The 70,595-nt window shown below is 37.6% G+C and overlaps 7 protein-coding genes across 8 annotated transcripts in view; 3 read left to right on the top strand and 4 right to left on the bottom strand.

Moving 5' to 3' along the window:
- LOC145501791 (uncharacterized) overlaps positions 1-532 on the bottom strand; it is a 5,107-nt gene extending 4,575 nt beyond the window's left edge. The window contains exon 1 of the mRNA XM_081481182.1: positions 409-532. Within this exon, the coding sequence (XP_081337308.1) occupies positions 409-457 (49 nt within the window). The 5' untranslated portion in view covers positions 458-532. The remainder of the gene's footprint in view (positions 1-408) is intronic.
- A 3,542-nt stretch (positions 533-4,074) lies between these two features.
- On the top strand, positions 4,075-11,090 carry LOC145499662 (di-N-acetylchitobiase-like). The gene is made up of 4 exons (XM_081479179.1): positions 4,075-4,474; positions 6,245-6,475; positions 7,512-7,686; positions 8,049-11,090. Exons 1-4 carry the CDS (start codon positions 4,160-4,162, stop codon positions 8,489-8,491), a joined length of 1,164 nt encoding a protein of 387 aa, XP_081335305.1. The 5' UTR covers positions 4,075-4,159; the 3' UTR covers positions 8,492-11,090.
- Positions 11,091-11,529: 439 nt separating this feature from the next.
- LOC145499663 (uncharacterized) lies at positions 11,530-15,768 on the bottom strand. Its single transcript, XM_081479180.1, has 3 exons — positions 15,185-15,768; positions 14,109-14,181; positions 11,530-12,338 (listed from the first exon to the last, which is right to left on the bottom strand). The coding sequence occupies exons 1-3, from the start codon at positions 15,410-15,412 to the stop codon at positions 11,884-11,886; spliced, it is 756 nt and encodes a 251-aa protein (XP_081335306.1). The 5' UTR covers positions 15,413-15,768; the 3' UTR covers positions 11,530-11,883.
- A 3,434-nt stretch (positions 15,769-19,202) lies between these two features.
- On the bottom strand, positions 19,203-43,458 carry LOC145499853 (transcription elongation factor SPT5-like). Of its 2 annotated transcripts, XM_081479381.1 has the most exons (31): positions 43,349-43,458; positions 41,580-41,730; positions 40,912-40,980; positions 40,720-40,757; positions 39,668-39,696; positions 39,139-39,201; positions 37,890-37,952; positions 37,756-37,786; positions 36,947-37,015; positions 36,709-36,795; positions 35,958-36,122; positions 35,022-35,051; positions 34,525-34,590; positions 33,732-33,799; positions 33,200-33,302; positions 32,846-32,921; positions 31,942-32,105; positions 31,162-31,317; positions 30,853-30,950; positions 30,684-30,753; positions 30,052-30,126; positions 29,380-29,430; positions 29,117-29,242; positions 28,530-28,605; positions 28,309-28,437; positions 27,807-27,912; positions 27,044-27,183; positions 26,795-26,949; positions 25,953-26,225; positions 19,616-19,756; positions 19,203-19,415 (listed from the first exon to the last, which is right to left on the bottom strand). In XM_081479381.1, exons 1-31 carry the CDS (start codon positions 43,382-43,384, stop codon positions 19,266-19,268), a joined length of 3,054 nt encoding a protein of 1,017 aa, XP_081335507.1. In that variant the 5' UTR covers positions 43,385-43,458; the 3' UTR covers positions 19,203-19,265. The 2 variants fall into 2 exon arrangements, with proteins under 2 accessions (XP_081335507.1, XP_081335508.1); XM_081479382.1 differs by lacking the exons at positions 40,720-40,757; positions 40,912-40,980; positions 41,580-41,730; positions 43,349-43,458 and adding an exon at positions 40,523-40,710 and having other exon boundaries at positions 39,668-40,485.
- LOC145499857 (uncharacterized) lies at positions 23,622-25,800 on the bottom strand. The gene has a single exon (XM_081479386.1). The coding sequence runs from the start codon at positions 25,722-25,724 to the stop codon at positions 24,780-24,782; it is 945 nt and encodes a 314-aa protein (XP_081335512.1). The 5' UTR covers positions 25,725-25,800; the 3' UTR covers positions 23,622-24,779.
- On the top strand, positions 43,447-50,259 carry LOC145499856 (tRNA (guanine-N(7)-)-methyltransferase non-catalytic subunit wdr4-like). Its single transcript, XM_081479385.1, has 11 exons — positions 43,447-43,619; positions 44,756-44,950; positions 45,654-45,740; positions 45,848-45,917; positions 46,248-46,360; positions 46,690-46,753; positions 46,915-47,013; positions 47,820-47,899; positions 48,053-48,236; positions 48,465-48,531; positions 49,435-50,259. Exons 1-11 carry the CDS (start codon positions 43,447-43,449, stop codon positions 49,644-49,646), a joined length of 1,344 nt encoding a protein of 447 aa, XP_081335511.1. The 3' UTR covers positions 49,647-50,259.
- A 4,830-nt stretch (positions 50,260-55,089) lies between these two features.
- LOC145499854 (uncharacterized) overlaps positions 55,090-70,595 on the top strand; it is a 31,877-nt gene continuing 16,371 nt past the window's right edge. The window contains exons 1-8 of the mRNA XM_081479383.1: positions 55,090-55,204; positions 55,432-55,538; positions 55,794-55,888; positions 56,044-56,152; positions 58,729-58,824; positions 59,824-59,878; positions 64,724-64,772; positions 67,493-67,540. Of these exons, the coding sequence (XP_081335509.1) occupies positions 55,183-55,204; positions 55,432-55,538; positions 55,794-55,888; positions 56,044-56,152; positions 58,729-58,824; positions 59,824-59,878; positions 64,724-64,772; positions 67,493-67,540 (581 nt within the window). The 5' untranslated portion in view covers positions 55,090-55,182. The remainder of the gene's footprint in view (positions 55,205-55,431; positions 55,539-55,793; positions 55,889-56,043; positions 56,153-58,728; positions 58,825-59,823; positions 59,879-64,723; positions 64,773-67,492; positions 67,541-70,595) is intronic.

Raw genomic sequence — 70,595 nt, 5'->3', positions numbered from 1 at the left:
ATGACCTGCTTTCATCTGATTCATGTGTTCTTTCAGATATCGATGACAGGAGTTTACTACTGAGATTCAATCGGAAATATGATTCTGTTTAGCTTTATAGGCTAAAAACTTTTTGTACCCTTAAATAATGGGTGCAGGATATTGCCTGAAGCAGCTTTTTTATGATTGCTGCTCACTGACAAAACTTCTCGTCTTGCCACTGCGGAACCGATCGTAACTTTTAATCACTTTTCTTAGCCTCTTCGAAAAGAATTACTATTTGTCACTCTAAGCCATCATGGTTGATTATTTTTGCGCTCACTCAAGACGATTGCTGTAGCAAGACCCAAAGCTCGGTCTTTGCAGAAGAAATTGCGACAAGAAATTTGTGTTCCGCGCGCTTGTTGAACTAGAGGACAAATAATTTACCGCTTGGCAAAGCGAACAGCGCAAAAATGCACAGGAAGGAGCTGACCATCTTGAAATACAGCAAATGTTGGAGTCTCCGGAACTGCGGATTTCTTTATAAAACAGCGCCCTTCGGCTCTGAGACAAAAGCTGAACTGAATTCATCAAATCAACTATGCCACCCATTTTACAGATGTAGTTTCCGAAGATTTCCGAACATCGCCGAATGAGCGAGTGATATTTCCGAAAGTGCGAGACCAGCAGGGCCATTTGTGTCACTCAGTTTCTTGATTTAGTTCATGCGTCTTAATGGAATACGCGTAGTAAAACATGGAATTTCTTAGTGCTTGAATTATGCAACCTGTCTGGGTACCTACATGCTTCGAGGTATTTTGCGACATTTAAACCCGTGATAATGCAATATATTCGATGTTTTATCAGTTTAATTAATTCAAAGCCCGTATCACTCGTGTATCTTCTTGTGACTTGAAGTTAATTCTTGCGGTTGCTTCTAGTTTTTGATTAGCAACATAAAAATCTTTCCTCTTTTGACTTAACGATAAGTATTTTACTACTCTGCTAAAGGGATAATTGCCACGAACAGAACACGAACTTCGGGAAATACTACTCTTTGGTTCCGGCTAAGAAAGTCTTTAATAATCGATGGCTACTTCGATTCGTAACAAAAAAAAAATACACGGGATTCAACTTCAGATCAAAGTCAGGCTATTTAACAATTAGACCCGTAGACCTTGCCGGCTACGGGTCAATAGCCCATGAGGCGAAGCCGAATGGGCTATTCACCCGTGGCCCTTGAGGGCGAAGGGTCTAATTGTTTTAGTATCAACCAACTAGTCGGACAGAAAAGGTAATGATAAAGTTAGCAAATGCAAGTTGAAGAAATATTTATTTGGGAATAAAACGAAAGAAAACGTCACGCTCGATGGCGCCAATTTCGCTACTCGATGACTATTACTAATAGTCCCCTAGTAGCGTAGCCAATCAAAATGCAGGATTTGCATTAGTCCACTAGTTGGGTGATACTAATACCAAATATTGACTCATGCCCCGTCCACACTACGCCGGAGAAATTTGAAAGGTAGCTTTATTTCTACGGTTACGCCCACCGTCCACACTAATTCGACACGAAAATTGAGATTTTCGAAAAACACACTCCAAGCCGGCCTTGTGTTTAGTGTGGACGGAGAGCATTTAGAAAACGGAGCTTTTCGAAAACTATGACATTACGATAATCTTGTGATTTCCCTGACCGAGGTTTCCTCAAATACAAATCCAAAATGACCGGTGATTGTTGCGTTTTTAAATTTCTCCGGCGTAGTGTGGTCGGAAAACACTCGTCACGTTTTCAGAGTGAAAACGCCGTTTTCAAATTTCTCCGGCGTATTGTGGACGAGGCCTCAGTCATAGAGTGGCGCCCATTTGCAGACTTGCCCGCAAGTCCAGCTGCGAAAGTTATGCTCGGTAAGCGATAAATTTCTGCAGCGCTTTTGGTACATAGAGCTCAAGGTAGAGGAGCGCAACGAGAAGTGAACGACTTTTCGAATTGAATCGGCGTGAATTAGCCTCCTTAGTGGTATATAGCTCTTAGCTCATTTGCACGGATCACCGTAATAAAACCTTGGCCTGGGACATTGTGTTGTGTTCTTAGGCAAGACACTTTACTCTCACAGTGCCTCTCTCCACCCAGGTGTATAACTGGGTACCGGCGAATTTAATCCTGGGGGGTACCCTGCGATAGACTAGCATCCCATCCAAGGGGGAGTGGAAACACTCCTGGTCGCTTCATGTTACAGAAACCGGGAAAAGTTCCGGCCTATAAGCCACTTGGCTCGTATGTAGACTTTATTTTTACCTTACCGAAGCAAAACAGAAATACCAGATTCTATCGCTGTAGAGAATTTAACCAGCTATAACTGGGGTAAAAAAGGTAAAGTCTGGTCTATTACTGAACAGACGCACGACAACATGGAATCTATTTGTTAAATAAATAGTGAGTAGCGTAGCCAATCAGAGAACGGCGTTCGTGATAGAATGCCAGCAGAGATTTTGTAGTCTAATTGTTAGACCATGTATATTAAATCCTGCCCAGGGGCCCGTTTCTCGAAAGCCCCGGAAACTTTTCAGGCCTGTAAAGCCATTTTTAGATAATCTGTATCTAAAAACAGAGAGGTGTATACGCCTGAAACTCCTTGTATGAAGAGTACCTCTGTTCACATTAAGAATATATGAATAAAACAGTTCTGTAGTCATAAGGTTTGAAATTTTACTACGGCTTTCCGGGTGCGAGAACTTTTCGGGACCTTCGAGAAACGGGCCCCTGCAGGATCGGCGGAATGTTCCTGAACACTCTTAAAAATTTAACCCTAACTACATACAATTAAGCTTACGCTTAATTGCACGTCTGTTTTCATTTATCATTTATTCATAATTTCGCGTAGGCTTTGAAATTGTTGATTGCAGTTGTACTGCTTATTGATAACTTTCTTTCATCATTCCTCATTCCAGGTGTCCATATCGGGAGTTATTTTGCTTACACAAGCCAACATATCAAGTTTTAGCCTCTTTCGCAGACGCTCTTAGGGCTCATCATGCGTTCCGAGAACGGAACACGTGACGAGCCCTAAGAGCGTCTGCGTGGGAGGCTAATCAAGACTCCGCTTGTGGTTAGTGCAGGTTGCACAGGGGCTGGTACGCTTTCCCAAGCTAAAAATTATTGGCCTGAATGTTCGGCGCTGGTTGCCCTATAGAGTGTGTTCATTGTCACGCAATAAAAAGTAAAGTCAAAAACCATTCAAGGGATAAAGTCAAGAAATTGTGATGTTATAGACGATAAATAAAGAAGACAGTTCTCTAAGTTTAAGGTGTGTGCGTTGTCCCAAAGTTGAGATATTCGTCGAAATGTTCCGCGCAAAATTATAGAGCCTAGTATGGAGCCGCCCTAACCCAAATGTGATTCGTGCGATCCGGATCGGTTACACCACACCAACTTCACCAACGCATAGAAGAGCATAAAGCCTCGGTCATTGGCAAGCATATGAAAGAAGTCCACGGTGTAGCTTTCACTGACCTAGCGGAAATGTTTTCCGTTCTTAAGAAATGCCGAGGAAAACTGGACTGCCTCATTCAAGAAATGCTAACGCGCAGTCAGACTCAATACGTGCAAAAGTATTTACTTTTACCGCACGCACTGTCACGTCAAACACCAATGACAACGAAACACTTATTATTCTAATGTACTCTATCACCTTTATTCGTATTTAATCTCGAAACTACAGCTAACACCTCTACATGATAATGGCGTCAAGATGACTGCGAAACGTCGTAGTTTATTGTAATATTCATTATCAAATGCATTTCGAAATGTTCTCTCGTTAATATTTACTACATGTTATTTTTAGAACTTACTCTGATAAAATCGGTACCCAGGGATTTTATGTTGCACGATATTTTTATTCGCATGTGATATTTATGAACCAAAGACCTCCATCGATGTAAAAAAAAATGCTCCCTTCCTCCAAAGGTCTTTCACAACTGAACATATTTCTCGTCAAAAAAAGGCGCAACGCTGTGACGACGGTACAGAGTGAAGTAACAGAGTGACGGAACAGCACCCTGCCTGTTTCCAATAAGTTCCTCAACCCGTAAAATTCAAAAAAGCAAAAAGGACAAAACGCACACACAAGTACGAAGTGCAGACCTACTTCTTTGTAACCAACGCGGCCGAGACCAAGTCACATGATTACCACGTGACATGAAAGCTAAGCTTCCTCGTTTCCAGTTCCAACTCCTCGAACTGGTACTTTCTGTCAAAGCTTGTTTGGTCATGGCGAACAGATTTTTGGCCCTCATTCTCCTGTTTTGGGGCAGCTTTTCTGTCACAGTGAATGGAAAATGCCCTTGTGAAGATCAGTCTTTATGTGAACCAATCGCAAGACCTCCGGGAAAAGAATTTCTTATGTTTTCCACTAAACCTAATGTGTGGAGAAAATACGACTGGACGAAAGTGACAACGATCGCTCTGTTCAGACCTTGGGACGACGAACTGATGTGTGAAGCACACAAAAGGGTAAGAAATCAATTGATTTATTTATCCGTTATCTTGTTAATTTTATTTGCAGGGCTACTATTGTGGTGTAGAGCCACAAAAAGCATTCTTTCAAAACTCGAGCGAAATCTCGTCATATCCTTTCTTGGGACGCGCGATGACAATTTCTGACTTCATTTCTTTGGAATTTACAAGAAACGAAATGTTATTGTTATGTTCTCACCGTGACAACTTCAAATGCGTCAGCCAAAGACTGGATGCTTCATTTAAGAATAATCCTATCACTTTTCGTAATTTTAAAATCATGTGATGTCGTAGTTGAATTAAGCTTAACATACAAATAAGCTTTACTTACACAATGATTGATTGATTCTACTCGATCAGTCTTAATTTGTACAGTAAATATCTTGATTACTTGATTGAGTTGGAAGGCAATCGTAAAAACACTCGACAATTTGGCGCTTTGCATGTTAAATATTTTCCTTGCCGCAGATTTCTCAGTGACATTACCTAATGAAATATGAAACTAAAGATAATCAAATTTCTGATACTTGATATTATTTTACCGGAAGTTTCCTCTCAGTCATCACGGTTAACTTTATAGAAATGTTTTTGATTTTCGAATTCCTTATTTTGTGTGAGAATTCATTTATTTTTGCTCTTTTTCTCATGTGATTATAGGAATTTCTCCACAAAGTGTCTTCATTCTGTCAGGACAAACAAAAATGTTTTCTTTCATTATTTCATTATTTTGCATTATGAGAAGAAAACCAACAATTTTTACAGGCTAAAAATTTGTACAGGTCAAAATTCTTTTCATTGTGTCAGTGCTGCGCTGGTTGTTAATTTATAAAAAGTACAGTCCTGGCCAAAAGTCCTTGGGACACTTGACAAAATGCCAACTGGTGACCCATTATTTTGAAGTGGGAAGCCATTATTGAATTTTGCGAACCCCCCTCCCCTTCCCCCTCCACAAAGCAATGTCTACTTTGAATGAATCAACATCAACATTGTGTTGGGGGTGGGAAGGGGGAGGTGGACATGGACAGAAAGACCATATGTTGGCAAAAGTTTAAAGTGTCCAAGGACTTTTTATCAGGATTGTAGTGGTAGTTCGTGACTGATTTCATTTTTAATTGTAAATATGTACTTTTTGTAGATTTTTGTTGCTATTTTTATTTTGTGACATGTCTGTAAAGTAGCTATTTAGCTATGCACATTTGACCACATGAAATAAAGGTTATCATTATCATAGTTCACATTTCATTGTTGCCGTCCAGGATATTTGTATATTCTGTTTGTAATAGCTGATGAGGGATTGTTTACACCTGTTCAAATCAGTAAATCTGTGCTGCCTCGAGTGGCACAAGAAGGCAATGGGAGGTGTCTGAAAAGAAACAAGATGCATCTTGAGAGAAACATTATGATTAGTTTGAGAAAAACCTCTTCATTCCAAGTTTCACATCTGTCTTTCTTGCTGCAATATTATTTTGCTATTGTTTTGATAATCAAAGTTGAACATGAGTTCCTGAACTTTGTAAACTCAGCTGTAACTATTCTCATCGAGTTGGTAAATCTTCTAGTTGGTACATGAATGTGACTTGGTTATACATTTTTGGCAGAAATTGTGTCATTTTAATATAATTGCTATTTTGAGCCCCAAGTTCAGCAGGCCAAAATTGAAACTTGATCAGCGCTGCAGGTGAAAGTGACAAATACTCCTCCTATCAAGCACTAATCTTACCAATTACACTGACAACTGAACATGCAACTTTCATTTTCCTTTTGCAGGGTGTTCGAGTTGTCTTGGCTGCCAACTTTCCCACAGAAAAGCTGAGTAGTAAAGAAGTAAGAACCAAATGGATACACAACTTGACTCAAGAAGCTCTAGCTCGCCATGCTGATGGAGTGAATATCGATATTGAGTCGCCAATAGCCAAGAGGTCAAGAGAGGTTACATTACTGACAAAACTAGTGAACGAAACAGCAACAGCTTTCCGTTCAGCAATAAAGAATTCTCAGGTATACAGTGTATGAGCCACCAATAAGTTAAAAAAAAACTATTCAGACATAATCATTTTCATTTCACTGTATTCACCCACTTTAGAAGAGTCATGGACTACAAAACTTGTTAATTGTATGTGTGGGGTTGGAGGGATGTTAAGGAGCTGGTCTGTAAAAAGCCATGCTGTCCAGTACCGTCATTCATTCAGTGCATGCATATACAAGTCAATTGACTTAATTATTAAATATCATTGTTTGAGGAAGTTTTTACTATTTCAAGAAAACCCAATCAAAGGTAAATCTGTGTCAGGCCTTATCCCAGTTTCTGTAGCATGTGACGAGCAGGAGAATTTCTACTCCTCTTTGGATGGGATACTGGTCCATCACAGGGTTACCCCCCAGCATAACATTCTGCGGTATCCATTTGTTCTCCTGGATGGAGAGAGGGACATGAGAGTTAAATGTCTTGCCCAAGAACACATCGTAGTAAGCCTGGCCCCTGCTCAAACCCAGACTGTTTGACCCCAGGGTACAGCATGCTAACTGTCAGTGGTAGATCTAGGAGAGGGGTCCAGGGGGGCCTGGGATGCTCCCCCCCCCCCCTCTTATCTTGGGTAAAAAAATTGTATAAGGAAGAAAAGCCAGCAGGGCAAGCAAACCCACCCCTTAGCTCAAGGTCTGAATCCCCCGCTGACCATTATCCCACTGTGCCTCCACATGATACAAAAACCCCAACCTAACACTAACACTAACCCTTAACCAAGCTTGATCATGCAGATAAGAAAATATGTAACTGCCATTATGTTATGCACATCAGTTGATGTCACTTTGTACTGCACTCAGTCTGTATATCATGGCGCCAAAATATTTCCAATCCAATTACCCTACTTACAGTCAATCAGAACCTGTGACAAACAAGTGCCCATCATTCATTCTTCTTGGTGCTTTGCTCGTGTCACATGCAACCACTTTTGACCAAGTTTGGGTGTTCAACATTTTTGGACTTAAAATGTTATCCAGCTTACTGATCGATATATTCATCAATATCTTTCAGGTGTCTTTCGACGTTGCCTGGTCTCCTGATTGTATTGATGGACGTTGTTATGATGCTGAAGCTCTTTCCAAGGTCGTTGATTTTCTTGTTGTCATGGCCTATGATGAACAGAGTCAGATCAAAACAGGAAATTGTGTTGCAAAGGCTAACTCGCCCTTGAAACAGACAAAAGCTGGTAAAGCATGTGAATTTATTTTCAATTCAGTTCTTGGCTAAATTTCTTTTATATAACTTTAAGCTGACAGAATCAACAACTCAAATCTGCCAATCAACATGGTTGATTTCCACTCCAACATTGGATTACTGGTAAAATGTATTGTAATATCGCAAATGAATGATTTTCTGTATTGAGCTTGCCTGGGACCATACTTTGGGTTATTGGCCTCTATAACATTGGAATTTATTAACTGTGGGGTGAAATAAAAGTTTTTGTTGTGGTTGTTTTGTTGTAGAAATGAGGTACAAAGCTAGTGATTTAACTTTAAAAATAGAGAATGTAGAACTTATGTAATTTTTTTCTCTTTGCCTCTTTTTAAGCTATTGGAGAATACTTAGCTCTTGGAATCAGACCAGAAAAACTGGTTCTTGGATTACCATGGTACGGTTATGACTACCCCTGTGTGGAACTTAATGAAAACATCTGCTCAATCAAGCGGGTGCCATTCCGTGGTGTGAATTGCAGTGATGCAGCTGGCCGGCAGGTTGAATATGCTGATATTCAGGACTTGATTCTCAGCAGAGATGCGAAGGCTCAGTGGGATGAAGATTCAGCTTCATTCTTTTTCAACTATGAAGACACTGTGGGTGGTAAACATCAGGTTTGGTTCGATAATGTGCAGAGTCTTAAACAAAAATATGAGTTTGCATCTGCTGAAAATTTGAATGGTGTTGCCATCTGGAATTCAGATTTGTTGGACTACAGTGACATCCTGAGGGCTCAACAGGAGACCAAGGCAATGTGGGATGCTTTGCAGCACTAACTTGCTTTTGAAATGTTGCTGAGACTTTAAGCTTCATGTAGGTGTAATTCTGCAAGACTAAGGTACTTCTTAAGGGTCGAAAATCTCCATGTGGATCTTTTTTTTTTCTGATTTTTTAATTTTAGTATCTGCATGTTGCACACGGTTTGCACATTTGGACATGCTGCTTAGTCCATTGTCTTTGACAAATGTGATGCACACCATATTACATGTATGCCTATGTCTTAATAAGATGAACTGCTAAATTTCAGTAGACACTTGCATGAGGATTTAAGAGGTTCTTCTCTCTTTTGCTTTCTGTTGAAGTCTTTTGCAAGGCGTAAATTTAGGTACATGCATGTAGATGCACCAAAAAAAGGAATCTCTAAGAGATGAGCAGTGTTTTGTTATGGTAGTCATCAGGTAATTATTTTGATGCAAATTTTAATCTCTGACACTCATGTGCAGCTAAATATAGCATATTATTTAGCATTGCCCTATAAGTCAGCCATGCACATAGCAGTTGACAATCTCATAATTTTGAAAAACTTGAAACGGTCGCACACCAGAGTTTTTGTTTATCAAGTCTGCCTTGCATTTAGAACAAGTCTTGGTCTGAACCCACTGGTCCCTAAGCTTTAAATATACATAGCATAGAAATCTTTCCCTTGGTGATATTTGGCAGTGATTTTTATTGCAGTTGGTTGTTTCTGTCCAAAATTACATATTAATAGTGTATTTTTTAAAATGCCATAAAGTATACAATAATATATATTAGTTTATTACTACCAAAAAATGAATAAATAGAAGATAAACAAACAGCTAAGAAATAAATATATATTTTTCAAATGTTACATTCAACATTGTACTATTTTGAGATCTGTACGGTGTATTATGAAAAGCAATAAACATTGATTTTCAATAGAGAAAGTTGATGAGGCTATCAGACAGTATTAATATGATTGTGATAAACATATGAAAGGTTTCACCACCCCTCCCAGATGCAAAGTTTAATTTGTAGTTAAAAAGAACAGTCCATTTCCTTAGCTTGAATCATCCAATAACCCTGTATGGGTTAGTGACTGCCACTCCGCCTTTATGGTAACCATGATCATGAGACTTTTATTCCCCTCGGAGCATCAGAGGTGCAGTTACAAAAGGGTGACTGTGCCTCAGACTATAGCGAAGCATAACACAGCTTGAGAGGATAGCCTTTTTCTAATATTGTGTTGGCAGGGCCTTAAGTTTCGATCTCTGCATTTAATGGCTCCCTAGTCGAGTCTTCATCAATAATGGTGCAACCTTACCAGTCATGGAGGTGCCGGAGAACTGCAAACATAGAATCTGTCTTGGTGAGGCCAAGAAAATCTTGTGAAATAGAGTTTGGTGGAGAGCGAAGTGAATGCCCTATGCCCCCACCCCTTGCCACCCTTACCCCCTCACCCCCCGCTGAGGATTGAAGATAGCAAAGAGAGTCCCAGTTAGCCCCACTGCCTATGTGACTTTTGGTTTGATGGTACCAATTCATTTTCTTGGGAGGAGAAAGGCACTGTGAGAAATGATTGCTGTTGGGTCCAAAATGCTAAAGAACCATTATAACAACATGCCTTCCACTCTCACTACCCCTGAAAGTACTATATAAATGGGTACTCATATAGCCCGAGTGTCAGGTTTTTCCAAAGTACAGGGGGAGGAAAGGTTCTCCCCTCTCACTTCCCTTTAGGAAGGCTTGATAATCAGGCTAGCACCAGTAATGTGAAGGAAACAAGTCTGGTAAATAAGTGCAGGGGAAAGAACTTGGTGGGGTGGAACAACAATATCCAAGTCTTGTCCTTTACAGAAACCAGTCAGGGAAAACTCAGAACTCGCTGCTATACACAAGTCAAGCCAATAAAAGTTTCAATAATTATTGTCTCGGATATTAGACAGTACTACAACAAGAAGATAATTTAAGGAAGTTTTATTTTCATTAACATGTGCTAACCCAAAACCAGACTTGGATTTAAAAAGAAAGATATCAAGCCTATCATATAAGAAATTGAATCATCTGTATGTTATTTCACATGATGTCATAACCGGTTAAGTTCAATTACCTTTGTTGACGACATATCTATGTTTGATAAAATGTTCCTGGTAATCATTTCTTAACTCTAAGGAATAAACATCACTGTAACAACAGATTTTGTAATTTTACAAAACTGCAAGACTACATTGTAAAGTTCCTACTTCAATTCATTAAATAATAAATAATTTATTCAATTCATATTCATTGTCTATTTTCAAGAATAAACAATTACATTTTACCTAGGGATATAAATAAATTGTTTCCAAGTGCATAAATAAATAGTTAACCACCACTGTACAGAACCATTATCAACAAAAGCTGTAAAATATTTGTCACTAATATTCTCAAACTTTATCTTTTTTTTTCAATTTTTTGACTAGTTCGTTACCAGATATTTACCAAGCAGTAAAAATTGCTTTCCAAGCAAATTACTTCTGTTCGCCCATTGTTTAGTTCTGGTAGTTAACAGTGTATATGAAATTACCACACAGCAATAAAAATTTTTTTATTCTAATAAAAACTTTTACTGGCATTCAAAGCAAAACTTTTGTCGATCTGTAACACGGTTGCTGCATCATGTAGCAGGCTGCTACAGAGCTGTTCATACACTCCTCCAGTATTAATCTTGAACAAATTCAGTTCATTTATGAAATCATACATGTACACTTTGTACATTGGCCCCAATTTTTTTTCTTGCAAATGTCATTTTCTAGATAACTTAATATTGTGATTTTTCCATAAATATAGTATGAAGAAGTGCAAGTGCTCCGTATTTTTGTGAGGTCTTTAAACATTGCTCTCCTTTAAGTTTACAAGCCCCTCTGTGATTTCAGCCAATGATTTATCTCCACTCATGGCTGGGTCATCAGCGAGTGTCTTGGCCAGGCACTTTGTCACAGCTTCCATTTGTTTCATAACAAGGTGCATGGTACGCTCAGTAGTGTCTAGTCTCTTTTGCAGTTCCGTCAGATGCTTCTTAGCTGTTGGTAAAATGATACATATTTTAAAAATAGTGGTGGAATTCAGAAGGTCCAAATTTGCTTGTTTACAGAGTACTCTCTATACCCCCAAGAATTTACACACCTTTAATCTGGAAGTTACACTAAAGATTGTATGTTTTTTGTATTTATAAAAAAAATACATGTTTTTTTTCCAGCACACACAAATTTTATCTGGATAACATTATTTCTTTTACATTGGATAGATGAAATCAAATTTGTCAATTTTTTTTTTTTTTTTATGGAAATCTTAATTGATTTGGGTTTGACAAAAATCTGAGACCCCTTGAGGTGACAAACAGCAAACTTGGAACACCTGCACTCATTACTGAGGGTTTATTGACACACTCTTAAGTTTCCCCAGTGTCACAGACAGCTTCCCTACCTGGCTCTACTCCTGATGCCTTACTCTGGATGGTGTGCAATTGCCGTAGACGATAACCTACTCCATCGCACACAGATAGCAGGTCTTCCAGTTGGGTTTCAGTGTTAATTGACTTTTTAATAGCATCAAGGGCAACGACATGCGGGCAATCAGGGTAGAATTCTTTGTGACCCTCCAAAGGATCATCTCCGGGTTTCCACTTTTTAAGGGTGCCCTGACACTTGTAGCATTTTACTATATCATCCATTCCAGTAAACACAAACCCTGCCCTGGCTAGCTCAAACACATTAACAGAGCTTGTTGCAGGCCAATACGTGTATGTCCGCACGCGGTTTCCCGTTGCTGACAGATCTGATAGGTTGGCAGGTGGGACAGTGTTGTCAATGTTTTCAGATTTTGCAACATGGTTTGTGGTATGCACTGAAAGGGGAAGGTGGAATTTTTCAAAGTCAATTTACCCCTGACCAGTAGTATATTTTCATTTACACAATTTTATATGCCAATTAGTTATGAATGTTAAAATCTTTAGTTAGTACTATTAATGAAGGAAAGTAATGATGTCTGCTTATGGCAAGAGGACTGAAACACTGGAAAATGTGAAGGTTAAAATTTATGTGACATTCAAAATTACTCAACATAGGTGTGTGAGGTTAAAATTATTAATAGTAGAGTATAATTAAAAGAAAATTAGTAGGAGTGACTCAGACAAACAAACTTATGACAGTATTTAAATGTTATAACTGATTAGAGAAAAGCCATACATTCTCCCTGCTACCCACAACTGACTAGAAAGCAGATTCCAGATAAAGAAAATCTAGCTATAGACAGAAGATTCAGAAGCCACCATGACAAACCATTCAACTTACGCTTGTAATGTTTAAATGTAATGTGACACATTTTAAATTAATTTTAATGAAATTGTATGAGTTAACAGAATTAGAAGATGCACTGAGAAAACAATGAAGATGGAAGATGCATTGCAACACAATGCATTGAGAAGATTAAGTAAACAATTGAAGGCAGGTATACACCCAGATACCAAATTTCATTTTCAAGCCCACTGATGTGCATACCACAAACCACTGAGCAATGTTTAAAACACAATTTGCATGTCACTGGCTTACAATAAATATAAAAAAACAAACAAGGAAAACAGACTGACAAGTCCCAATTTTAAATTTATCTGAGATTTGACAATTTTTAGAAAACATTCTTTAAAAACAGACTAAAATTAAAATTTATTTTGGGTCACTAACACATTGAAATAATGTGCTGAGGAAGTTTTGCTACTTTTAGAGGCAAGATAAACCCAACTGGACAAAACGCTGCCAACTGGTGCCATGATTTATATTCTCATGAATAGCAGGGGGAATGCAGGCTGTGCGAATTAAGAGGCAACTCAAAAACACAATCATGTTAATCAACTCTGCTTTCGAATATTCATTACTATAAATACAGTACATAATACTATTGACAGAATTGCTTATTAGCTAATATTAGTCAGTTCAACTTTATCACAGCCTTCCTTCAACATGTGCCACAAATCAACTGACTGTGTGCTTATTGAGTTGTTCTACATGTGGCAGCTACTATATGTAACTCAAGAAGTGTGAGATTAGCAATTGATTATGCACCATGTTCTTCCATAATGCAGTTACCAGCAAATAAGGCCTTGGTCATGTGAAATGGAGCAGCCACAAAACTTTGAACCTCATACCCCAGGGCCAACCCTGAATTCATTGTTATTTTTTAATTAATAGTAATAAACATTTTGTGGTGATATTTTTGGTTTCAATTGGGATATTTATATTCCTTGAGTAGAGTCAACTGCAGGCATCTCAGTCTACAGGACGTTACTTTTAGTAGTGAATGTGAGACAGATGTATCCTTTACTACTGCAGTGATACAGTCTTAAAAAATACTTGTGCAGTTCTGGAAAAAAACAATACCCAACCCAAGGAAGGCCACTGACAATTCCAAGGGGATTTGGGGAGGGAGGGGTTTAAAAGCAAAAATTTCAAAAGAAAGCTGTAATTTTTAGAGTGTGGGGGAGGAGGTTGAAACCAAAAACCTTCCATGGGGGATATTGACATTTCCAGTGCATGCCAGTTTTATAAGGCTGAAAATAGCATCTGTAAACAAATTCAACTGGATACTTTTAATAACAAAAAAAAGGATTATAAAAACTACCTTCCTCCTCTGTCATAAAAGTCTGATCTTTTTTCTTTTGTTCTTCTGCAAGCTTCTTAAGCCGACGTCGTCTCTGTTATATAAAAAAAATACTTCAGCCTTCTGATTACATTAATTTTTTTCAACCTTCCTGTTCATTTTGTAATGTCTTCATGATTGAAGAATGTACCTGAGAAATTACAAGTTGTATAGTGTTTTGCATTTAATAATTACATTTTTTAAAGATCTTTATGGAAAAACATTAACAGACATTTGTGTGAACTTTGTACTCAAACTAATTTTAAAATATTCCAAAACCATAGGTAGTATTCAGGTACCTGTTAAAAATCCCAGAAACACAAACAAAACATGTAACCAAGGTGTGGCTTGTAAATTCAGGTTACTACTAAATTATTCACTGAAAATTTACATTTGCAATACAGAGGGAAATAAGGGTTCTTGTATGAAGCAAAACATATTGAACAATGTTTGGACATTTCTTGAACTCTCCAATTCCAACTTTTTAACTCAAGTGGTAAAGTAAACTCTTTGATTAGACGCAAGATGAAATTCCTGCCCAGAGTTTCACAACCCACCCCACCCTAGGTACACATCTGTCTCAAAATAACAGCTTACAACAATTTGCTGCTTGTAAACATTATATTGAAACCAAACAATCCTTCCAGTTGTATCTGGCAAGTAATCTTTACCATATGGTTTCAGGAAAGGCATTTTTACCAAGAAAAAAAGAATCCTCATGTGGGAAGTTTAATTGACAACGCAGTGAAAATTGCGTTCACTGCTTTAAACAATCTTTAACAAAACGATTTGTGACAGGTGTCTGGCCTAAAAAAACTGTCATGCAAATAAATCGCGATTTAACCATTAGCGGTTTCGGAACGTTTTTGCAAGTCAACACAATAAACTCAGATGCTTAATACTCTTGGAGAAAAAAAGACAATTTTCACTACTGAGCTAAATTGAGTTGCTGATTGGGAATAAACAAAAATTAAGCCTAAGTTAAGCTTAAGTTTGTTGAAATTCGATCTAAAAATTAGAAGCATGATCGAAGAAAACGTTTGAACTATAATACTCACCCTAAATAACTGCACGGCCAGGAACAAAGCAAACCCAGGGAGAACATATTTCCACGGAATGTGATAACCAAAAATGTGAAAATCCTTGATGAATTTCACGACGTTTGCCGCTATATCTGCGTGAGGTTTTATATGTTTTCCGTACGCCGATTTGATTTTCGGATAAAATATAGCTAAAACGACACCTAGTACAGCTAAAATCAGCAGCTTCGTTTTCAACTTCGCCATTCTTAAGTATTAAAAGGAAATTTTGACAGCTCGAAACTACACCAGCCTAAGTACCCCTCATCAACTGCAGGAATGAAACGGACTGTTGTCAAAGCTGTTGTTTACATTGCCGAGGACATGCGCGTTATGGAAGGCACGTGCACGTGCACGACTCGCCTTGATGCGACCAATGCGCATCGCGCTTTTAAACCACAGGAAGTCAAAACAGTGTGAAGTGGCTTAGCCTTTCTGCTGGGTGTCCAGTTATTGTTACGGACGCGATGCCAAGCCTAATACTTCAAAGAATATTATAAAACTTCTGAATTACACAATTCACAATTATTTCATACCAAAAATTACAAAGCAGTTTTTCCAATTTATCAAATATTTCAGTTCTTCCACGTTTTGTCCAGTCTACCACACTGAGCGCAGGAACATTTCTTTAATTAATTATATCTGCAAGTTGTTTTAAATACACCTGGTGAAATGGGATACTGTATTAAAATTCTCCAGTGTTTACCCAATGTATACAGTTGATATTCGAATCAGAACAAGTAAACATAAATTCAAACTGAAGACATTTGTGGGAAGGATGTTTGTACGTAAGAAACAATCAAATTGTCGATTGGTATTGTTATCTATGTTGAAGAAATCTGGCACAAGTCACCCCGACCTGTCGATTAAGATAAAATAACATCAAAAAATTCTTCTTACGTTCTGGTAAAACTCGTTTTGGTTCATCGAGATTACAAGCAGTTATAATATCGTTATTACGACTTCCACAATTCCAGCAGCCTCGATCCAAGAGGCACACTGCTTTGTTTCTGGGGCGGCAAGCCAGACACTATCCTGGATGGTTGAGGGTTTTTTTTTTCGTGTATCCCGCGCCACGATCGCGACTTCGCCGCTCACTAATAGCGACTTCACCACGAACATAAAACCCTCTGGCACTTAGGGTAGCCAGACACAACACTGATTCTCTGGAACGAAGCGTTCTCAATATTTACCGGAGTAAAACATTGCAAATGGAAGACAGTTATCGCTCGCAGTGTTACGTTAGTAAAGTAATCCCAGAGTAACGTTAACATAATAATATAATGAAAGAGATAGGTGTAACTGTAGTAGACCTAGAAGAGTGTACATGTTACAAAAAAAATATTTACTTGTCCGTTTTCATGTAATCACTCATTCCTCAGTGGTTCGTTTCTTATCTTAAAAATAGGTTTGCAATGCGTACATGTCTGAGATTAGCGTCCGAGAAGCCTGTTACTTCTTGCTAAACTATGGCAGCTGAACGAAGAAGGACGGGAGATGTTTACTTAAAACGGGTATCTTTCTAAGGACCAGTTGCTCATTTCGTTTGTTGGTTGGCTAGTTATTTTATCAGGAATTTCTGAATTGTCCAAAACAAAACCATTACCATCTCAAAACTACAACTGAGTTTTGGGCAGCAATAAATTGTACTTAGTTCAGGTACTTAGTTTTGAAGTGAGGAAGGGCGTATATTGTAAAGTGCACGTATTAGAATGAGTTGCCACCACTCATCAAGTGTTTAAATCAAACGGGCCCTGTTGTTACGCCTATGAAAATACGGTGCCGGGATCTGACGGGATCTTGCGCTTCAGGATCCCTCAGAGAATGGAAGAAAGGGTGAATCCGTAATCAATAGGCCATTTTCGATAAATTAAAATCCTAACTTAGTTCCAAGGCAAGAAATTGAATCGAGGTTGAGGGATGCATAATGAATTCCTTTGTTTTTATCCTCAAGCCTCGTAGCCAAGCAAAATTTGATATATCGAAAATGGCCTAAATTGGGTTCGCCTCTCATACCCGTGAGAGCGTGAGAAGTGAGAGAGGAGAGGGTCAGGGTCAGCCGAGGAATGGAAGTTTTAGGGAAAGGGGAATATGGGAAACAGATTGAGGGAAAAGAAGGATAGGGAGTATGGGAATATTTAGCCGTGGAAAATAAATATAGTTACGCTTGACAAACTTTAGTGAAGCAGAGGTCCAGTGCGCAATGGACTCCTGAGACAGGTCAATATCGCAGTGATGCCGTGTATATTGCGAAATGAAATATACCTGCATGGCGAGAAACTGCTGATACAAAATATTAAAGAAAGAGAACGCGTACATTTGATGGTTTCTCAGATATTTCAACAATTAGCCGACAAATATAAAGCGGTCATTCATGGGATTGACCAGGGATTGTAATGCATATTACGTAGGGACTGTCAAGCAATGGAAGCAAAGTGGTATTGAGCTAAACTAGTTCCAAATTTCTCGAGATCTCCTACCGACGGACAGACACCAAATTCCTGCGATGCTGATATTGCGAGTCAACACGCACACATAAGTTATCAAAAATGTTTAAATTCCCTGGGATATTTCACTTTGAACTCTCAATCAATAAAGTTTTATTTTGTAATAAACTTATTTTTTTTAGGTGTTACATCACTGATAAAATGGCACACCAGCTAATTTGCAGGTATTTTACATGTTGCACGAAACCTCGCATACCTTGAGAAAACAGCGCTGCAACAAAAGAGAAACGTAGCATTCAGATTTATATATCCTCCTAAATGATTCCATGTAGCAAAAACTGTCATGGAACTGTGGTGACGGAAACGGCCACACCTCTTCCAGTGTAGCTAGATTCTTAGACGGTCCAGGTCGCTCGTGGCCATGCAGTTTTGGACCGTCTGAGAATCACGCTTACTCCAGTGCCGCTAGCTAGAGCTCGTAATTTGTACCCTTCAACAAAATGCTTTCGAGTTCTCAAACTGCGAATGTCTTTACAACACGTTGTAAATAAATCTTGGATTATCAATGCACTCTATTCAAATTAAAGCAAGAAAGCAGAGATATCTTTAACTAGGATTTTATTGTGTATACAAGTCAACTTCCACTGGCTGCTAGCTCGCATATTTCGCTTAACAAGAGAGATCGCGATCCTCCATTCGGTTACTTTTGAGTTTATTGGTCAACAAAAGAACAACTAATATGCCGGCTTAGCCTTCATTACCATTGAGGAGTAAGAATGCGCCTCGTCCTCTGATTGCATTACTCAAGTACAGGAATGTTTGATCCTTTCCGTTTATCCTTGTCTGAACTCTTGTCCATACATTCATAACAAGTCGCCTTGACTACTGCAATGGTCTTTTATATGGACTACCAGATGCTTGTTAAATAAACTGCAAACGAGTACAGAATGCCTGCGCCAGACTGATTTTTAAAGAACAGAAATTTTGCCACGTAACGCCTCTTATTTATGACTTACACTGGTTACCGATTAGATACAGAATCGAGTTTAAAATACTTTTAATTACTTTTAAGATTCCTAATTTTTTTAGCGCGTAATTATTTATCGTCTCTTATTTCTCTTAGGCTCCCATCCAAATATAATCTAAGGAATTCTAGCGACAAACTTTTACTTAGTTATCCGCGTTTTAAATCAAAAGCTACACTAGGTGACCGTTCTTTTACCTGTGCTGCACCGAAACTTTGGAATGTGCTACCATTTGACATAAGAAGCACCCGCACTGTTAGCAGTTTTAAAGTCAAGCTTAAAACTCACCTTTTCCGTCATGCATTTTTGTCATAGTTGTTTTTGTTATTGTAAGTTTACTTTTAATTGTAATTTAAGCTTTTTAAAATCATTGTAAGTTTACTTTTAATTGTAATTTTAGCTTTTTAGCCTTTTTATTCCGTTTATAATCTTGTCGTGCGCATTTGAACATTTTACGAAATTTGCGCATTACAAATATTATTATTATTAACTCTACAACAGAGAACAGAAAACATGCAGAGAACATACAACAGAGAACATGCAACAGTTTATTGTAAGTCAACACAGTCACAACTGTTCAGCGGGAGTTCAAATATTTGTCGGACCAAGTTTAGCAAGGAATTTGAGCGGTAGAATCTTGAGTTGATCAGTCTGATCCATCTTAATAATTCCGTCTGGGTCATCGATATTGATTAGAGTCCCTACACGCTCACGGTCATCACCAAAGATCACTTTCACCTGAAAATACAAACAAGATATGATACGGTAAGACACAAACAAACATCACAAGTAATGCAGTCTGGGCCTGCTCCGCTTGTGCTCGGCAACGTTTGAGCAACGTTTCGCGTTTGGAGCATTTTTTTGCGGTTCTTAGGACAGCAATAAGCGCTACGGTATAAATTATAAATGTATAAATTATACGACGTGTGGCAGCATACCTTATCCTGTTTAACCGGTTCACCAGGATCTACGTTGTTAATAGAGACGCTGACGTCACGCTTCTCATCGTAAAGATAAACTGTGCACGTGTTCCCGGATACAGTTCTGACCACGCCCTTTTTGTCCATCAACTGTGGGTCCTGGAAATAACAATGCGTAAATCACGTGATCAAAAGTGAGGCGGGAGAAGTACCACGGAAGTGAGAAAAGCAGTTAGAACAGGTAAGACGCAAAAAATCGCTTCTCAACCATCACGTCACTAGCTAATTCTAAGACAAACGAAAGCAACTTAAGGGCAACTGCCATTGAACGTAATGCCACTGTTCAAATATTTTACAGTGAAACCCCGCCTTACGTTCACCTCGTTGTTACAGCCAGGCTTTCTTGCCCTGGTGAAACGCCCATACATTTTCTTATTAAGACCCCGTTCATAAGGTCAACGGCCACATTCTGAAATTCCAACCTGTATAATCCTTTACAATTTTACCCCGTCAATACAGCCACTCAAACCAGCTCTTTCCATGGTGAATACTGTATGTACTGATTGAAGTTTCAACTTCATTAATAATTGGATTGCTTATAAAAGAACAGTTATTTAGAAGAACAGTTGTGACATATCTGTCAAGACGACACTTAAAGATAGACCAGTCGTAAAATGACCCTACCCCTTAACGGCCACCACGTTAATACGGCCAAGTTTCCATGGCCCATTGGTGACTTTTTTTTTTTTTTTTTTTTTTTTTGTAATTTTTATTTTTTTTCAACATTTTGGGTTATAATACATACAATACAACACAAGACATAACACTAGTTACAATACTTACAATACGTCATAACTACAATAGATTACATACAACAAATTATAATTACTAATCGTAGCCTAATTATACCTAAAGAATATACAATGCGTTGTTTACAATAGTGCAGCTACCCAAATACAGAGAAAAAAAAAAAAAAAAAAAAAAAGAAAGTAAGTTAGTGACATGCTGAGAAGGAGAAATTACAAATTAAGCTCAACTATTATTAAGAGATGGCATTAGTTTTTCCCACTTTTTGTAATGTTTATAAAGTTGGTTATTTTTGGTAGCTATTTTTTTTTTCAATGTAATAAACGGTTTTTGTCTTTGCTAAAAATATTGTTAATGTTGGTTTAATTTTATTTAATTTACATTTATAAATAAAAAACTTTCCTAGCAGTATCAAGTGATTCAGGATAATAAAGTCTTCGTTGTTGTTGAACACTCCAAACAATATATTTTCAAATGTCAAAGTGTCCAAAGATACATTCTGGTTTGAAAGCCAAGAAGAAAAAGCCCGCCAGAAGTCTTTTGTTGTATCACAATAAAAGAGCAAATGTTCGAGGGACTCGACCTCTTTCAAACAAAAGGTGCACATTGGTGATTCAATCATTTTAAAACGGAATAACCTCTCATTTGTGAAAATTATATCGTTTAATAATTTATATTGGAACTCTCTAATTTTTGTTTCAAGTGTGACAGTGAATGGTAAAGAATAAATTTTTTTCCAGTCTTCTATAACCTCTGGATATTTGTCCTTCAACTTCCTTTTGGCGGTTGGAGGAGTTTGTTTCTTTGTTTTAAATCCTTTATACAAAAGTTTTGAAGAGGCTTTTAACAGATCCGATTTGGTTTCGTCGATATAAATATACACTGTATCCAAATGCTGTTGAGGATATAGTTGCTGATGTTGAATATGTGATTCTTTGATAATTAATCTCCATTCTTTTGGTATGGCATCTACAATTCCTATTAATTTGAAGTACTGGATTGGAGATAGATTCGCTTCCAACACTTTAGGGCTTTCAAGAAATTTACCCGTATCGGATAACAAGTCACCAATTTTAACAATTCCTTTAGTAAACAAATGTTTTTCAAAAAGAGATTTTCCGTGTATCACAATATTCCTATTATTCCAAATAATTTGGTCTACAACATCCTCATAGGTGGCTACCTTGAATTTCTTTAAATTACGAAATGCCTCTAGACACTCTTTGTAGAATATTGGAAGATGAACCGGTAGTTTACTAGTTTCAAAATCACAGAACAGGATGAGTTTTCCACCTATATTTCCAAAAAAGAAATCATCTAAAATAGTTTTCCAAGTGCTGTTGCTCTCTCCTAGATACTTTTTTAAGATCATCACTCTTTGAGCCGATATCATGGATTCAATATCAAGCATTTTTAGTCCTCCATTTTCAATATCATTGATAAGCGCGGTCCGTTTAATTTTATCGTTACCTTTCCAAATGAAACCGAAAATCAGTCTGTTTATCTCCTTGACAAGATCGTTTGATGTTGAAATTGCAGTCGCTTTACTCAAAAATTTTGGAATAATGAAGGTCTTAACTATTTGAATCTTACCAATCAGGGTAAGACCCCTCCACTTCCACATACTCAGCGTTTTTTTAATAGATTTGAATATTGAGTCGAAGTTTGCTTTGTCTCGTGATAGTTTGTGATAGTCAAAAACGGTACCTAATATCTTGATTGATTTTCGCACTTTGTGAGTAAAGTCATTTTGTACTAGTTTATGTGGGCCGATACCAAAAACTTCTGTTTTATCGTCGTTAATTCGGAGACCAGAATGCAATGAAAAAACCTTTAAAGTTGTACAAAGTCGCGAATATGCATTTATGTCTTTTAGAAAACAAGTCATGTCATCTGCAAAAAGCGTGAGTTTGATCTCCACGTTTTTGACCATTATTCCTTGTATGGTTTTATCCTGCCTGATTTGACATGCGAGAACTTCCAAAGCTAAGATGAATAATAAAGGTGATAGAGGGTCACCTTGTCGTACACCACGATGGATACAGAAAAGATCTGTAGTAAAGCCGTTATTTAAGATACAGCTGGATATGTTTGTATAAAATGTTTTTACCCATTGTAAAAAATACGGTCCAAAATTGAATTTTTCCAATACTTTAAATAGATATGTATGGTCCAGAGAATCAAATGCCTTTTCAAAGTCAATTGCCATTAGAATACCTGTTGTATTTGTGAGTTTTGCCAATTCAAGTAAATCGATTGTTCTAACTGCATCAAATGTAGACCTTCCTTTGATAAAACCATTTTGATTATGGTGAATAAGTTCTGGCAGGATTGGCTCCAGCCTTCTAGCAAACGCTTTGGATGCAATTTTAACATCTACGTTGATCAGTGAGATAGGTCGCCAGTTCTTTATAAATCGTCTATCTTTATCTTTTTTCTCCAATAGGGTAATCATTGCCTGCTTTTGCGAAGTTGATAGTTGCCCGTGTTGGTGAGAGAAGTTTAGAGACTTTTCGAGATACTTTGCAACCACGTGCCAGAACGCCAAGTAAAATTCCACAGTTAAACCGTCACTTCCAGGTGTTTTGTTTTTCGGAAATGTCTTCAATGCTTCGTACAGTTCGGATCTAGTAAGTTGTTTATCTAAAGTCATTTTCTCTTCATCAGACAATTTTTTAGTATCCACTTCATTAAGGAAACGATCAATTGAATTCTCACCTAAATTATACGAGTCTCTATCATAGAGTTTTTCATAGAAATCATGAATCTCTTTCATTATTTCTTTTGGGTCTGTTATATATGAATCATTATCCACGGATAATTTCCGTATACATGTCTTTTTCTTTTTAGCACTTTCTAAATTTAAAAAATACTTGCTATTCTTTTCGCCCTCTTCATACCAACTCACCCGAGATCTTATGATTGCTCCTTGTGTTATATAATCATAATGGCGTTCGTATTCTGATTTGAGAACTTCTAAATCGCAGAGATTTTCAGCACTTGGGTGTTCGTCACATTTTCGCTGACACTCTTTTAGTCTAATTTCCAAATTTACCAGCTCTGACCTTCTCTCTTTTGCTTTCTTCTTACTATAACCAATCGTTTCATAGCGTATTTTATATTTTAAATAATCCCAGGTAACCCGCGGGTCTTCGATTTCTCTACTTTCGTCTACCCATTCACCGATTTTGTTTCTAATTAGGTCTACACATTCTTTATCTTCTGACAAACTTGCATTGAATTTCCAAAAAGACGGTCCATAGGTTGAGTTCTCTATACCATTAATGTACAACGTAATGGCGGAATGGTCAGATCTAATAGCAGGGATAATATCGACCTTATCAACTTCTTCCTGTATATTATTTGATATCAACCAATAATCTAACCGCCGTTGAATCATTGGAGTTTTCTGTCTCCAGGAGAAACGTTTTAATTTTGGGTTTCTGATTCTCCAGATGTCTATTAGATCAAGAGAAAAACATAGATTTTCTATCTTTTTGGACGATTCTTTCAATTTTGGAGATCCTCCCGATCCATCCAAATCTGGGTCGCGGATAACATTAAAGTCACCACCTATTATTATTTTGCAATCAGTGTCAATTTCCAATTTGTCGAATTCGTTCTGTATTTCGTCGTAAAAGATGCATTGTTCGTTGGTCTTATTTGGCGCATAGATATTCAAAAATAAAAAAGATTGACCTTGAACAAGACCTTTTAGAATGATATACCGACCTAGATTATCTTGTTTACATACCTCAAGTTTACAGTCAAGCCCTTCTTTGACTAGTGTTAAGACACCTCTGCTGTGTTCAGAACCATGACAAAAAAACAAGTCTCCTCTCCACTGGGATTTCCAGGTGTTTTCCACCTCGGATGTGCTGTAGGTCTCTTGTAGAAAAATTATATCAGCTTTATCCTTCATACACCAATGAAAAAGTGCTTTTCGTTTATCAAAAGATCTTATCCCCCGAACATTTAAGGATAGGATACCAAAATTTAAATTAAGTTTTGTAAATTTTTAAGGACATATTTAAGTGAAAAGGCGAGCAGTTGCAGAGAATGAGATAGTAATCTTTAGTAGATGAGCTAATGAAAAAATTTGCATGTCTCTTGAACAAGAAAAAGGTAAAACTAATTAATATTGAAAAGGAAAAAGAAACAAAAGAAAAACATTTATAACACCTACAACTACAATTGAACATGTATGTAAAACAGTAGCCAGCGATAAAAGCTGTTAATTGCGCTACTAATGGAATAGGTCTTGCACGCATTGCGCTAACTAGATGACACGCATGCAGCTCCATTTTTAAGAACAAGTGTGAATGAGGCTTACATGTTATGAATACCTAGATAGAGAGTTTATGTTCCAAAGAAATTAGAAGATTCGTATACCCTCAATAAAAAGTTTGTCCGGCTCTGATCTTTTGAAGAACGCCGATTTTCCGTCTTCTTTTGCTTTTTTGAACTTAGGCATTAATTCCTTTCTGCGATCCACAATTTCTTTCGGAAGGTCTGGCGATATTCCGAAACCAGTTCCTTTCAGCTTTCTTGCACTTGACATGACTCGCTCTCTGTCGGAGTATCGCAAAAAACGTGCGATTATTGGTCTTGGTTTTTCTTGCGATGGGTCGCGCTTGCCAATGCGGTGCACTCGTTGATACTCAAAAGAATCCGCCTCGCTGATGTTAAGTTCCTTCTGTATAAAGCCAATTAACACCTCTTTGACATTTTCTTCTGAGAGGTGGAAAGATTCAGCAATGCCGTAGAAGCGAAGGTTTTCCCGTCTTTGATACACCTCCATATACAACTTCTCGTTTCTTAAGGCCTCGATCTTTCCCTTGAATTTGTTTTCGGTGTTTACTGTATTTTCTTGGATAGTTTGTTCCAGAAGCTTTACTTTCTTCTTTAAATTTTCTATCTCTGTATTTGCGAACGACATTCCTTCATCTAACACCTTCAGTTTTGTTGTGGCGTCCCTGCTGAAGCTTTCAAACTGCTCAGCTTTATCCTGTAACTTGTTAACCTTTCCATCGACCACTTTCACAAAACCCTCAAGGATGTCCAATTTCTTTTCCATGTTGTCTAACTTCTGCAGAACAAGGTCTAGCTTCGGCATTACAGAATTAGCCAACTCCACGGCAGCGGCGGTTTCGTCTTCTTCGCTCGATTGCACCGTGTCAGACATGTGCAACTTGACTTTGGCTTTCTTCTCCAACGGTGAAAGGGATTCTTCTTCCGACGAGTTGGATACACTTCTCCAAGTTGGCCCAGTTCTCTCTACATGAGTTTTTCGTCTGAACTTTTCTCCTTTTTCTGCCATGTAGAGGCCTCCATATACGAATTTTGAGCGGAGCTAGCAAAAACACGTCTATACTCTACCCATGCTCGGCCCAATCCCCCATTGGTGACTGCATTAAGGCGGGGTTCCACTGTTATGGCATTTTCCTTTGAAACGCTATAAACCTGAATCCAAGATGCCTTGGTACATTACAAGCGTAGGATGCCTCCGTAACGTTACTTGACAACAGAACAAGATTAACGAGCTTACCTCATGATTTTCATTGATTCGCACTTCAATATCAGTAGTAACCCAGTCAGCTTGTGCCTCTTCCATGCCTGCCCCAGGTGTGAGCGGATTATACGCTGGTGATACGGGAGCAATGCTTCCAGGTGTCATGGGATTACCAAAGCCGGCGGGAGATGGAGACTGCGTATACGGTGAATAGCTAGGCTCCGAGCCGTACATTCCCCCGCCGGGGGTGTTGGGGGTATACGGTCCTCCGTAACCCCCGGGAGTGGCTGGATTGGGTGTTCCATAAACCTGCATTATGAGGAAAAGATAACTTAACATCAGTGGAGGACATAGACTAGAATAACCAGAGACTATAAAATAATATCTTTGAAACAGAAATCTTCAGCAATGAATGGGTTTCCTTTTGCGGTACTTTCAAGAAAACTGGAATTGATCCGAGGACATGGGAGACAACAGCGGCAAATCGATCCGGCTGCCGACAGTTCATTTCCACCGGGACTGCCATGTTTGAACCAGAACGGAGCCGTAAAGCCGAAGACAAACGTGAAGAACAAATACGCCACCTTGCAGCCACTCGCCCTCCCGTGACCTCACTGCCCTCACAAATTCTAAGCCTGCTAAGCCACCTCCGAGGCCATCAAAGAAGAGAAGACCGTACTGTTAGAAGAAATTGATGCTCGAACACGAGCCAATCCCGACGATCAAGTGTGACTGATTGAGAATTCTTGTTTAGTCCAATTCTCTGGAACGGGAATTGAGTGCAACAAAACGAGATGTTCTAATTGTTTGTGCAATAAGTATTCGTCTTCACTGATGAATAACAAAATCTGATTGCAGCACAGAATGCCACTACTTACCCCAGGGGAGGGGGTTGACGTGTCAAAGTTGTAATCATAATCCTCATTGCGTGCAGGAGTATTTGGCTGTGTTGGATCCCAGGCTCCTCCGTGAAGTGGGGTGCGTGAAGGATCGTGGGATGGTGTCATGGAACCATAATGAGGTGTGCGACTTCCTGTTAATGAGAAAAAAAATTGAACCGAGCTTAATCATATGGTATCTTACAAGACGTACCCACAGAAAAAGCAGCCATATTGTTTTCGTCTTACCATCGCCATGAGTTGGAGTCTGGGAACCATACATGGGAGTCCGTGAACCATGCATAGGAGTTTGAGAGCCGTACATGGGGGTCTGGGATCCATACATTGGAGTCTTGCTGTGGACTGAGCTGCCTCGACTGGATGGACCACTGTGTAATGAAACCATCAATAAACATCACCTAAGTAATCAAATCCTATTCCCTTGTTATAGTTTGTATGGGCCCTAGTATAGTTTGGATTTTCAAGCTTTTCGGGTTAAACCCACCAAAATTTACCGCTGTAGTCTTAAAGAAGCTACATCACGATTAACGCATCTTGAAAAGGTTAGCCTAAGTTTTTCAAGGTCGTCATTTGTAATCCGTGCGAATCATCTCCATCGTTAACCATCCTTGCTCCTTTATGGTTTTTTGTTATCTCTTTGGTGTTTTTTTTAATCTTAATAAACTACTATTTTCAGGTTTCCTTCAGTTTAAAGGTAATTAGAGGTAATTTTAAAACTTTGTTCGAGGCCAAAATAACTCAAAATAACGTGACTGAGCTCCTTTAAGGGTCTTAAGTAGTTTGAAAGTCAAGGCCTCAAACGGTGACAGCATAAAAACAGTAACACTTTGGTATATCCGCCCCATTACACTGACCAAAAGGGGGGGGGGGGGGAGTGTGTTTCAAGGAATAAACCCAAGATTGTAAACCTTTTAAGGGTAAGTAAGCATCTGTAGAATGAAAGATGAGACATTAAAGTGAGTTTTAATAAAAAAAAAGAAAAAAAACTTACCCAACAATGCTGAGCCTCATCCTATCCACCGAGATGGTCTTTACACTGCTGTGAAGCTCAACACGAGCAGTTGTTTCTGTAGCATCTTTCACTATACCAACATATCCTGCAAGCAAACAACAAAGCAAATACCAGCCATCATTTCTTATTCTTTGGAACAGTCTTCCTTGTGACTTAAGGGAAGCAGAGTCCCTGAGGCAGTTTAAACGCTTACTCAAAAGAGATGTACAAGGCATGGCATTCGTGGAAAGCAGCTTTTTTTTATTTAATTATTTTCACTATTAGTTATTAGTAGTTTTAGCTGCCGAATTTTTAACCGTGTTTAAATAAAGATTATTTATCTATCTAACCCCTTTTACAGTGAAACAAACTCCTTCCCAAGAAATCTGCTACAAGACTTGTGAGCATTGGTACTCCTTTTGCCAGAGTTAAAACTTTATCGACATTCTTTCCTTTAAACAGCTGTCACCACGCTCTAACAACAAACGTCACTGTCATTTACCTTTATAAGGACCCTGTGAAATTCGCACAGTCTGTGAAATAAGAGACATATCACGACCTCCACGGCCTCGACCTCGACCTCGTCCCATGCCTCCTCTCTGTCCACCGCGGCCACCAGCACCTCCACCAGCTGACAGGACAAAAGTTAGCTGTTAGCAGGTTTGTCTAAAACGATTTGTACCATTGCTTATAGCAAGTCTAACAACTGGCTAGAGAGCTCACCTCCTTCTCTGGCTGGACTTGTTATTCTCGGGGAGGCTGGAGCAAATCCACTGATTCCCAAAGTATTTGAAGCTGCCTGAAAAAAGAAACATTTAAGAACCCATTAGGCTAAACTTTCCTAGTTAAGCATCCTTCACATAAGAACCATTCAGGTTCTTATTTTCAAAACATACAGTTTCTTTAAATCACATGCAATACAAAAAAAGGTGACAAAAACTAGTCAGAACACAGGCAGTGTTATAACACCACAATAATGGACTGTGAATGATTCAATATAAAGGCCACATCCACGAGTACAAGTTGTTTTTTTTAAACAAAAATTAAGAACCTAATTACGAACCTAGGTAGCCTAATTTCACAGTAAACACCATTTATATAAGAACCTATGGAGGCTAACTTGAAAAAACATTGGTTCATATACGCAGTTTTTTACGGTAATGCATATCCTATTTCATTGTTAGACCTGGCGTAATGAAGTAATATCTCCTTTCCTTGACTGTTTTCCTCCCTATCCCTGCCCCACATACATTTTACTCTTCCCACCCTCCCAAATAGAGTTAACAGCAGAATGTTTGATTATTCTTTACCTTCCCACCCCCTGCCAGTACAAGGTGTTTTGTCCTGCACACGATGATCCCACCATTCTCTATCACCATCTTAGAGGATAAGAATGCAAAGCTGCGGTAAAGATGCTTGATCTCTCCTTGCAGACCCTAAGAAAGAAAAGCAAAGTTTCAAGCAATAAGCACTAAAAGTTGACAAGTCTCGGTTTAGAACAAAATGGCAAGACATCAAACAAGAAGATTTTTGCTTACATGAGTTTGCAAGTGTTGGAGATAGTGGTACTTACAGCATGTGGCCCTTCAATGACTTTAACTATATCTCTGACTTGCACAGTGTTCTAAAAAAAATAGAAACAAGTATAGAATTAACAAGAATTTCAAACAAGATTGCGATCATTCTTTATAATTGAGACAACCCTTCATTTGTCGATTAACTGCATGAATTTCTTTTCAGGCTTAAATTTCACAATGCTTAAGTTGTGTGTATAACTGCGATGATCAATCATATCTTCATAACTACATCTATCAGAAGCCTTAACAACACGGTGGGTTTTTAAGCCAATAAGGCCCCGTCCACCCCATGCCGAAGAAATTTGAAAACAGAGGTTTCATTCTAAAAATGCATCAAATGTTTTCCATCCACACTAGAAAACGCATGAAGCTTCAAAATCAATTGAAAGCATTGTAACGTCATCGTTTTCGAAAAGCTCCATTTTCGAAATGTTTTCCACCCACACTAAAACGAAAAGCTCCGTTTTCAAATTATTCTGGTCTCAAGAGCGCTTTCGAAAAGCTCCGTTTTCGTGATGGATTAGTGTGAACGGAAGCCCTAACCGAAGAAGAAGAGCTCCGTTTTTAAATTCCTCCGGCAAAGTGTGGACAGAGCCTAAGGAAAAAAAACAAAAATCAACATTTTCCTGTGCCTGGTGCTGGGTGCTGCATGACGATAGAATTCAAACCTGCTCAGAATCTAGTGCCACAGCATTTTTGTTTTCTTTTCTTCTCCCCACTGCTTGGTGTTTGACTTGAATCACCTGAAATCAAAGCAGCACGGACAGGATTATTAGCTAACTCTTTTAGTCCGACCATCCGGCAAGTTGCTTCTTATTTAGTTGTCATGGGAGATACAGTTGCCTCAACAAACTCACTGGTGGCATTTGGTCCACACTTTCACTTTTCACTGTGACTCCATAGGGGTAGTGGGCCAGGGTATTTGGTCTGCAGGCTCAGTCAATTCCCTGAGAGGGTTGGTACCCATTCTTCTAGTCTGATAACATGCTTGTAGATACAGGGCTCTACCGCCGAAAAACTCTCGCCAGAAATCCTGCCCATAATGCAAGCTACCATTTTAACAAATGAACTCATAAAGTGTAAAGTGGTAGAGCACACTGGATGTAATACACTGAATGTAACTCGTGACAGGTTTAAGTTTGTAGCCATGGTTTTCAATATGAGTTCCAGAAGATTTTTTGTCCTGTGTTTTGCTCTGGACAAAGCACATCCATTGTTAGGGCATGCTGACAGGACATGGCTAAAAGCTTACAGGGGTTCACCGATTTAAAATGAGCCATATTAGCTGTTGAAGACTTACTTTTCCATGTTGGTTCAACACTGCGAACATGTCTCTATCCAGACGGATGATAACTCCTACTGTCTGTGGACTGCAAAAATAAACAACAGAAGGCAAGTTGCATGTACTTATCACCAAAACGACGACAGTTAATTTGCTGAATTGCTGTACATAGCTCTAATAAACTTACTCTAGCTGCACCATATCACCCCACTGGTGCTGTCCCATGGAGTCCACTCCACTGCTTCTCTCTGTACACAGCTGAAGATCTTTGGGCAAAACCTTGAGCTGAAACACCAAGAACAGAGATAAAAACATTTACAATGGTCTCTTCTCTAGTACTAAGCCTCCAACTCAGATGCAGAAGATTGTGTGCCTAGCCCAAAGAGTGTCTGCATCAAAGGCTACTTCTCTATATGCAAAGAAAAAAATGTACAAATGCTTTTTTAAAAGTGCTTAAATTAGTTTTCTATTTTAAGGAATTCAGCACTTTACTCACCTCATGCATGGTAAGATCAGCAAAAAGGACCACCATGTTGTCTTCAACTCTAACAATCAAGCCTGTATCACCCTCATATCGACCACCTATAACTTTCACATGATCACCCATCTTGAAATGCTTCTGTAGCTCATGAGCCATGAACTCTAAAGGATCCTACAACATCAAGTGATAACAATGTGCATCAGCATTTTGTTTGACACAAGACAGCAGCATAGCCTTGATACAGTACAGCAACAAAGAAGACCAAAATTCCAGGTCATCTACAACTTTTTCTGCTAAAATTTCCAGGCTGTATTTCCTTCTGTTCTGTTCTATGGACAGCTAGTATCTTTTTGATTTAAGTCAATGCCAATTAATGAGCTTGGGAAAGGTGCCCAGCGATGGGGGAGCTGGGAGAGATATGAGCCTAGCGCAGAGCACATAGGTATCCATGATAACCCCCTGTTCTGTTTTATGGACAGCTAGTATCTTTGGTAAATTGGATCCTTTCTAGCTCAAGTATCTTCTAGTTTTAAGCTACAAGACGTATGGTTTGTCACTAAGTTTTTGTAGCTGAATGTACTGAAGCACAGTGTCTTCTTTTTGCAAGCAAACAAAATTAATGCTACAGTGATTGTACTTCAGTAAAATAATTATTTACCAACTGTCAGATTCAAGTACACTGTAGAACAAACTAATTTGCCACAAGGCTATCCAGAATGAGGTGTCAATTGCCAAAAATTGAATTTAGATTGTGCTTGAGCAAGATGTGTAAAAAAAAAAAATCAACATTCAAACCTTCAAGTCATCATGCTTAGGCATGATGGTGACTTTGTTTCCATCAATGCTAAGTACTGTGCCTTTCAAATTTGCCAGATCACCCTCAGCAACTTCTACCACATCACCAGTTACAAAAGTATGTCTTTCCTCATCTGATCCCTCCTTGAAACTTTTCGTTGGAACTGAAACCAAACATCAAATATAATGGGACGCTCCTTGTTTTATTAATTTTATACTTTGTAGCCAAATACATCTACATTGTATTACATTCACAAGACATCAAAAAAGCCCAGTCGGTAATCAGTTAACCAGTTGACTTTGCTTAGCATATGAAAGACGTGGAACAGATTTGGACCGGACTATTAACAATTTAGTGATAAGATGGAGGCTTCAACTGAAGAAATCCAGATTACAAGAGCAGCATATTCAAAAAAAAGGCTAAAAAGTTCTCCCTAAGAATGTCCTTGTACTGTGACACTTAATGTTTCTCCTTTACTTTAGATAAAAGAAGATCTAGAAAAACATTTTGAAAGAAATATAAAGACCAACTCATGAAATTTCTGCCTCATCTTGTCCCCATTATCAAATGCAATTTTTTTGCTAAATGTATATGATGATCCTAAAGCATAAAGTTAAATACAATGTACAAAAACTATTGGAAATGGTTAGTTGAAGAAAATTTAAGTAAAAAGGCTACTAAAACAATTAGATCATTCACTCTAAATTACTATGAGTTAATAGTTGATGAGGCCTTCAGCCTCATCAACTATCACCTCATAGAAACCTCGAGCTTGTAATCTAATTGTTAATTAGTAGCACCGCCTAATTAATAAGTTATCCTTTACGTTACAATTAACATTGTATACTGCATTTTAAATAGTCTAAGGGTTTATCTTAAGAGGTGGGTCACATTAACAATTACCTTCTAGTTCAACATCTTCAGGTGCTGTTTCAAATTTCTGAAGTTCCAGTAAAGTTGGCTTGATGCCCTCCACAACCTGATAAACAGAAACAACGTTATCATTGCCAAATCTAAGATAACTTGGTTCAGTGCAACAGATTTATAAAGTAATTTGATTTCCATTGTTTAAGCTTTGGATTGCACCATTAAGCCAATGAATCCAGCAGATAAATCACTTGACTTTCCTGTAATGAGTGCTTTTTCCCCATCCCAAATTTCCTTTAATTGGCTAGTACTTATTGCTGGATGTTCTGCTTCAGTCACGAAAAGGAGCTGCCAACAGTAAATTAGAAAGCTGAAAATGAAAAAGCTTACAATTGCAGACATGGCCAGTGTCTTGTACATGAAGCCACCACGATACCGACTGCCTTCAAAGATCATGAAGTCTCCATCCTGTCCTATGTCTCCCCCAATGCCTCTGTTTAGAACAAGATAAGCAAGATTAGCAATACCACTTCCTCCTAAAGTTGTTTATCAAGAAATATTGCCTTTGCAGACATGCAGTCTGTTAGATATTTGCTATCCTCAAAAAGTAATAAGCACTTAATGACTGGCCCTTGTGCGGCCAACACAAAAATAGAACTGCGAAAAACTAATATGCTTGATGCAGACTACGACTTAAATTTGCCATGGTTTCAAGGTGGATGCTCTGATCATGTGCGAGTCAAAAGTTCAAGTTTTTGTTTTCCTCGGGAGTGACTGAGTTTTGTTTGCCCTCCACAGTTAGTGAGTTTTGACCGACAACGACACATGACATGTTCTTCTCTAAAGGGAAACGTGTTTGAGATGGGAGGCATAACAATTATTTCTAATGAAAAGGTTTAAAATTAACATAAAAAATATTTACCTGATAGCATCAGCATCAAACAGTTTTTGAGGTGGTTTTCTTTTCTTTTTTCTCTTCTCAGCAGCATCCTTTAAAATTAACATACATGAACATCAAGTTCTAAGTACAACATTCTCAAAACATGACTTCAGGCTTCACGCACAGCCAATAGCAGAAATGAGGAGACTAACACAAAACTTAAACAAAGTAGTACCCAACTTCTGATTTGTCTTTTAATATTTGAGATCATGGTGAGTAAAATTTCTAAATCAGGACAGGGTTCAACCCAGTCAAAATAAATGTACATTGTACACTTGCACAATAAGCTACCTGGTCCCACTATTCAGGATGGTACCTCCAACATTACTGACTGGGCTGGAAAGACAGTCTCTACTGAGTTCTGGGCAATGGTTTTGACCTTCCAGGCCATGTTAAAATAATTTAATCAGTTCACAATTTCAAATTTTATATTGCCCCTCACTCTGTAAAATAATGGTAGCCAGCATGTTCATGTAAAATCTCAGACAATACTGTTGAGACATTCCCAACAATTTCACAGTAAAAACACATGCCTGTGGGAATTCATCATGGGTTGTAGCCAAACAATATTTATGATGACTGTAAGTACTGACATCTCTTTCCTCTCTAAAACCAAATTGCGTAGGTCCAGAAATACATGTATCCATACCTCCCCCGTGGAAGGAATCTTTTATAAGACCCAACCCCTCAGGAAATTCCAAGCCCTTCTGTGGGGGAGTAATTTTCTGGAACTGCACATTAGAATTTAAAGGATGTCAGTAGCAGTACACTGTACCTCTGCTGATTTAGCTAAGCCTCTCATTCTAGTGTAGTCTATTCTTGGAATCATCTTCAATGTCACCTACAAACAACAACAGCATGCAATGTAACAATCATTAGTAGTTATTATAATTACACATTAAGATTCTAAAAGAACCTGAACATTGCACTGCAAAGAAGCTGTTAGCCAAGAGAGACACTCTCAGGGTTTAATTGTTGATTCACTCAGCACAAGCCTTTGATGACAAGGAAGAACAAAGCACAAACTTTAACTATTATCAACAGTATCACAGTTTCGACAAAAAAAATATTGTGGCTCAACAGGATTTCCTGTGCATAATCCCAGAATCTTAAGTGTTACAGGAATATGGCGAGTTTTACAACTTCTGTCCCTCCTTGCTTGTCTGTGAAAATTCTGTTACCTCTTCAACATTTGTATCAGATTTTCTAACTTTTAACTTTGTAGTTCATTAGATAAATTTCTTCTCAAGCAATAATATTACAGTTTCCTACCTGATTTCTTGCTGTGTTGACAAAATCAACCTGCAGACACAGATAACAAAACGAAATATGTTAGCAATCATTTCTTGCCAAGACATTTTCTACTTTGGCTACCAAAATCAGCTATTAAAACCATATATCTCTGAAAAAAATGGTTCCTTTTGAATCACGCAAGAGAGTCAAAGAGACATTATATTTCATAACTAACCAGGATTATAAAATCACTTGGTAAGTACACCAATGCATGAGGGGAAAACAAAGTACCCAAACAAAAACACCACAGACATTACAGATAACTGAATCAATCAACCTGGCTCGTGTTTTGACAATATGTGGGGTTGATCCTAAAAAAAGACCATAACATTAATAACAAAAACAATAATGATAAACTTACAGCGTTTCTAAGGAGTAACAGCAACATTGCAAAAGGTGACGTAATTTACAGCTCAACCATTTCGGTTGGAACACTCATATGCATTTCTTTGCATCACATTCCTTGTTGTATTCAACACCTTTCGCCTTTCGCTTTGTCGTACCCGGAGTACAAACAATGTTGCAGGATTTCCTGACAAACGTATCCATAAATTATACCTTTAACTTTGATCCATGATATGGCGGAAAGACATGTTATAAGGGGTATAGCAGCCAGGCCTTCAGAGGTTTACATTGGAAAGTACTGAGTATGAAACTCATGAAGAGATGTAAAATGGCAATCAAAAAGTCAAAAAAAAGTGATACATATTTATTGCATTTCGAAAGGCTTTGATGGGAATTTCTCAAGGTAAACATTTAATACTTGGATATCTATAATTTATTGCGCTACGGCCCAGCAGGCTTTTCCTAGAAATAAAACACTTGCCTGGTATTCTTTTCAACTTGTCCTGGGCGTCCAGGCCTAATATTTGTCAGACCCTGCAGTCAACAAACCTTGATGTAACATACACATACCTGTGCAAGATCATCCTTGTAAATTCCTCGCTTCAGTCTGACCCACTGTTTAGGTTTGACAGACACAACCTCTTTGACAACTTTCATTACATCAGTCATTTCTTTGATTGGAACCATCATTTGTTGCCATTTGCCAAGTCGCAGTGTACCAAACCCCTCAATGGCCTAAATGAAAACAATATCACGACTTTTTAATTTGAAGTATATAATTCAAACACTCTTTGACTTCATAGATTTAATTACAATGATGTGACCTCTTTCATTTCATTTGCTTTAATTTGTTTTTCCTTGAAGTATCAAGAGTCAGAGTGCGTATTTATATATACTCTATCTTTAAGGGTTTTCATATTCCCAAAAAATCCAAATATTTAGGAATACCTATGATCCAAAGAATATTAATAATAGTGAGTGTTTAAAGGGACTACTAAAATTCTGTACCATATTTTATGGCATTCATGAGGGGTTACATACATTAGACTACATTAAAGGTCATTTTTGTTTTTTATACAGGGAGTAATCTTTCATTGATTGAAAACTAAGCTAGGAATTTTTCATCAAGATGTACTTTTTGTAATTGATAAATATGTACAAGTCAATTATCTATGAGTTGATCTGGTAGACACCCACTATGAGCAAAAGAAAGTGACTGGAAGGTAAACAAGCTGATACTTTAAAGACTGATCACTGATTGGTCAAAACTGGCCATAAACTTTCCATAAATCAACCGTAATTCTTTTTGTATTATTTTTACCTGCTTGACATGAGTCTGTTTGTAAGCCTCAATGTAGATATATCCTTTAAGTCCCTCCACAGCAACAGCAGACTTGATCTGCAGAGGCTGTCAACAAACCCAAACGTCATTACTGTGTAAGTACAAAGTTTATAAATTTACAAAGTCCAAATTCATATATACATGTAACATATATCAGTGTCACACAAGTAGAAGTACAATGTAGGAAGGAAGCAAGGAATTGCCTCAGTTTACTTACCTCATCTGTAAATTGCTGGGCAATAGCTTTTCTCATTAAACCAATCACTGTGGACTTCTCCTCTCCAATCTGTAGAATTAATTATGTACAGTGAGTGAAGCCTTGGAGCTGACTGGCTCATAGCTGCCAGAGCTTATCCCGGTTTCTGTAGCATGAAGTGACTAGGAGTATTTCTACTCCCCCTGAACGGGATGCTAGTCCATCACAGGTCACTCTCCCGTAATTTGGTAGGCTTCCCCAACAATTCACCGGTACCCATTTATACTCCTGGGTGGAGAGAGGCACTGTGAGAGTTAAGTGTCTTGCCCGAGAACACAACACAATGTCCCTAGCCAGGGCTCGAACCCGGACCGCTCGATCCGGGAACAAGCACACTAACCATGAGGTCACTGTGCCTCCTGTACAGTATATCTCAAAATACTGCACAGTGATCAAGGAAAATTATTTCATTGAGAAGCTGAAGGGTAAGCTCTGCGTTGAAGTCTGATGGCCCATCTACTCCTAACAATTAGGAGTATTTCTACTCCCCCCTGCTACCACACTGACAATAACCAGATTAGATATGGAATTCTCTGAGATGTAAAATAATTATTACACGGTGGCCTAATTTTACCATAGGAATATTTTCTTTTGTTCTGGTGCATGGTCATATATTATCATGGATGTGAAACAAAGACAAATAACAAAATGTACCAAGGGTAATATTGAACCACAAGATATAATTATGCAGCCTTTCATACTACCTCAACAGCAGTCCTTATGATTAATGTTTGAAGGAGTCTGAGGACTTTACTGTTACTGAGGCTCACCTTACATTTCACAGTCCATAAGTTTGGGTCTCTGTTGATGAATGACGAAAAGGAAAGATAAAAAGTGAAACTGGCAAATTTAAGATGTCTCTGCCACACAAATAACACATTTTAGCTGCATGTGGGTAACTTACTTGACACCTGGAAGGAGACTCTGTTGTTGAATTTCAGGTCGCAATTCATAGTCATCTCTATATCTGTTGAGAGAATACAGTAAAAGCACAGTAAGATTTCAGTCGTATATTCACTACATAGAAGACAAATATTAAAAAAAATAGCAATTCTTGAGCACTGAGTGTTGAAAGCATCATTCCCAAGTCAAGCAAATCCTCACTTTGTTCCCAATGTACCCACAAAAACATAGTGCTGGATAGCCAAACCTTCAGTGAGTGCAGACCTTAGAACCATGTTCTTAAAAGTGTGCATTTACAAGTGTCTTGGTCAAAGGGTTGGAAGCTTGTCCAGATGTTTTAGTTTGTTTCAGTTAGATTTTATTTAGTGCTCATTTGCTCATTTCGAATGACAACATGAGCAGAATGAAATAAAAAACCTTTGTCAAGTCAAGTGTCTTAGAGGTACATGTATCAACATCTTTTGTTTTTGCACCTTTCTCTTGACAATCTCAATTTCTTTTACAAGGCTGAGGAAGCCTAGGCTTGCAGAAATAATATTAGTCTGGGCACCTTGCAAAGCTAGAATTTACCCTTCATAACCCCTGCTTAGTAGAGGATTGTCCAAGTGCGTGCTCTGTATCATGACTATGACCCTCGTGAGAAAATATGTCTACCTAAACAAGGTGCTGCTTGACAAAAAAATTTTCTTGCAAAGCTAGAATTTACCCTTCATAACTCCTGCTTAGTAGAGGATTGTCCAAGTGCGTGCTCTGTATCATGACTATGACCCTCATGAGGAAATATGTCTACCTAAACAAGGTGCTGCTTGACAAAAAATTTGATTGAAAGTACAGTATTGAAAATGAAAATGTACTCATAGGCCACCAAATTCTCTTCAAAATATCCTAGATGGTGAAAGGTTAAGTGTCCCTCCAAGGCTGGTGCTTATTTCCAGTTTCTGTAGCATGAAGCAACTGGGAGTATCTCTACTCCCCCTATGGATAGGAGAGCACTCTGAGAGTAAAGTGTCTTGTCCAGGAACACAACACAATGTCCCTGGCCAGGGATCAAACATGGACCACTTGATCCGGAGGGAATGCATTAACCATGAGGCCACCACACCTCCATCAAAATATCCTAGACAAGTCACTCAAACAGGTCAGAGCATAAAATCATGATCTGTTATCAATTTCCATGATGTTTGATGATATAGGAAGTAAAACCAATACAGATAATTCATATATTAACAAGGTTAAGTAACAGTTCTCACCTGTCTGAGGTCTCCGCAAACTTTTTCTTGTAATATGCCTCTAATTCCTCTGCATTTTTATCCCTAACAAATTCATTAAATATTTGCTTCATTATCACGTCTCTCTAGTGTGAAGACATGTTAATGTAGATTTGAGAAATTATCAGGTGGTATTCTTTACATGGTAATCATTAAAGAAATGTGAAAACTACGTATTAGTGATGAAAACAAAATATCTGCATGTAATTCAATTGTACCAGTACATGAATGCAGTAACTCTTATGAACTAAAATCAAATATGGAGATTAAATTACATGAAATCAAACAATATATATACACAGTGGAAACCTGCCTTACAGCTAACCCTTTCATAAGGCCACTTCATTATTATTGCTACTTTATTCTGGCCAGTATTTGAACCCCTTGATTATGGCCACACTGTTAATGCAGCCAGATTTATGAGGTCTGTTGATGACCAGATTAATGGGGTTGCACTGTGGTGACTGTGCTATGAAAATGTTTACTATCTAGATATTACAGCTGAACATACCCAAGCATCTGCTGTAAACGTCTGGCACCCTTAAAAAGAAGACATTCAATTAAAGATTGTTTCTTAATCAAAGTGACTTCTCTGGACATACTTGAAATGTAATGGTATTGATACATTTGCAATTACAGTGAAACCTGTATTAAGCGGACACCCTTGGGACCCTCACTAGTGTCCGCTGAATACAGGGTGTCCGCTCTAAGCAGGTTCTAATATATTGTGCAATAATATTTCATTATTAACCCTTTTGTAACTCAGTGTAACACGGTGTAAGATCAAAGACTACTCAAAGTATGTCCAGTTAGTCAATGCATCAATCTGGAATAATCACTTAGCTTTAAGACGACATCACTAAACAATGTTAAAGGGGTCCGAGTTTAACTTTCAGAAGCAAAAAGCCCTTGAAATGTCTGCTTATTGCAGGTTTTGTGCAGCAAAATGGCTTAATATTGGTGTCCACGTCTGCTTAACAGACGTGTCTGCTGAATGCAGGTTTATTTTATAGTAAATGTGGGAAGAAAATTTTGGGACTCAAGCTGGTGTCCACTTAATAGAGGATGCCGCTTAATATGGGGTCCGCTTAATACAAGTTTCACTGTACAATAATTTTATGGAAAATCATACATTTGAACTTCAGGATAAAAATCTAAAGACATCAGATATTATTGCACTGGATGCAGGTACAGTGTAGGTAAACAACTGGGCAGTTGTGAAAAGAAGCCTGAAAACAATTAAGGCTTGAAGGAGATTGAAACCCAAGACCACTATGTTGGTGTCACAGAGGCCATGGGTTTGAATCCACCTTAAGCCAATTTCTTTTTCTGTTTTTTTTTTTTGCCAACAGCCCAAGTTCGATACATAAACGTGATGATCTCTCATGTCTTTATGGGTATTGATACGTAATAATTATTTATTTAATATATCTTTAGACCTGTACTTGATTACCCCCAAGACATCATCCTTGTTTACTGTTAGGCATTAAACATTAAGTATTACAAATTTGTCTGACAACAGATCAATATAAAAGAACTATGTTACTGTTTTGTTTTCCTCACCGATAAATCAGCATCAAGTGATTCATCATCTCGTTCAGCTATGCCAGACAAAAGAAATAAATTATTTACTTTCTTAAGATAAGGAAAAAAATCTACTTTGAAGAGCACAAAAATCAAATAATCATAGCTGCAGTTTTACATACAAAACATTACTTGTAGCCATTAAATGATATCATTTATTTTGTTTCATACTTGTATCGATTAAGTCATGATATCCATCTTCAGCTTGTTCACCATCCTCATCATAATCATCATCAACATCTACAAAAGACAGAAAACTGTGCATCAACATATTTGTATTTTGTAAAAATGGCATCTGCCAACCTGCTATGTGTAGGTCAATCTGCAAGGAATAAGTTTTCCAATATTCAAAGCAAAATGTTTCTGCATGAATTTAAAGCTCTGCAAACAACAGTGACACAACTCTACCTCTACTATATTAAATACCATTAGATGACACAAAAAGTCTGTTTAAGGAAAATTGCTAATGACCATGCAAAATTGAATTTTGTGACATTTTTGGTGATTTTTATCCAACTACATGCACTGCATCAACCATCCAAAGCTACATGTAACTGCAATATACTCAACACGTACTACTGACAATTTCTTTTCAAAACAATTTATACCACAAAAACAATAAAAGAATGCTCCCATAACTGTCATCGTATAACATTTTTCGGTATTTAAAATTTTTCATACAACTTTGAAATCATTTTCCCTTGTTTCAAGTTTGGTATTATCACCTGAAACAAAGGGATTTAAAAATCAAACTGGTCTGCAAAATTTCATGGCAAAAACATAATTTACATGTAAACCACAGCTTTACAAGATCAACTTCAGTGTCAAAGAACACAAACCTGCTTCCTCTAATATAAAACCAGTTTGACGCCTTCTCTTCCTGCGTCGTCTATCATCTTCAAATTCATCTTCATCATCATATTCATCTTCATCTTCGTCCTCCTCGTCATCATCATCATCATCCTCTTCCCTGGTGATATCCTCACCTTCCTGTAAATTGATGATCATGGATATATCTTGTGAATTTGGCAGTTAAATGCTATGGTCCTGTGTAAAGGAGCTATTTGTGATTTAGTAACATTAATATTCAGACTGAGTAAGCTGGCTATGGGGATTGCAAATGGATCTCGTAACGATGGGTTATGAGCCACTGAACTTGGAAAATGAATTATGGAACTAAGGTAGTTGCAAGAACTACAGAGAACGATATTTTGAATTGCTTAAGTGTATGAAAATGAGAATACATGTATCAGCTATCCTCTCTGGCAAGCTGTTAACCTATACTCAGGTTATATTGGCCCTAAAAAATATTTTATGAGCTAGCTGAAATCAAAATTGGTTGACTGCAATCTTCATAGTTGATATGGGAGACTACATGTATACTGAAAATTACCTTTTCCTTTGAAGACCATAAATTGTAAATGACTAAACATGACAAATCAAAAAATGTTGCTGACTGTTACTTAATTCAAACACAGTCTATGGTCCATAGATTTACTGTAACATGTACTTTAACCTCTCTACAACAGCCACCTCTCCACAATAGTAACGGCCTCTAAAGCGCATCACAGTTGCCAAAATAACCTCTCAATAATAGCCAGTTAATCAACAACTGATGAACAGTGCATACAAAACCCCAATTCTATTGTAAATTGAAGCTTACAAAAACTGATCCATACCACACGTTGTTGGTCTCTTTAACTTGTTTGGTTTCTGTTTATCCATTTATTTTGATTGTGTTACGGCCTTGTGTGCTACAATCACCATTATTTCAAGAAACAAAATGTTGCACCCCGAAAAAATACAGGCCTCATATTACACCTCTACATTGTACCTCCCCTTAAAGGCCACCTTTCTACAATGGCCACTTTCCTCTGTCCCCAAGGTGTTCATTGTGGAGAGGTTCAATTGTAGTACACCAGGAAGTGACTACCAATTCCATTCATTATATTCCATCAATTGAACTTTGGTATGGCTTTAGTGCACAAGTGACTATGCACTAAGCATTGGTCACTGGATTTATACAAAGTCTAACAGGAAGTGATGGAGCACACAAACAAAGAAAAGAAGGAGAAGTGAAACTAGCTGTCATATCTGCCATTGTAGTGTCGGGTAAGTTGCCCAATGAGCTGAATAGCACAGAATGTTAAAAAGCTAGAATCCAATGACCATCTTCTCATGCCAGCCATTTATTTGCTTCTTGATTACCCGGTACTCCATACAAGTCTATATATTCCATATAATGCTGTTGCTATTATCATTCTTGGTTGATTAATTGCCATAAATTGTAAAAATTCTGAAAGAGTTTATATGCACACTGGCTTGTATATAAGAGTGTACGGTCATACTGACTGCAGCGATAAAGAGGTTTTATTTCTTCATACAAGGCAATTTTCTCAAACGTTAACAAGAGGAGTGATCTTTGTTTTCACGTTTCAAGTAAACGCTTCGCACCAAGTAACACACAGAGCAAACAGAAACGTGAACTAAATTAAAGATGTATCGAACACGCCTAACACATGACAGATTTGAGATGATCACAAACGAGCAGAGGATTGATTTAAAATTGGCAGAAATACAGAGCATAATAGTAACATAACTGTTATACCTCATCAGAAAATTGAGAATCATCGCTGTCCGACATCTTATGTGGGAATAGTGTCAAATGAAACTCGAGGAAATGCTTTCACTTCTTCTCCTTTCAAGATGGCGGCGACCATAAACATCCGGGACAGTGTCTGCTGCGATAATACGTTATGTAACGGCACCTCAACTGTCCTGTTATATCGTTCATTCAACATGGCGGATCTACTGTGGAGTTGCGGTGGTGAATTTCTTGCTGTTGTTTGCAGTACTGGAGTTAAAGTCCTGGATGGAAGGTAGGAGATAGAGATGAAATATATGGAGCTGAAAAATTAGGCGGGACATACCAAATTACAAGTGCCATGTTTGATTTAGTGGAAGCAAAGCTAGCTGACTTACGGTTCTATAAAAGAGAGAGTCGAGATTGGGACCTTTCCACTTCGATATTTCTGAGGGGGTAAAATTCAAAGCTCCTCAACAGGAAGGAGTGGGGGTGCGGATATTAAATGGAATGGCCCCTGGTCCCAGGGGAAACAATAACAACAACAATAACAACAATTTTTATTTCGTGCCCAGCTAAATTTTACAATAAAAATAAATACATGCAATGTGAAAAAATAACAATGAAAAACAGAGCACAGCCACTTAGAAATAGCTAAGGCTAATCGAGCTAAGTGGCTGGGCCAAGTGGAAAAAATATTGCAATAAAGTTACAGAATATATGAAAAAAAAAAAAACGGAGAACTTAAGGGTTTTTTTTATCTGAGATAACTTCATGTTAGCTGCGTACAGGACAAAGAAATGAACTGGACAAAGAAGTGCTACCCAGGCTATACTAAACAGAATGCTCTTCTGGCTAAACTGCCTGACTAGCTCTCAGTAACTGTAATGGTACCACATACATGTAAGCTCGTATGGGGCTTATATTAACCTAAGATAAATTGAAAAATTGCAGATTCGAGTAGTATTTTTTATTTTATTATAGACTATTAGGGGTTAAGTCTGTGGACCGGGTTAAGTATTCTGTTTGCAATTTTCAAAGTTCAGTAATCTCAAAAAGTGAAACGTATTAGACCCGTAAAGATCTTAAGGTAAAAGACCATGGCCAAAGACTCCCTCTTGAACTAAAAAGCTAAATCTCAAAAACTAATACCTTAGACAGGGTTATAGAGGGGGTCTTAGGTCTTTGTTGTTTTAGATTAGGAGGGGGGTCCGAGGTCTTTTTGTTTTTGGTGGAGAGGGAGTCAAAAAACTTATCTTATTGGATTTGTTTAAATTATGATAGGTTATTATCTGTCTGTGCTAGTGTATGATGTCACATTCAAAACAAGTTCAATTTTATTTCATTTGGGTGGCAACAGCACCTACAGAAACATCCCCTACCGAAACATCCAGCCATTTTAGTAACATGAACATTTTTCCTTTTGTACAGAGATGGTACTCACAAGTTTTCCCACACTGTTGAGAGTGAACCACAACAGTCACAGGCTAACCAGGATGATATTAGTACACTTGGACATGGTGTACTGTGCTGTTTTTCAAACTCTGGCAAGTTATTTGCCCTCTGTACTCCAGAAAAAGAATTATTCATCTGGCAGACAAGTGACTGGAAGCTACTGAGTAAAAGGTCTTGTTTTATCTTCCTGAGTTGATAGATCGTTTCTGTAATACACTTTTGAAGTTCTGTCATTTTTCTATTAGCTTTACATTCTAGCTAGTCAGAGCTTATCATTTCTATTGACCACAGGACAGACTGTTTGTCTTTTAAATATTGGATCAGTATAATTTCCATGGAATATTCAGCAATTTCAGGAGACTTTGGCCAATCTTAAGAAATATTCAAAAAATGTTGAACAAATAAAGACTGGTTTAAAGATAAACCATCTTTGGAAATTTTCAGTGATGTGCAGTTCCAGAAAATATCCATACTCCCCTCACAGAAGGGATTGGAATTTCCTGGGGAGTGGGGGATTCTCGAAGACCAAAAAATTGAAAGAATGTATGAAGCTTAACTGGAATTTCCAGAGGGGTGGGGAGGTCCATGGGGGAGGTATGGATATTTTCTGGAACTGCACAATGGTCAGAGCCCTTCAATCAGTAATTTTTAGAAGATTTCAGAAATTTGATAACAGAAAAGTAAAAATTACTAACAGTAAGTCCTTTGCCAATTTTCATCATGTTTTCAGAAAATTGTTGGAAATTTGCAGTCAAAGACATTTTGTTGTTGCAATTATTTCACTAAATGGTGCAAAAATAGATAGTTGATACCCTCTCACATTCCAGACAATATTTCAAATCAAGTATTTTTTTTATTTAAATTACAACTTTAGAGAAGTGGTCAGACGCACAACAGTTATAATATTCACAAATAAGGAGGATTACATCATCGCCAGTAACAAAGGAGGAGACGTTTACAGGTTTGGTTTGTTTCAGTTACATTTGCTTGCTGACATGACATTGTGTCCTTTGGACATTTTGGTAAGCTGATTACAAATTATTTTGCTCCATTATTGTTAATTAACAGGTTTTTTATTTATGATGCTGACAAAGAAAAAGAACTTCTCTTAGGACATGTTTCCATGATTTTAGACATGGTAAGAATCATATTTATCGATGAAAATATGAAATAATTTCTGTACCCATCTAGCACAAATTATGAAAGTTTTTATAGGTGGAACTTTTCATTCTGATCAACTGAACTTCTTCAGCCACTACAAAAATGTGAAATTGTTATGAAAGGTAATATCATGTTCATTAAGGCCTTGAGGGGACTAAAATAGTGTCACAGATGTTGGCTAAATTGAAGCGTTTGTCTCTCTATTCATAGAGGGCTATCGTAACTGGATCTCAATTGCCCCCCTTATGTGACTTTAAACTTAAATCGCAATATTTCTTATTCTTGTGCTTATGTTTTGTTTCAATAGGTTCTTACCAGAGATGACAAATATTTAATCACCTGTGATAGAGATGAGAAGATACGTGTTAGCTGTTATCCTAACTCATACAATATCCATTCATTTTGCCTTGGAAATTTAGAGTAAGTGAATCATATTTGAGCACTAAATTAAAAGTATTCAGTGCTATCATATATTAGTATCAATCTATTAGCATTCTATCAGAAATGCCATTCTCTGATTGGTTACCCTACTCACTATTTATTCTGTGATAGATGATGAGAAGCATAGCAGTGTGCCCTTATTAACAAAATGATGGCCGCTTCTTGGCGTTTTCGAAGTGTCTGTGAAGAGGATTTAGATAAAGCTTTAAATGTCTAGTGTATTTATACTAAAACAATTAGATTATTTGCCAAACCTAAATAACTACTTAATATTTACCAACCATGTTAAATATTTTTTTTGTTTGCAGTTTTGTTAGTTGTTTAGCCCTCCTAACAGCAGGTGGCCAAGGAACTCTTGCTTCAGGTGGTGGGGTAAGGAATATTGTTCAAAAAAACAACAGAAAGTTTGGTCAAGATGTAGGAGTAGCCATCATATTGGTGACTTTTACACCATGCAAGTATAATTTTCTCTCTTTTGTTTAGGAAATAAACTCAATCACATATTTATCTAATTTTTTTGGAATATTTGCAAGGATGGGTTTGTGCGATTTTGGAACCCTGAATCAGGCAAGCAGATTACTGCAAAGATGATTGATGACTCAACAGATAGCACCAAGGTTGAAGATCAAAAGGTATTTATCTGACTGTCAGCTGTATGTTGTAACTTTATTCTTTAAAAGAAAGGGGAATGAAAGAAAATGTCAACAAAGGGAAATTAGCATGATCTTGTAGCAATAATATAAATATTGTACATGGCATTTGACGGAGCCAAGCTCATGGATGTGCCATTAAAGTGACTCAGGCCACAAAGTCCAGGTTTGAGCCTTGCATGGGTCATTGTATTGCGCACTTAGGCTGATTGAAGAAATTTTATTACTCTCACATTACCTACTTTCTCCCAAAGGTATGAAGGGCACCAGGGAATTGTTGAGGAAACATGCTTTGGATGGTGTGTGTGTGTGTGGGGGGGGGGGGGGGGGGGAGCAGGAGTTTACTTGTGACTTCCCATCTAGGCAGATTTATAGCAATCCTGATAACCGCTAAAGGTTTTAAGAAATATTGGATCTTAAGACTGCTTACTAGGTAGCCTTCACAACAAGTGTTCCCAGTCAAGCAAAGATTTTTTCGCCTTTTTCGCCTTCAGACCTTGTGAAAATTGACTTTTCTCCACTCCATTGATTTTTTTTGCTGTCTCCCCAAGTTTCTCTTGTACAGAAAACTTGCTTTACTAGAGTGCTCACAGTCTCTGTTTTGCTCACAGATGCGAGAGAAGAAACACAAAGGAACGACAAGAGGCGAGTGGCAAAACTGATAGCCACAAGTAGTGTGGGTGTCAGCTGTTCATTTGCATTTCTTCCCTCGAGGATCTTTGAGCAAAAGAGAGAGTGCTCACAGTCTATTGCTTCATGGGCTACTCACTATGTCTGTTTACTTACAGGAAGACTTGATGTGTAGCCCAATTATATCATGTTTAGCTTGCTGTCACAAACATTCTGTGGTGTGTATTTTAGCCGAAAGGTTAGTAAGAAACAAATATCAACTTCTTATTTCTCCTTACAGCATGTGTGTGTCATCAAGAAAATAGCAGGTGATGGAAGTAAACAGGAATTGATATTTTGATTGATTTTTAGCTTTAAAGTGTTAAATATCTGTCTTCTTGCTTGTTTACAGGTGCAGAACAATCCATTTATATCATGTAAGTGAGAGAGAGGTTACTTCCCTCCCCTCCTTAGAGACGAATGAACCCCCCTGGAGTGCAGTATTTGATCCTGCAGGCAGACTTTGGTGTATACAGCCCTACCCTGAAGAGCCTGTTTTGGTGTTTCAGCCCAGAGGAGATTCGCCCAACTTAACGGTGTGTAAAATACAAGAAGCAATTTACGCTACAACAGTTTTTGATGGGTTTTCTGAAGACCTCAGTAACACCACAGCCCTTTTTCTCTGATCAATCCCAACTTACAAATGCAAAAGATATAATGCACTGATCAGAATCCTAGGAAATAAACATGGGCCTTTTAGATTGTCTTCTGCTCTATTTGTTATTTTACAAAAGGTTTAAAACTTGTTTGTTTTTCTCTCACAGTATGCCAAACTTTCGTCTGACTTCTCGCCGGTTTTCTCATCAGCTAGTGATTGGAACTTTTTGAAAGGTATGTTAAATCTGCACACTCATGAAAAAAAGGTTTGATGGATGAGAGGTGAAGACTCTAATATAATTCGAAAGCGTACATGCATTGAAACCTGCGAATATATGACACATGTGGAAAGCGCTGGAAAACATAGCACGTGTGGACAGCGCGGGTAAACATAGCACGTTGAAAGTACGGGAAAACATAGCACGTGTGGAAAGCGCGGGAAAACATGATATAAAAATGTGGCACTTGTGAAAAGCGCGGGAAAGAGGTCCTGCGCAAAAGGTCTGGAGAGTAACCTGGGGAGTTTCAGTGCAAAGCCACAGCAAGCGTTGAAAAAGCGCTATAACATTATTTGCTTTCTCTACCAAACAAGAGTACTATATCCTCACTTGATTTGCTTGAAGGCAAAATTTGGTTTGCTGTGCATATCAGTGAATGCCAAAATAAAACTAGTAGCGTCAACCTTTTAGCATCATTCTGGCGCGACGGTGTTCTGAACTTGTTTTCTCAGTTATCTACCCCGGGTACCGGAGGCTTTTCATACGCGGATTCTGGTAGCCTGAAATGTCGGTCATCTCCCGCCCTCAGCCTAATCCCCGGGTGAGAGATTAGATTAGAGTAATCCCTGGGGATTAGGCTTAGGGCGCTGGGAGATGACTAGCATTTCAGGCTAGGATTCTGGTTTTAGTGAAGTCTTTACTGTGACCCGCTCAAGCTGCTTCTCGTGGCGTCGGCCTTCAGTCGATCCGAAGTATCCCGACGCATAAGTAGGAAAAAACCTCTGGGGTCCCAGGGTACCGACTTACAATCGACTAACTTTTTACATAACACATACGCTCCTTGTAGCTCCTTGTCCTACAGTATCAAAGCTCCTGTTCTATAACCAAGCATTGCCTACACCCACATTTACTCTCACAGGTTCCTTACATCGGGAGCGAAAACTAGAGACACTGAGAAAAAAAGAGGTGGACAATATATCGGAATACCTGACGAGAAAAGAGGACCGAATAGGCAAGAAAAAGAACAAAAACAAGGAACCAGACAATGGTCATACAGCAATGGACGACTCCAATCTTGAAAAAACAGAAGAAAACGAAGCGAAGAGACCAAAGCTCGAACTAACCAGTTGAAGTGACCAGGCGAACGAGGTTGAGACTCTTGCGAAAGGCAATGATGAAATCAAGTTTAATAGCCGATTAACAAAGGCCACTGCAGAATGCATCTGCTGTTTCTGTTTTTAGCAATTTTTGTTATCGTTCTATGAATAATTGGCAAGGAAACTGGTTCGTCTCTTCCATCAGTAATGTTGAATCCAAAAATACACGCTGTTTGTCATTGGTGGACAAGACACCAGGAGATGACAATGTTTTACCTGTGAAGTGTTGTACTTGGTTCTAGCACTTGGATCATCTTGGCGGTGAGACAGGAAGATACCAGCACTGGACTTCAAAGGCTCAATAAAAGAAAGATAATTAAAATCTTATAACTTTATCATTTTTCTATTCTCTTCAGCTGGATTGGAGGGCTATCGGGGGATATCGCTCTGACTTCCTATCTTGCATGTTTCATCTAATTTAGAGACGGTTGAGTAGATCCGGGGATATAGCCCGGGAAGTCACGCTCTGACTGGACAATAAAATCAAAAGCAAGGTCCAGGGGGCCGTTCAGTTCTCGAAAGACCCGGAAACTTTTTCGGGCCCGTAAAGCCATTTTTAGTTCATCTGTATCTAAAAACGGAGAAGTGTATACTGTTTGTTCGATCTTTTAAAAAACTTATAGCTTGCGCATGTTCAACACTCAGAGCCTTTCCTCAGTTATAATAAATAATTCTTGAGTATCGATTTAAAAAGCTATTTTAGCCCAACCGCAAGGGAAGAAATGATGAACTAAGGAGAGCAGATGCACGTTTACACCCACGTAAAACACTTCGGAAGTTTTCACATATTTCTCAGACTCGCAGCTGCTGTTTGAATAGGGGAAATCAAAGATTTCCCAGAAAACTTTGTTTCTGAACGAATGTAGCAAATTTCGCTGTGATCTTGACAAAGATTAATGCTGTGAAAAGTGATTAGGGCGAAAAGTATACAAATATATCATTATAATAGCCGGAAAAAATTGGTGGCGACGTAAACGATTTTATCATTTAACAGAAATCAGATACTAAACTCTAACTAGTCTGCCTACCATGTACAACTGACTTTCGGGCAAACGTGGCAAAGATTAAGAGCTACATTTATACGAAACGAACGTTTTTGTTTTCCATCGCAAAACAAACCGTTACATAAGCTTCATTATACCAAAAGATCCTTAAACTGCTATTTTTCTCCCATTGATATCGAGTTAATCATAAATAGCTTGTACCTGAACTATAGATGACATGATCGATAATTGCAGAGGAATTCCAAATCCTGATCAGATTGATAACGACAAAGATGAAAAAGGTAAGCAGCTGCATGTTCATATGACTGATATAAACCATCGTCATTCCCTGTTCGTGGGGAAAGGCTGTGAGACAACTCTGTTTAAACTTAAACCAGTGAAGGGGGTCTTAATTGCCTGGGTACTATGTTTCATTCCAGGTGATGCTTGTGATAACGACGACGACTTGTACAAACCTTTCACTTCAAAGAAACTGTCCCAGGACATTATGTCAGAAAACGCGCAATATTTGTGGGAAGAAATCAAATTTTATTGCTGCGAGGAAGATTTATTATTTTTATCGCGAACACAACAAGACTTGCCTTTGTGGTATTAATTTGGTTTTTGTTTTGAGATACTGTTAACCGGCGGTCTTAAGCCAACGAGAAATGGCACGTTCCTTGCGGCTAAATTTACTGAAGATAATAATATTTTGTGTCATAACATATAAGCGTTTAAAAGCCGTATATTTATTCTATGATCTCTAATTTTCGGGGATTTTAACCGTTGGCGTGGCAGAAGTCCTATAAAATACGCCTGAAACTTCTTGTATGAAGGGAACCTCTGTTCATATTACGAATATGTTATTGTTAATAAAACAGCTCTGTAATCATAAGGTTCGAGATTTTACTATGGCTTTATGTACTGATGTATCTTCGTATTTGAATAGTATCACCGGGTTCGAAAACTTTTCGGGACTTCGAGAAACGGGCCCCAGGCCATAAAATGAGTGAAAAAAGCAACTACGCACTGTTTTAAACTTCGAATCTTTAAAAAGTATCGGATTTGAGTCAAAGTTCTTATAGCACCTGGGGTCTGATCTGATTCGCGCATGATTTTTGGAACTTTTGTTTGTTTTGTTTTTGTTTTTGTTTTTTTCTTTTTTCGTTACTTGATAAACAGTTGAACCTCTCGACAACGGCCACCTTGGGGACAGAGGAAAGTGGCCGTTATGGGGATGTAGGGGGAGGTAGGTAACGAACGATGCTTGATGCAGATTACGTTTGGTAACCTTTTACAATAAAAAGTGGGGTTTGTATACACCGTTCCTCAGTAGTTGATTAACTGGCCGTTGTCGAGAGGCCGTTGCCGTTGTGGAGAGGGGACCGTTTTAGAGAGGTTATGTATCGACTATCCGCCGTTGTCGTACCAGTTTTTCTGGAAATGGCCATCTTTGTGCCGAAGACTTAGGTTTCAATGGCTTTCCTGACGTTGAGCTGAATTGTACCGAAAAAGAATGTCGCAAGGTAAAAGATAAAGTAATTTAAACTGAGACTTGTCATTGAGTTAAGTTCTCGTGCTGATCCAATTTTAACGAATTAACGTCTAAATAAAACGAGACTTAACATTTCAACGAGACATTCACGCAACGATGCTGTTAAGACTTGGGAAAATTAATTTTTTTTCTCTTGCTCTTGAGAATTCTAGCCTGTCTCTTTAATCTCATGAACTTCAGGCATCTGCAGAATGTAAAGCAGTTTCTGCCAGTTGTTTCGGGGTTGTCGTGCAATTTACCGTAACAAATTTAACTCCGGAGAGTTCTGGAGTAATGACACTTGTTTGTTCAGCCGGGCAATCTATCAAAATTGTTACGACAAATTGTTACTAGCTAGTAGGCTGCGTACAAGTTCGCGGAAAACAATAATTATAGACAAACGCAGGTATGGAAAATTAAAAACGTGACCAACCTCGTTCAATTCCCCAGGGCTTTTCTCCTTGAAATTGGGAAAAGCCCTGGCAACGAGGTTGAAGCGTGACTGGATACTTTCTGGCACAGCTACATCCCTCAAATTTGGTCAGTGCAATCTTTTGTCAACTATCTTCACTTTGCTATTCATGAACTGTTCAGAATTCGACTTTTAAGATCATTATTTGCAATCGGATTTCCATACAAACACTGACGCTGTTGCCCGACAAGATGGTTTCCGAAACCGTGATAAGCTGTACATATGTTGTTATGCTGCTAATAAAGGCCCAAGTTGCAACCAGGCATGCATAACGCAAGTCTAAGTTTTTGTGCTGAGACAATGTTCGATGATATCAGTACACACTATGAAATGGTATTTTGACTTTTCTCAACTCGAGTACAGCTACACGTGAACTCAAACCACGAACTGAAAAACGCTTAAATGGTCTTTTTGCCACTTTTTGGATGGACTGTGAAGTCCAAAAGGTCCAGTTCCCATATAAGGTAGTAGCTAGGTAAAGTCTGCATATATGAGCCAAGTGGCCCATTAGGCCAGCGCATATCTCCGGTTTCTGTAGACCTATCTGTAGCATGAAGCGGCTTAAAGTTTATTTATACTCCTCCCTGGATGGGATGCTAGTCCATCAGAAGGCCTGTTTACTTCAGCAATAAATTCGCTGGTACCTATTTGTACGCCTGGATGTAGAGAAGATCAACAACACAGCACAATAATTCCGGCCAGGGCTCGAACCCAGACCGCTCGATCCGTAGTTGAGCGCGCTAACCATGAGACCACAGCACCTGCTTGTTCCATGTCTGGCCTAGGGCTGGGTTTTCTGACACAATGAACATACTCAGATTATTTGTCATCCTCTATAGTGTTTAACAAAGCTGTCAGAGTTCATTCTAACTGTGAATAACATTTCCCAGTGAATGACGCGTCTTGTTGACTTATACCTGAGATCTGAGATCTGAAAAATCTACTGATAGCTAAAGCCTGGTTCACACTAGCAACATAACGACATCACGACATCACGACATCACGACATCGTCACGACTCACGAACGACATAGAAAGGACGTTATCTCGACGCTGAAAAAGGACTTTATGTTTGCAGTGTGAACATGTAGACATAATGACATATTAGCAACATAACAGCATGAACATAACGACATAAAGATAAAACTGATCTTTTCCTCATGTCGTTATGTCGTTATGTTGCTAGTGTGAACCAGGCTTAAGAAATGGGTTGACATTTTAATGTAACTGATCAGCTGAGGAATCACTGAAAATTCAGCTAATAATCCAAATCCAATACCCTCATTCAGAGCCTCTAAAATTGGATGCATTCAGGGGCGGACTATTTGAATTTTGAAGGAGGGGGTGTGATTTGCCAGAAAGGCACGAATTTTTAAAAACCCTTTCGAGACAAGGATATTTTTTTTTTCTCGAGGCGCCGGCGAGGATGTATGCATGACATTTTTTTTTTCTCCGTGTAACATGCTTTTCCCGACTCACTGAACGTGCGTGCATTTTTTGGGGGGCACTGGTTGTGTGCATGAATTTTGTTATGGTACAAGTATGCTTCCAGCCTTCCAGCAAGGCTTCCAGGATATTTTTTCAAAATCACCCACCCTTCCCCTCGAGAGTCAAACGGCCTACCCTAATCAGTTCTGTCTGTCATTGTTCCCTGTTTTACCCTCTGATGAATCAAGTTTTTATGAAACAACTATGATAGGTTCGCGGTTGGGCTTTTAGTGTTCTACAAAAAAGAAAGCCGGTAATTGGTTTGATTTTCTGACCATATATTTTAATTTGGTTTATACGCCACATAATAGCGAAGACGAAAGATGTAAATCTGGCGCGTGATTTTTGACGTAAAAAGCTTATATACCTGTTAAGAGTAACAAAACATCTACATGACAACAACGGTCAGTCCACCTTGTGTTTATTCGAGTTTTTGAAAAATCAAAAAAAAAAAAAAAAAAAAGAATACACTGAGTTTATCCTTCTCTTGGCCAGAAAACGTTCGCTGCTAAACGTGGAATTCAGCGACATTTTCTATTTTATTTAATTGAATCACCAAGGAAAAGCGCTTTCGGTTTCCATAGTTTCCTAACTTCCTACAATGATATGTTCCTGTTATTGATATACCTGTTTGCCATTAAATGGATATAAAATCAGTTGATTCATAAAATAAATATGCAAATATATCACAGTTTAATGACTTTACGCTGCTGGATAATTTTAAACCTTTCTACGACAAATATTTGATCGGTTCTGATGTGTTTCCTGGTGTCTTTTCAAAACGTTAATTTTTTTCTTAGCAAAACAGTAAAGGTCACTCACACTCCTCCACGTTGCACCAACCTACTTACGCCCCTCGAAGAATGGTTACTATAACAACGCCCTTTTGATTGACAAAGTTATCACGTGGCCAAACATGACGTTTTTGTTTTGAAGGACGAAAGTGAGGCGGAGTAAGGTGAGAAGTGCTCGAGTTCCTGCAAACTAACATGAAATTTTCTGACTTTTTACAAACCTGAGGCGTCTTGTTGAAGATGCGGAGACGTCACAAACAAGGTAACTTCTGGTGGCTGTGCACTTTTCTTGCCTGTCCTGGAGCTGTTCGTCGCTTTGCTGAATTATCACGCGATTGTGCCTGGTTGTGACTAATTGTGGGCTGTCATCGCGTGAACTCAAATTTCAACTTGTCACACGCTGTAGATTTCAATTCTTCAGCGTTTTGTGGAAGATTTCGGTTAAAAACTGAAATTGGTGATAGCATTTTTGTTCTTTTAATTTTCTAGGTTCTTTGTCGGCAAATGGAATGCGCTCGATGTGGGAATTTGTTTTTGTTTCCCAGTTCCTGCGGGTATTCCACGGGAAGTTTGGTTTCGTCCGCTTCACAGCCGAGGTGCGCATTAAAACGATAGTTTGTTGCAAAGAAAACACTTAATCCTATGGAACTCGCTTAATCTTGCATTTTTTCCTCGTAGTTTTAGACTTTGTAGGAATTTTTAGCGAGATTTGTATCATGGTTGTTGATTAAACTCACGCTCCAATTTACAAGTTGTCCGTTTGCTGCTTGTACTTGAGTTTACGTTATCTTGAACGGTTGATTTCTAATTCCTGCTGTTGGATTGTGTTGACGGCTTGTCTTGCTTAACAGGAATTAGAGAATGCCTTCTTGGAGCCCCAGAACTCGACCCTGTTTGGAATATTCTCAGACCTTCTTCGAATCTTACTCCCCAAACGGGATGTAAAGTGAGTGAAGTATTTGTATGTTTTACTCTGATAACGGAAGCGTTTATAATGGCGTATAATGAAAACCTCAGCTGATACGATTCACGTTCTCAGCTGTGTCCCTCTGTTGTACTGGCCTATTTATTCAATTGTGCTGCAATTCACTTTTCCTGAAGGACAACTACATGGCAGGAAGTCTTAGAAGAAGAGCTGGAGAAAAGGTCTTCAGAGTGGTGTCCGTTCGAGGAAGGAAAACATTACGAAGAATTTAGCCCAGAGAATCGGGTGAGTTTTTTTTCCGAGTTGGTTTTTCACATTAATGACTATCGATGTGGGCGTTTTGTTTGTCATGCCTCGAACGTTCTGAGGTTGATAGGCTAAATACTGTTAACAGATTAAACTAATTATTTTCGCAAATTGTACAAGGACAAGAAATTCGCTTGCACAGTTTCAACAAGTGCGACAAATTGAGCGAGTGTGGGGTTTCAATGCAAAATGGCGCTCGACGCGAACCGTGCGAGTCACTTTCATATTTCTCTTTTGAACCCGGTAAAATATTTTCATCTGTAATTTCAATGTCGAACTCTTATACCTAACGGTGATATAGTGCATATCATTTTAACGAAGGTCAAGTGCAAAAGTGATAATCCTAAAGCCTTTGCAATTGGATATAAGTTTGAGCTCAAATTAGCCTGGAAAATAAACTAAGCTTCAAACCTTAATGTGAATGTAAAGTGACAACGTAACCTTTTTCCTCGTTAATTTTGTTATGTTAAGTTTTTGTTGTCCACTAGCCATGATAATGTTGTCATTGTTGATGGAACTATTGTCTGTTGAACTGTTTTGATATCATAAGCATAGTACACTTCAACAATATAACCTGGTGATGGTACATTTGTAGACTGTGGAGACTATGAAAAGGAGGAACATATTTTTCAATCTGAAATATTCATTTTTTTGTTATTTGCAACTGTCCTTCACTTTTTCTAGATCACATTTCATCGCACAGTTTGAATTCACAATTTACAATGTTGCTCGCATCTTTAAGACTGTATGAATTCAAAGCTGAGTCCCACGTTAATTTATTGTAATGCAGAAGCAGTGGGGAAGCTTTACATTTTAGTGTCACGCTTCAATTTAGTTCAGTGCAGCAACAAATTGTACTGGAAGACCCACATTGCATCATTGTAGGCTAGCACTGACCCTGACTAGGGGTGGGGTGGGAGCACTAACCACAAATTTGGGGATGGGTGAGCGTCCTGAATGACAGCATGTCAGAAGCAATCATTTCTCACAAAAGACTTACAAATACGTACATTTAGGCTTGTTGAAGCTCAAACAAGTGAGCACTTCAATCAAGCAGCTGCAACCCTCTTATGATGATGTACATGAAAGTATGTAAGTCCTTTCCCTGTCAGGGATGTATACATGTAATTAATAATAATAAATAATAATAATAATGATAATAATAATAATAATAATAACAATAACAATAATAATAATCAACTTTATTTAGAGAGGGTGACACATGACAGTATGAACTGATAAACCAGTGGCCCTCTGTGCTAAACTTCTACAAGTAACTATAAAATAACTTAGAATAGTACAAAGTATGAATATTAGTTGCAAAACAAGTCTACAGTTAAAAACTATATTTAAATTATAATTAATTATTAAAAATTAAAAATTATTTCAAAGCACATGAATAGCCCTTTCCACAACACTATGCTAAGAAATGTTTTTTCATGGCCGAACTAAAGGAGCAATGGTGTCCTTTTTACGTATTTCTAGGGGAATTCCATTTCAGAGCTTTGCCCCATGAATTATCTTCTAAGTTGTGTCATGCACAACCACCAAGGACGTATACATTACATGTATATGTCCTCAGACAAAGAGCATTACTGAGTGCCCAGTTGTTTATGATGGCTTGAATAAAATCATTGTGGTTGCTGGTTAGAGAGGGTGTTTGATTCTAGTGGGGAGGGGATTAAGATTGCATCTACGTCTTAGCCACGTGAACGGTAATGTTTGTTTAATGCTTCATTTGCAATTGATGAAGGGGTTTTCCTGAAACATCTCAAAAAATACCATTTAGAACCTTAATTTTGAACTAAAGTGAAGTAATTCAATTCAGTCAAAGTGCTACACAGCAACAACTTGTTTTTTATTTCTAAAAGGGGTTAAAAATTGTTGTGGAAATTTTAGATTTTCCCCAATGTAGACGGTGCAGACCAGACACAATATTATTGGCAATATGACATTATTTTGGGGATTCTGATGGCGGAGAATATTGGTCGTTGAATTTTGTGTAAAGCATGACACTGTTCGATTGCCAAAACCTACTAGTGAAATGTGTAGCAAAACAATATGTTAGTCATTATGCCAACAAGGGTCGCATTGTTTTCCGTGCTTTTTCAAGCATTTTATCAGAACTAAAATTAAGCATTTGCAGTGCTAGAAATTACTTGAACCTGTTACTTCAAGATGTAATATTACACGTGCAACTGTCCCAATGACTCATTGTGACAGCCATTTTTTGAGGATGTAAGATTTTCGGGAAATATTTTCCTTGCGTGCAAACTCAGTATTATACGTGTAGAAACTTTGTCAAGAGGTTCACTTCTCTTGAACCTTCTACAGGTAAGAGTTTGCATACAAGGAAAATATTTGCATAACATTGGCAACTTTGAAAACCATACATGTACATGTATGTTGTAAATGGCCTCTTTCCTACTACTCTCTGTAGTTTGTTCACAATCAGAATTTTGCTATTGATCAGTATTTTCAGTTGATAAGGTGAGTTTTACTTTTGGTGCTCATTGGATTGCCTTCAATATGTTTTATTGGTTTGCTTACTGCAGGTATTGCTGTTAAAGCATTTGATAGATTATTTGGCTGAAGACAAAGATGAAGAATTGAAGGAATTTGTCAAGGACTTTTTAAATCCTAACTCTTCAGTAAGTTTGCCATGGTTGGGTATTTTTTCCTTCAAAGCCTGAAGTCTGTGCATATGAATTACATGTAGATGCTAAGTAGGGTTTAAGGTAGGAAAAAGTTTGTAATCACAGCTATCAAGGAGCGTAATGAATCATCTTAGTAAAGTCTGTAATCAGGGTCAACTTTTATGCTAACAGTTAACTGATAAAATCAGCTGTCTACTACAGCAACCCTGAGTAGTGCAGACTATGAATAATAGGCTATGAATAGCTTTGGGCTATACAATTATTGGGCTGGGGCCACTGCCCTTGGTCTCTTCCAAAAACCATTGATGATTTTCAAAAGTGTTTGCAAACCTTTTGATAATGTTGGATAATCTTCAAGTTTGGGTGATCTTCAGCAATCTTTGGGTTATTTTCAGAAAACTTTGGAAGCTGTTGCCATTGTATTTGTTATGATTTAAGATTGCAAATAAAGTTAATGCCAGCCTGTAAGAAAAGGAGGATGCCAAGTTTGATTGTTAATTCAATGTTCTAGACAAATGATACACTTGATTTATTTCAATACATTAATTTAAATGTTAATGTTGCTCCAAGTTTTTTTGAAGGAGAATAAATCAGCAAAAATGTCATCAAGGTTGATGGATTGATAAATGATTTCTTTTGTTTTGACAAATTTTGATAAATCTAGAAAATTCAAAGGCAATTTAAAATATTGCTGTGTCTGATAATAATGCTAATGTGTCTAGAAACTGTGTTTTACTTTGAATTCTGCATTGAGAGTGCTTAAAAAAATGTTAAATTTTGATGATTTATTGCTAATTGGCTTGTCTATTAAACCTAATGCAACAAATATTTCTTGAGTGAATGTTTATTACACATGTGGTGAGACATGATCCAGCAAATTTAATCAGAAGTAGAATTTAGCATCAGGCTTTACATGTAGCTGTGTCATCCAAAGGTGATCCCTTTTATTGACAGTGATCTGTGTTAATTTTCCTGCCTTTATTCTTATTTTAGCGAGTGAAGCCTGTTGGACGTGATGGCAGCAATAACATTTATTGGTACTTTGATGGTAGGTACATGACCATAATTATTGTGTGATTGCTGTTGTTAACAACTTGCTTATATCAGGTAATACCACAATTTAATCAGTGCATTGCACTTTGGATGGTACTCCTGAGTTTTGGGCAGTTTTTCTCTTACTACAGGGTCCGGCATGCTGTATGATTGACATTTAAATTTATTTGGAAGTTACATGTGGTAGTGAAAGGAACTAGGAGAATTGTATGAGCTGTAAAATTTATTTGACCACTTCTTTTAGATGGAAGCTTCAACATGACACTGCTTCAGTGTTAATTAATGTATTGAAGTGGTAAATTTGGGTAGTATTCAGAAACTTACTAAGGCAGCATGGTGTGGTCATTATTTGTGGCCAAGAGATTTCTTTTTAGTAGGTGGTATTGTCACAGCAGTGTAACATCAGAGCTTTTGAGTCTTTTGAATTTGTTGTTGGTTCTATTATCTTAGTGAGATCAGGCAAGGGGCAGCTTTTGTGTCAATTGTCTTTTAAATGACACAGTGCAGTTAGTGTGGTGAGAGATTTGCATCCATATTTTTGTTTGTAGATGCATGCAATTGGTTAAAATAATTCAGTTTAGACTACCGTATACCAGGTTTATACTTGGTGATCTGTACTGTGCAGACTGACTAATTATTTTAAGATCAGATACGTTTTACACCATTTTTCTTGTGTTGTAGATTAAGCAATGGCATAAGCATGTTTTTTCTACATCCAGTGCTTAGGCCAATGTTGATATTTAAAATTCTAACAAGGTGCCCAGGCTTAGGAGAGTGGATTAAACAAAAGAGGTCACATTGATGTTGGGACAATAATTAACAATTTCCTTTGTTTTATTTTCCTTTTTGCCCAGGCTCAATATGTTAGATTAATTAAATCAAAACTGCCCAATCGTCAAATATTACCACTGACAGTTACAACTGGTGCCTATAGAGGCATGTATTATCTTAGAATGTCCTTTATGACCTGTCAGCTATTTAGTGTTGTAAATAATATAATTTGTCACTACCAGGGACAAAGGGTTTTCGGGTTTTTTCTGAAATGGTCTTGTGAACCGTAAATTCTGACATGTTTTTAATATAGGTATATTATTGAGGAAAGAAGAATATTGTTAAGAATGTGAATGGTATAAGTTGGTGTAGAATTTTAGATTTTGATAGTTTGCTGTCAGCAAGGTTATGTGTCATAACACTCAGTTTGAACTGTCATCTCTCATCTGTTTAGCGAGTAAATGGAAAATTGAAAGGTACTGAATTATGAAAACTAGCATCTAATTTTTCATTGAATTAGACGTTATAATTCGGGATGACGCTTCTTTGAAAGACTGCTCTTCAACAATTCCCAGGCTTGGGAAAACCAAACTGGTTGGTGCATTAACATTGCTCAATATTCCTCAAAAAAATTCCCCACCAAAAATCTATCTCTGAGTGACTGAGTGGTTTTACAAGCACGCTTGCAATTCCCCTTCAGAATAATATTGATTTTTCTCTAGGGATATTCCAGTGTAGGAGACTAAATGTATTTATACCAGTTTAAACAAATATGTTGTTTTTGTTGATTCAGTGTCTCAATGTATGCCAACAAGTTTTTGACTTGTTTTGAAATGTATTATTTTGTACTGTGGCATTTCTATTCTTGATAGAAGTTTTTACTTTATTCCATATATCTTTTATTTAAATTATTTCTAAAAGTACATGTAACCTTTTTTATGTACACCACTATTTTGTACTTTAGCAGTTTTAAACTGGAAATTGTTTGTTGTATATTTTCTTTTAATGTTATCACAGTTCTTCAGTTTGATTTAACTTGTTTATTTTCCTTTCTTAGACATAGTCAAAATACTGCATGGCTGTACTGTCAACTAGGAAAAGATTTCATGTCTGGAGTAGTGTGTTTTCAAACAGCACTTATATAATTAAAGTTCTGTTAAGGACAAAACTACTTGTTTCTTATACTTGTTTTTGATATCCTTTGTTTTTCCTTGTATTCAGAGTAAAAATAATCAAAGAGCTAAGAAAAATCTGAATGAAAAATATCATTCAGTTTTGCTGTACTGTATGTGAAATTTGAATATGGGATATATAATTTTATTATAATTAATAACAGAGTTGCTTCAAGCAATTGCAGCAAAGACTTGAATTTTCTTAGTTCCAACTGCTCACCAGATTTTGGTTGTTTTGAAAGAAACAAGAAATTCTATTCCTTTCTTTTTGATATTTTCTGCTTGGTTGTCTAGAGATGCCTTTCAAGCCATTGTTTACTGCTGCCAAACATTCTGTGAATAAGCTTTGTCATGGAAATTTGTCATGCATTTAAGAAATCCAATTTGCATACATTTGGTGTTTTTATAGTCTTTGTTGATATTGTAGCTCCAATGAATGGAGCCATTTTTGTGCAGCAGGTGACAGGCCAGTTGAGGATCCAATCACAGAGCTTGTTTCCTGAGAGCAGTGAGTGTTTACACTCCGTTTTTTGCTGTGTTCCAATGAGCTCTAAGCAGCCTCATTGTTCCCCAAGGCTGTTGACAAGATTCAAATTAAAAAGCCATTGTAGGGTTACAAGGAAAATGCAATTAGGCTTAGTCACATGTCAGAACAAACAACAGAAAGGAATAAATGTTTCATGGGGCTTGCATGTTTTGCATATGTTTTAAAAAGTCGTCTTCAGGCAAGAAGCTCATGGCTTTTTCAGTGGGATTATTTTCACTCCAGTCTTTGTCTCAGCTGCTTTAAAATGTAGGTATAAAATCTTCTTTGGAAATTAAGGTTTATTCAGTTTGGGGTTTGCTAGATTTTCAGTGACCCATATGGATCCTGTCCAACGCTTGTAGTATATATATATTTTTAATTTAGCATAATCTAAACTTAACTTGATTTACTATATTTGAGGTTGGATTTAGGGTGGTTTGGGAAATTTTAGGTCTTAAAATGTAGATCTTTTAAGGACTAACACAAAATGAACTCTTCACTAGTATGAATCAAAACTGACACTCTTTGTCTGGCCACAAAAAAGCCTTTTTAGAATCCTGCCAGAGGTTTGAATATTTATAACAGCCACAGTTTTGTGACCAGCCAAGCATATATTGTTTACATTTGTTGAGCTTACCAAATGCAAATCTATAGCAATATTTCTGTTTTGAAAGATTCTAAATGTGGAATTTTGCTGAGGCATTAAGATCAAAATGGAAAAAGTTTTTATCTTGAATTTTGTCATTTGTGACATGTACAGGTATTCTAACTTGTCTCATAGTGTGTTTGTAGAAGCTAGAGAAGTTCTTGTTAAAAGTGGATCATCTCTTAATTGCTAACACTCACTCTCAATGGAATAAGAGTAAATGTTGTTTAAGCATCACTACTTACAAGTTAGGGTTGCATCCAGGCAATAAATTTCAACCCACCAATAGCATTTCAGGTACACCACCTGATTATACAAAGTCAATACAGTGAACTTGTATGTACTGCCTAATTTCTTCCCACTTCAGCATTATCATCACAAATATGCATCACAGTGTAACGTGTTAACCAAGCTGAGAGCTCCAATTGAACTCAAAGTTTGATTTGTATATTAACATTTTTGGGACTCTTTATTGTTCTTTCCTGCCTTTTGTAATGTCAATTTGTATTCAAATAATTTTGTTACGTGCTTGACTAAATTGGTACTAACTTGTCAGCACAATGTGTCCCAGTCAGCAGCATTTAACTATAACAAAGTCTGTTATGTTAATAACATAACACCTTTTAATAATTGCAACACATTACAGTGTAATCTTTGACCATTTATCACAACATTATAAGCTTTCAATGATAATATTGTGATCCCTGTGCATGGTTTCATGTGTATAATTTAATCTACTTCTTTAATCTAGCTGCTGTAAGTCAACAAGAATTTCTGAACCTGCAGCGTTTTCTTGAGATCTTATGGGTCGTGCAAATTAAAGCAGATTCCAAATTAAAGTATTATCAGGGTTGTCACCGGTCAGGAAATGGTCAGAGACAAAAAATTCTTCAAGGCCAGGAAAAAGTCATGGGAAATTCTATTTTGATTCAGGGAAAATTGAAATAATTTAACATGGCTGATTTAATATCATTGAACGTTGTAAGAGACATTTGGGGTCACAGTGCTCTCAACTATATTTTTCCTAAATGAAGAAGGAAAATTTGTTGAGAACTTATTAGTCTTAAAGAATGAGTAGAAAGGACGGCTGTAAGTTGAGGCCAGAAGCCACTACTAGATCTGACATTTTATGCAGTTTGGTCAGGGATTAACCATGATTATGTGAAAAATACTCAAAGCCCATTCCCGCTGTCCTCAGTATATCTTGTGGAGACCTGGGACAAAACAAAAGGTTTCACACGAAGAAAACCAGTGGGAGATAATTTGTTGTTACACAATAATGTCACAAGGAAGGATAAAGTGCACACCAACAAAGATGCTAACATTGGCAATGTCAGACAAGTTTTGTTGTGCTTTACGTAATAACCTTTAGCGAGGCACCTTCTGATTAGGTATCGACATTTTAAGGCGCTTGGCACGTCATTTCACCATCAGTAAATCAAGAGAATAAAATGTTTTCTTGAAAAAAAACCCTGTTCTGCCATAATTGATTTTTAACAGTAGTGGAGAATGGGACAGATTCTATATGTGCTTTTTATTTCATTGTCACTTTTTCTTTGTTTGTTCAGAAAACCCCTGAACTTTTAGAACGAGGTTTCTTAGGGACTTTTTGTCCACTCCTTGTAAGTTTAAAATTGTCTTTTGTGAGATAATTCAAGTTTAGAAATTGAGCTCAAGGTTATGCTTGTAAACTTTGGAGTTTCAATAATTCTTTTATCTCACCAGATTTGAGACTTTACCGTGAAATCATAGGAAAGAAGGGACGGCGAACAGGGTGAGTAAGTGATGAATAACACACTGAGGTATCAGTGAGAAAGCCAAAATGTTCAAATCTTGGACTGTGCTGAGCAATTACTGTGTGAGTCAGAAAACTGTGAACACCCTTATTTGATTCTGACTGGTCAATTGTGTACTGACTAATCACAATAAAGTTTATGACATGCGAGCAAGCCTCAAAACTACCAACCAAATTACTGTTTCTGTTTGCGGTTTAGTTTTCTCACATCTAATTGGCTTTTCCTTTGCTACACAATATCAATCTGGTGTTCATGGTTTTCTGAGTTTCACTGTACGATGCTAAAACAGTTAAGAAGATGAGCAAGTCTATGCAAGTGTTGGGGGCAACACCAGGTACAGGTAATACACAGCCTGGGTGAATGCGACATGTACTTAGCAAATACTTGTTGATGTTTTGTTTTTCTATAGGATTTTTTTAACTCCAATCACCAGGGCTGAGTTTTTCGAAAGCCGGTTAACACTAACCCTTGATTAAACGTTAACTGAAGTATTAACTTTTGTCATGTAAAAATGTTTTTCGCTGCTTATGTTTTGTGTAGTTTGAGATTATTGAAACTCAAAATGGACAGGAATACAGTATTACCAGAAAACCTCACTGAAAAGTTACAAAAATAAAATCATAATTCTCGGTAATCCGTGGGCAGTATAATTGGGCTTTGAACAACCCTTTGAAGGTTGAAGGACATTTAAATGTAGATCAGTACTGTCTATTACTCTGAACAATAAATTATATTCATTATATTATAATAACCCGTCCATTTTGCCCCGTGGCTATTTGGCCAAATCATGTTATCCACCAAGAAAGGAAAGTTGTGTCTTGCTAGTGGATTTCATCCTCCACTTGCTTGATGGGCAAGTTAGGTTTTTTTTCTTTTGGTTTAAAATTTGGAAAAATTTGAATTACAGATTGAAGTGTTGTTAGAGATTGAATTTTAATTTTAATTAAAAATTGGTTAATTGTGCTGACTGGTGGGTAATTTTTTTTCTTACTGCCTCATGAAAATGAACATCAGGCAAGTACATCCCAGTTCTGTTTGTGCTAGCTGAAAAACTGATTTTCTGTCCACCCTGTTATCACAATTTTATCATCTTTGGACACTAAGTGGATTCCAGATTTTAAATGATAAGTTTATTGTGTTCCATGTGGGGTGTAATTACTGCCCAGCTAGAGTATAAAACTAACAATAATACTAATCTGTATTATTTTCAGACTTTAACAGCTTTATCTACATGTATGGCTGCAGTTTATAAACGTTTTTGAAGTTTTGGCATTTGCAAGAATTTCTAAACTGGTTTTAATCAGTTGTCTTTTGATATGACTATGGAATGAGATGAGAAGTGCCATCTTTTTATATACAGTGCTGTATTTTGGTGATTACAATCTTCCTTACCATGAGTGTGTGACACCAATCACATTTTAATATTGTTTCAGTGAACACTTAATGTCATTAAGTCAACCTAGCAGTAATTAGTTTCAAGAGGTTGTTTATTGAGATTTCCCCCCATTAAATAACTCACATGTATGCATTGCATATTTGTTTGTGAATACCGGTTTTACATTAAGCTGTTAGTGAATTCAAGCATGAATACTCTGAAATCTGCGTGGAAACTCACAGCAGGTCGCTCTGTAGGGTCTTGTTAATTTGAAAAATTATTCCAGTGTTCAAGGCTACCAACTTCATATTTTCTGTTATCTGAGATCACTTCTTTCAAATATGTTTTCAAATAAGTGAAATAAACTGCATGGAATAATGTAAAATGGCACAACTGCGAATTCATTTCTTTGTGAAACAGATCAGTTAGTTTTTTGAAAATAATAGTTAGTATTTGTTCACATGCATGTGTTTTGCAAAATCATATTAATTTGCTGCTTTATTTAGTGCATGCTACACAAAATATATATGAATCTGGCATACCACTGTGAAATTTTGGTTTTCTTTTAGATATTTTACTTTGATCAGCATGGTATTAATCTATCATCTGCCTGAAGTCATGAATTTATAAATATCTATATTTTTTTCTGGCTGTGCATAATAATTACAAATGTGCTGTTTGGCTAAATTAGGAGGAATATGACATATGTAAACATGTCAAACATAGCAATTTTGATCTACTCAAGTTTTCTTTTCTTAGCCATCTGACAGATAGCTCTGACAACAAACATGGGCAAAATTAATTTTAAAGGGAAATTCTGATGTCAAAATGTGTACATACATAGGCACGAGTGAGATGTATGACAATGATAGTTACCACTATGAATTGTATTTTAACACTTTGCTAAGTAAACATGCTAAGGTAATGTTTGCTAACATGGAAATAGCTCCACCATATATGGAAAGTTGTGTATTAAATTTCTATTATTATGATTTGCTGAGTTAGAGAAAATTAAATAAACCATGAGGCTGTTATGTTAATTAGCCATACAGACCAGCTGGTGGTATAATGTTGGGGCCATGTGAAGCATATTTAATGAAGCACTGTAATTGTAGCACTGTTTGGCTTCTTCTTTCTCTCTTCTGTTGCACCTTTTGTTTGTGTTTTTCAATGCTCAAAACACAACAACAGCTCAGGGTATCAAAACTAGAACTCTCCTCTTTTGAAGAATTCACCTGCTTGTGAAAAATTTTTGTAAAGGAAGATGGTTGCTGGGAGTTGATTGTATAGTTGATGTGGTATTTTGCATATTGTATTTTTCAGCTGGGAGACTGTCTGTTTAAACTGTGACGACTGGGAGAAGCTTCTGAGGTAAATACCTAACTTTATTCCTTTAAAATAGAATATGTGAGCTTTTATTTCCTTAACAGGACAGGACGTTTTGGGCTGAAATAGTTTTAGCTGCTCCTAATTAATATTATTATTTTCTGTGTGTTAGTCATGTTATCTAAAACTACTGTGGCCATTCATTCACTCATTCATTCATGCATGCATGCACACAAGTGGGCCATCTTCAGTGTGTCAATAGGCAAGGCTTAAACTTGTGATCAATCTTTTAGTACAAAGTTCTAATAACCACTGCAGAATATTTTTTCCTATGGGAACTAGCTCCTGACTAACAATCATCGATTTTGAATTGATCTCAGTCATCAGCACAGAGTTAAGAATATGCATCATTGTTTTGAATAGTCAAAGATTATATAAGAGTTATATAAAACACAAAACAATTTTTACCTATAATTTGTGCTTGTGAAATTCTGTGACTTGAATCACCAGGGTTTAATGAAAATTAAGTTTTTAAAATTTAAGTGAAGGTGGATTGGCTTTCATAATTGTTCCAGTATAAGTGTTTTATTTAATTTTTTTAAAAAAAAAACATCAGGGTAAAATTCCGGAAATGACACCACCCAGCACCCAAAAGCCATCCAAAAAATAACCCCCGAAATTACATGTATATAATTCTCGCTTTTGAAGAAGGAAAAAAAAGCTTCTAATTATAGCCCCCTATTGTGGAGTAATCATGTGTTCTGTTTTACATTTTTGGTAATATTGTGTTGAGACACATTTACATTATGTTATCCTCATTTAGGACTGAAGAATGTTAGGATGTCTTATTTTTGTGTAAACTTAGATAGTTTTCACCATGTGTTATTCTTGTATGCATCAAAAACTTTTCTGACGCAGTATCCCATACACAACCCAAATATACTAGCCCCAGTGTTGTGATCATTGATAGTCACTTTTAAGGTTTTTGTATTCTGATCTGTCTTGTCTGTTCTAAATTTTTGGTGGCTTCTGTCCGCCTTTTTCACAGCTACAATGTTAAAGGTTTGTCATTGCTCGTGCTATAAGCCCTTGTGCTGTCATTTTATTGATTTTGAATCAATGGTACATAAGCATTAGGGAGTGGTGTCCTCTCATTGACAGTGGTTGTCCAAAGTGGAGCAACTCGGCACTGTCAAAAAGCCAAATGTAATAAATAGCTATTGTTCTGGTGATAAGTGTGAGCTCCCTCTGATAATAAGCCTTCCTTAGCCCTAACAAAAGGAGCATTTTATTAAACAAGCACTAGCCAAGGTTTTATTATCTGAATGTTATAGTACTTCTTCAGAGGAGTTTCAAGGTCTGTTTACTATTTATTGGTATCGTGACTGTGCTATCGTGTTTCCCAGGTCTGTTGTTTTCTTGTTTGTTGTTTATCCTTCTTGTGGTCCCGTATGAAGGTTACGTGACTGTTGCTTGTTAAGTAAAAAAGTGACCCTGTTTGCAGGGGTATCTGTTGATAAGACTAAAAAGAGAAAAAGTACTATTTTTTGCCTCGGAATATAGAGACATTGTGATAATAGACCTTTAAATTTATTGAAAGGGGTTTTAAAGGGAACCTCGGCTTAAAAACAATTCTGGCCAAAATAGTGAATTTACCTTTGTGTAAGTCCGTTTTGGTGCCTAAAACTCACAGATTTGTTTTTTCATTGGAATACTCGGCCTTAGATTTGTCAAATTTGGTGCTTTCAAACTTGCTGCTTGGCGCCATGTTTTTCAGCGCAAAGTTTGCTGGGAGATTATGATGTCAGTGCGTTGTCGGACTTTCAACATGGCGGGCTGATGGTGGGTTTTTGACTTGCGTTTGGAGCGTTTAGGCGTGTATACAGTTTAAAGTTACAGATCAATAGGGTAGTATTTCTAATATAACACTAATTATAGCCTACCAGTATCGTGAAGACTTGAAATGCCGCATTGTTGCGCAATGCGTAATTGCCATTGGCCGACCCAAAGAAAATTTACCAAAGTGTCCATATTTGTGTTCTGATCATTTCGATCCAAGCTGTTTCGATGAAAGCATGGACCTGTCGGAATAACTTGTTAGGAGGGGCAAAATGAAAGTTGAAAGATTTTTGCACGCAAACCTGCACCGAAATTGTGTGCCACCAGTGTGGCGAGAGTGACCAAACGGAAGCGTCAAGAGGTGAGAAAAAAAATTCACTTTGCTTTGTTTGAACTTAACAAGTTCTTTCATCATGTAATTTAATAAAAGCTGAAATAAAAATATTATGTTAATGCGTTATCTCGTTGTCTGTTTATTTCCTGCCAGTAAGTTATAAAAAGTTTTCCAAAGGTAAGCATTGTGTATTTTTCTTTTGTTACCTCGCATCCCTAGTACTATCAAAATACCCAATGAAAATAATTCAATTTTGGATGACAGGGATTAGATGAGCTTGTGTTTAATCAAAAAAGAAGCAAGGTAGACTTGCAAGATGGGACTTCTCATGAGGAAAGCACCAGTACTGAAACCAGAAGTTCAACAACTATTTCCTCTGACGCCATTTATTCTGACAATGTTTCTTTTGGCACTGCTCCTTCTGATGTTTCGTGTGAAACTGTTTCTCGTGACCTGGCATGCACACTAACCAGTACTAATTTAAGAAGCACACCTGAAACAGCTGATCCAAAGGTTGATACTTATAGAGCTGATAGCCCAAGTGGTGGGATCAATATGGTCAATAAAGGCATGCAGTTACCATTAGATGTTGCCCAGGAAATTTCCAGCGAGCATTCGTAATAGTCTTCCTCAAAGGTGAAGGAACAAGGAAGCAATGATGAAGCTTCACAAAATGCTCCTTTTCAGGAAACACCAGTTGAAGAAGTCTCTTTTGAGCTTAATTTCTCTCCACCATCCTCCTCAGTAACAGAAGGTGTTTCTATCGACCATGATCCTGACTATGAATGCTCATCTCAGTCCTCTCAAACAAGTACAGCATCAAGTTTAAATGAGTATGAGGAATGCTTCAATACTTCTGGCAGCAAAAGATTTTTGCTAGTCTATGAAGATAATCTCGGGGAACTATTAAAATTCTGCCCAATATGC

Source organism: Orbicella franksi, chromosome 10 (assembly GCF_964199315.1).
Source record: "Orbicella franksi chromosome 10, jaOrbFran1.1, whole genome shotgun sequence".
Lineage (NCBI taxonomy): Eukaryota > Metazoa > Cnidaria > Anthozoa > Scleractinia > Merulinidae > Orbicella > Orbicella franksi.
This window is presented reverse-complemented; position numbering and strand designations above follow the sequence as displayed.

What these genes read in the sequence shown, in the direction of transcription:
- LOC145499662 (XM_081479179.1), top strand. Translation starts at nt 4,160, where the DNA reads ATGAAAGCTAAGCTTCCTCGTTTCCAGTTCCAACTCCTCGAACTGGTA. An exon ending in TGTGTGAAGCACACAAAAGG is followed by an intron (nt 4,475 to 6,244) that starts GTAAGAAATCAA and finishes TTCCTTTTGCAG; the next exon opens with GGTGTTCGAGTTGTCTTGGC. An exon ending in CTTGAAACAGACAAAAGCTG is followed by an intron (nt 7,687 to 8,048) that starts GTAAAGCATGTG and finishes CCTCTTTTTAAG; the next exon opens with CTATTGGAGAATACTTAGCT.
- LOC145499663 (XM_081479180.1), bottom strand. Translation starts at nt 15,412, where the DNA reads ATGGCGAAGTTGAAAACGAAGCTGCTGATTTTAGCTGTACTAGGTGTC. An exon ending in TGGCCGTGCAGTTATTTAGG is followed by an intron (nt 14,182 to 15,184) that starts GTGAGTATTATA and finishes TTTATATAACAG; the next exon opens with AGACGACGTCGGCTTAAGAA. An exon ending in TTTTATGACAGAGGAGGAAG is followed by an intron (nt 12,339 to 14,108) that starts GTAGTTTTTATA and finishes TTCCCCTTTCAG; the next exon opens with TGCATACCACAAACCATGTT.
- LOC145499857 (XM_081479386.1), bottom strand. Translation starts at nt 25,724, where the DNA reads ATGGCAGAAAAAGGAGAAAAGTTCAGACGAAAAACTCATGTAGAGAGA.
- LOC145499853 (XM_081479381.1), bottom strand. Translation starts at nt 43,384, where the DNA reads ATGTCGGACAGCGATGATTCTCAATTTTCTGATGAG. An exon ending in AACAGACTCATGTCAAGCAG is followed by an intron (nt 36,123 to 36,708) that starts GTAAAAATAATA and finishes GTTTTCATTTAG; the next exon opens with GCCATTGAGGGGTTTGGTAC. An exon ending in TGTTGAACCAACATGGAAAA is followed by an intron (nt 30,127 to 30,683) that starts GTAAGTCTTCAA and finishes CTTTGATTTCAG; the next exon opens with GTGATTCAAGTCAAACACCA.
- LOC145499856 (XM_081479385.1), top strand. Translation starts at nt 43,447, where the DNA reads ATGGCGGCGACCATAAACATCCGGGACAGTGTCTGCTGCGATAATACG. An exon ending in GTTAAAGTCCTGGATGGAAG is followed by an intron (nt 43,620 to 44,755) that starts GTAGGAGATAGA and finishes CCTTTTGTACAG; the next exon opens with AGATGGTACTCACAAGTTTT. An exon ending in CCAAGGTTGAAGATCAAAAG is followed by an intron (nt 47,014 to 47,819) that starts GTATTTATCTGA and finishes GTTTACTTACAG; the next exon opens with GAAGACTTGATGTGTAGCCC.